We start from the raw sequence: 72,089 nt of genomic DNA on the forward strand, positions 1-72,089 counted from the left end.
TGTCTATCCTCTCTCTTTTGTCTGTAGGTACGGTTTGCTTTGCTCTCTGAAGAGCTTCAAGAAACTGATCTCTGCTCTGCATCATCATCATCATCTTCTTCTTCTTCTTCTTCTTCTTCTTCTTCAAAGAGCAGTTACTAATATGTACATACACAGAGATGACTTTGTTGAGTCTTCTGAGGTTTTTCAAATTCTCAAAAGCTCAAAAGCAAATTTTGCTTTTTGATTGATTTATTTATTTATTTTGGGGGAGGGAAGGCAAAGAGAGATCAATGTGGAGGAGGCGGACATTCCGTGATGTCCGGTGGCCAGAGTGCCCAATCGGAAACCTCAACCTCTCTTGATTTCTCAAACAAATCGTCTGTCATAAAACAAACATGTTGTCAAATGATCCTCTTGTTAGTAACTCATGGCTTTAACTAAATGCACTTGCTTACATATAGAATCCCATGTTAATAATGCTCACACAATAAAACCATTCAGTCATGAAATGTGAGTACATCTTCTTGTATGCAAGTCTTTCAAAGAGCACGGTCCAGCTTCTTTTCGAAAAACTTCTTTCACACTAGTCCGACTGGAATCGGATGGGTAGTCAATCAGAGAGATCCATGTTAATGTGACATACATCCATCGATCATGAAAAAAATCGAGGGTGTAGACAACCTGTTGTTGTCTAGCCTTGACTAGTGTCTAGACCACATTTGTTCTTCATCTAACCTTAAAGTTGTCGATTCACAACTCCTCCAAATCTTTCATAACCCTTCGATCGAAGTCGATTGCCGCTTTGACTACGTCTTCTCAATCTTGGCCCATCGGTGTCTTTTGTTGATAAAAAATGAGTTATGTGCACTAGATTTTATCTCCTTCTAACCTATTTGTAGTGATTTGCAACAACTCCAAGTCTTTCACCAACTTCTCCAAGATCCGAGTGTCAATCAACTTCTCTAAATTCATACCAATATTGTCAGAAGAGATGCTAAAGTCTTTGAGAATTCTCTTCAGCCACACAACGTAACAAGAGTCAATCATTGTGCTCCTAGGTTCCACCTTGTAGTTAGATAGAAATATAATTGGGTAGGTTTTGTTCTTGCAAGAGATGGCATCACTTACCAAGGAGAACATGAAGCTTTGCCGATTGTTGATTTGTTAAACTACACGTCTAATTAGTGTTTGTTTCCAATTGAGCATATGTTTACGTGGAGGACTACATAAGTCGAAGTTTAATGTTGAGAATATATTGTGGTCTATAGAAATATAATTGGGTAGGTTTTGTTGTTGCAAGAGATGGCATCACTTACCAAGGAGAACATGAAGCTTTGTCGATTGTTGATTTGTTAAACTACACGTCTAATTAGTGTTTGTTTCCAATTGAGTATATGTTTATGTGGAGGACTGCATAAATCGAAGTTTAATGTTGAGAATATATTGTGGTCTATGGGTAGAAATGATTTAATCTATCGAGAAGTCACGAGTTCAAAACTTGACTCGGCAAAAATAACCCTTTCGAAGAATCTTTTCACTCTTCCATCACCACCCACAAGTAGAGGCCAAGTTCATGTGCACACATTTCACAACAATGTTTGTCAAACTCTCCAAAGGTCACATCCTACATCTTACTTCACTTCATACATCTACTCCACCTCACTTTGACCTCGCACCCCTCCACCACCCACTATTTCTCACTTCATCCTCAACCTCGAGAAGCACTCATCTTCCTGCACACCCCTTGTAGCACCTCTGTAATTACTCAACCCATTAGGTTGAGGGAATGTTAAGTATTTGCTAGAAATCTCACCTCTAATGCTATGATCCCAAGTCTCGAGATACATACTATCATTGTAAATAGAAGCCAATATCTATTTCCATGGGGTCATTAAGACCGATTGCTAGGTAGGGGTTTTTGAGCATTGGGGATAACGTCAACGTTACAAGGATTTGTTACATTTACATATAACTTGGGTTTGTTGATGTCTTCTCTTGACTACATAGTCTACAACTTTTTTAGGTTGATCCACTCGCCCCATATTTTGATGCTCGATGTGACCTTTCGCTTCTTTGCATCCAATGTGGACTTTACATTGTTGTTATCAAAGATGAGGATTTAACCTTCTCCTTTTTCATAGGTCAAAAATTCGCCTTTGTCCTTGAGGTATTCTATGAAAGAATCGTAATTGTTGAAGCATAGTTTACTCCCTTGCTCAAGCATATGTTTAAATCATTATATTTTTGGTGATTTTATGAACATGTAGGACATTCTTGATGCATTTCATGTCATCGTTGTCCTTGTTAAATGACACACCTCCAACGTGGCGGATTGGGCAAGTGGTGTCATCAAACCCATGTCTAGAATGTTGGGATAACCATGTGTTTTGCCTATCATTATTATCAATGGATTCTTGCCTATCATCCATCAATAAACCACTAACCATGCACCTGTCCACACCTGTACTTGTTCTCATGGAGCTAGCTATGCTTTATGGCCCATCATAAACGATTCGTCATCGGGATTGTTCATGGACCATAATTTCTTGCTCTCCCAACCGATGGTAGCACTCCTTGTTTTTTTTCTTATCAATCCTTCTCTAAATGGCGTGGCTTTCCACGATATGTACCAACGTTTTCAAGTAGTTTTGGAAGTTGTATCCTTTTTGTCTCCGTGCGTAGCAATTATGTTCCCACTCCTCGTGTCTTTTGAATGATGTCGGTACAAAGGTTTGATTAAGCATATAGGCATCCAAGATAGGAAGTAGTAAGTAAGTACCTAATAAGGATTATAAAACTAATGGGAAAGAGAAGTATGTCTAGGTTGGCACGAAAGAGCCTTTAGGGTAAAAAAAAGTACCTTAAAAGGAAAGTATGTACATAAACATGAAGGGGCTCACTTTCTTCACAGTTTATTCTTAATGGGCTTCTTCACTTTTACATATTGATACATACATACATACATATCTCATGTGACGCCCCTCTTAACTTTACCTGCTAGGGCCTCGTTGACCCCCTTCCGGTCTCTCTTTCTCTGTCTCTCCCCTTCTCTCTCTCTACCATAGTACGTAATATACACATTTGTTTTCATACGTATGTTGCTGAAACATTCTTGTGTTTTTTTTTACACTTTTTACCTTAACTATCTTACCTTATAATAAATAATGAGTGCAAAAGTATGGTATTTACCATACTTCGAGGGTGTTTTCATACTTGAATGATAAGAATTTTCGAGAATGTGAATGCACGAATGGTGCGTATGCTTCATACTATGTTGTCTACTTCTCTCTCTATCTCCTCTCTATGTCTCTCTTTTTCTATCTAAGTCCGGAGATAGTAACTCTTGGTATAACATTGTAGTGCATTAGTTACTTGCCAATGGCATAAACATTAATAACCTACCTCCCCTTAAGTACAAGTTACAACCATGGGATTGGGCAAACTTTAATATCTCACAAGGACCGACGACCATAATAAAGTAATACGCCAAGAAATATAATTTTTTTTATACACGATACAAATGGATCACCCCATGAGAGCCATTCCCATCTAAAATGTTGTACTATAAGGAACACTTCACGCACTTCTCTGAGCTAGGTTTTATTACACGACCAAAATATCTAGATACATTCTTGACAAATGCACTAAGGGTGGCCATTGGACAACTTAGGATATCATCTCACCAACTTGAGATTGAAAATGGTCGTACTAATGGAATCCCTAGAGAGGAAAGGCTATGTAGGTTATGTCTCCGAGAGATAGAGGATGAGTATCACTTTACATGCAAGTGTCCAACTTATGCCGAGATAAGGGCGAAATACCAAGACATACTAGAACCCTCTCCCACTATCTCCAAACTATTAAATACCCCGGATATAAAAGAGACTAGGTAGGTATATATCTTAGAGCCAAAACAACATAGGGAGGAAAAACTACAAAATGTTAACCATAATCATTTTAATATTCACCAGCATGTAACTCTACAAATTTTCAAGAACAAGGGGAGACAATGAATGTGGACACACGTACACCACTCGGCCTCTTTCTCGAGAAAGCGGAAACGCAAAGAACAAGCAAACGCCCATCGGATGTCGGGCATCAAAGCAACTCGACATGGAGTAGAAACAATTAAGAATATAAAGGGAACGTGAGCTAGCAGATATGGTTACAACTTACAATATCTTTTCCATTGGGACCATGGGCCACATCCACATCGAAACCCTTTGACCTCTCGCTTACTTTCGAAGTTCAGAATATTAGGCCCCTCTTACATACATATATACATACATACATGATGTCATATGACATACATCTTTTAAAAATGCCCGTCAAAAAACTTTAATACTAACCCATCAAATTTAGGCTCTGCATACAAAGTAACATACACTTGTGCCCGTTAGTTGACCTAAATTGGAGATGACCAAAACGTATACTCTAACCTCGATCGAAAGATAGAACGGCTTGGAAAGGCCATACATAGTAACATACATACATACATACATACATATATACATACATACATACATACATACATACATATCTCATGTGAAGCCCCTCTTAACTTTTACCTGCTAGGGCCTCGTTGACCCCCTTCCGGTCTCTCCCTCTCTCTCTCTACTTCTCTCCTGTATCTGTCTCTACTTCTCTCTCTTTATTTTTATTTTTATTTTTGTTTTTTGATGATTGAGTAAATACCTATTTATTTATTTATTTTCCCAAAAAAAAACTCCTTCCATTAGTTATAGCTATTTATTTATATTTATTTTTTTCCAAAAAAAAAATCTATTTATTTATTTTGTTGTAAACCAATTGTCTCATGGGCCAATTTTATAACTATTTATAACTATTTATTTTTTTCCAAAAAAACAATCTATTTATTTTATTTTGTTGTAAACCAATTGTCTCATGGGCCAATTTTTGGCCTTAGAAAGACGTTAATATATCTTTCTCTCTCTCTCTCTCTCTCTCTCTCTCTCTCTTCCCTTCTCTCTCTTTCTATCTCTTCAATCTCTCTCTGATTCTCTCTCTCTCTCTCTCTTCCCTTCTCTCTCTTTCTATCTCTTCAATCTCTCTCTCTCCCTCTCTCCGTGTCTCTGTTTCTCTCTCTCTCTTCATCTGTGTGTCTGTCTCTCTTCATCTCTCTGTCTGTCTCTGTCTCTCTTCATCTGTCTCTCTTCATCTGTGTGTGTGTGTGTGTGTCTCTCTCTCTCTCTCTTCATCTGTCTCTGTCTCTGTCTCTGTCTCTCTCTTCATCTCTCTGTCTGTGTGTGTCTGTGTCTGTGTCTGTGTCTGTCTCTGCAGTGAGCGGCGATGGCGTTGACCCTCCTCACCCATTCATGCCATGCCTCCTCCGTCTCTCCGCCTCCATCGCCAACTCATTCAAACCAAGAAGATCACTCCTTTTCAAACCAAGAAGATCATCACATAGCACCAGCTGCCTCCTCTGCAGCCATGGATATGGCGTCTCCTTCTCCTTCTCCTTCTCCCTCCCCTTCCCTCGGATTCTGATTCTGATTCTGATTCTGATCCAGATTCTGATTCTGATCCCGATCCCATCATGCCTCCACCACCACCGCCATGCCCGACCCCGCCATGCCTGACGATTTCCTCTTCCTCCTCTTCTACTTCTGCTTCTGCTCCATGAAGACAAGGATTCCATTCATCTCGCAAGCTATGGAGGCTTCTTCTTCTTCTTCTTCTTCTTCTTCTTCTTCTTCTTCTTCTCCTACCTCTACGTCTGAATCTTTCTGTTGCTCCTTCGAAGACCTATACTAACCGTAAAGATATGCCTAGCCATCGCTGGATTAACACAGGTGCTCGCCATCATCCTCATCCTCATCACCACCACCACCACCATCGCCTTCTCCACCGTCAGCTCATCAAACCAATTTCAATCCATGAGGTCTCAGAAAAACCAGCCGAGTATGCGTCAGCTAATCAGTGCAGACTTAAACCGTATAGTTCTACACAGGGATCTGTTAAGACTTCTCCGCACTCTCGCCATGATTCCTCCCTCAGACGACCATCTATTATTGATCACGATCAGACAAACGCCATCATCGTCAGATCTGATCAGACGAAATCCATCATCGACAGATCTGAATGTCAGTCAAATCCTAGCATTTTGATCAGTCCTCGGAGGAGCTCATCTGTTGTTGTTCAACGTCAGACAAATGCCACCATGGATCAATCTGATCAGAAGAATACCGCCGTCATGAACAGATCTAATCATGAAAATCATCGTATTTTGATCAGCCCTCGAAGAACATCGTCTATTGACCAAAATCACGCGAATATCAAGTCTGATCAGAGGAATACTCGGGTTTGCAGTCCGAAATCTGCTATTAATTCGAGTGCATTTGTCAGATCTACTCCGACTACTACTCCTACTACAACAACAACTTCTGCACCCATGAACCCGAACAGATCTGTTTATGCTTCGTCTTCTCCTTCACGAAGAAGCTTTTCCACAGAAGATCGTCACGAGGTATCTCATCGTCAGAAGTACAGCAGTGTGATAGATCCTAACATTCGGCATAGCAAGATTCCTCTAGACAGAGGCTCTACTAGGGTTAAAGCATCAGACAAATTAATTCCTTCAAGAAAAATAGATTTAGAACGATCCCTGTCAGAGGTCAATGTTGTCGATCAGGATACCAACAAGAAGGAAAAACGGAGAGTCTGCGAAGTTTCTACAAGCATATCCTACAGGAATCTTGCTTCCGTTACAAAATCTCTGTCAGCGATTGTTGAGTGCAAGGAGAAAGAACGCACGAAACAACCAGTCTTTTCTTCTAGAATTAAGAAGCCCCAGGAACAGGTTATAACAGGTGGTAAGAAAGAATCTATGGAGGTCCTTAATCTTCCTTTCCTTCATGTTACCAGAAGAGCGAGATCAGAAAGGAGAAGAGATGCTAAAACTCAAGATATGTCACTAGATGGTTTCAGCGCTGAGCTGGAGGAAGCTCTGCTGAGGAAAATGGAAAGTGAGAGCGATTCTGTGAGGGAGGAGACACAGCCATCGCCTTCATCCTCATCAACGAAGGATTCTGCACCAGAGGAAAGGCCATTAAAGGTCAAGGTTTTTTCAATGGAAGAAATCATGGCAAAGAGCAAGGAATCCTCAGTGGAAGAAACACCACCATCAAAGAGCAAGGAAACCCCAGTGGAAGAAACACCACCATCAAAGAGTAGTGATTCTTCAGTGGATCAAGTAATGGAAAAGAGTAAGGATTCTGAATCAGTGGAAGAAGCACTGGTAAAAATGAGTAAGGAAACCTCAGTGGAAGAAGCATCATCAATCAGCAATGGGTTTCCAGGAGAAGAAGAAACGATGGCAAAGAGCAAGGATTCTGCAATGGAAGAAACATCATCAACTAGTAAAGAATTTATGGTGGAAGGAGCAATGGCACAGAGTAAGGATTCTGCAATGGAAAAAACATCATCACCTATTAAAGATTCTGCAGTGGAAGAAACAATGGCAAAGAGTAAGGAAACTACACCGGAAGGAACATCGAATTCTTCACTGGAAGTAACACTGGCAAAGACCCAGGATTCTGCCATGGAAGAAGCATCATCAAAAATGAATGTTTCTGCAATGGGGCAAGGAGGCTCCGTGAAGGATAAAACGGATCAGAAAGGATATCCAGATAGCAATGCTTCAGAGCAAGCTAGAAACAGAGAACCAAAGAAATGGCCTGTTTCAGAAGAAGCAAGCGAAAGGGAAGAAGGAGAACTAGAGCCAGAGGGAGATGGAGATAGAGATGGAGAAATTTTAGAGCTAGGAAACTTAGAGAATGATAATGTGCACTTTAGAATGCAAATAGAAGAGAAAATGGAGATCAAGCAAGCAGAGAAACCTAACAGAGGAGTTTCTAGGAAGGAATTTCCTAACCATATAGCTGAGGGCCACTCCAGCCTCCATGCTCAGACACAACATAGCAATGAGTATGAACCAGAGAAAGCAGATGAAAGAAGCATTCGTGGAGGTAAAGAGGATGCTATGGATATAGATAACAGCATAGCAATGGGAATGGACAGAAGCTATGGTGACCAGAAGGACCAACTAAAGATTGAAACAGAAATCCCTCACGATTCTGGTTCAGAGGAGCTAATGCTCTCCCTTTCTACGGGTTTGCATTCACATGAAAAGAATTTTACTCCAAGAAAGAATAGATCTTCTAGTTTCAGTCAAGCGACAGAGAAAGATGACAACATTAAAGCAGAAAAACCTTCGACAAATTGTCGTAAGTCTGAGTATCTTCAGCTCACACTTGCTCCCCCAGGAATTTGTTTTTCCTCTCAATCTCCAATCAAATTAGCAACAGAAGAACAAGGAGGAGAACAGCAACAAGGACATTATCATGCAACAGAGAAGACACATCATTCTCTCCAAACAGATTACTTCACAAGAAGATTCTTTCAGATACCTTCAGATGGATTCATATCCTCTTATGATATGCCTACTCAATCATCCTTGGTGAATGATCAGAATAGTTCCTCGCTTCTTCAGTACACCTCGCATGAAGATTGTCGGACTAATTCTTTTGGTAGTGCAAGTAAGCTTTTATCTCAGACATTTTCTCATAGATCTAGTCACAAAGGCTTCCAAAGTGAAGAAGAAGAGTTAATACCCTTCGTAGTTAGTGAACCTAGCAAAAGCTCTACAAGCTTCACTCAGAAGAATATGGAGAAGATAATGAAGGCCAAATTAGGACAAAATGTCGTAAGGTTTCAAGATCAAGAAAGTGTAAAGAGTAAGCAATCTCTTGACATTGTTGATCCAATTCCTGTGAAAAGATATGTAGATGAAGGTAGTAAAATGTCTTGCAAAAAGATTGGACTTTTGCATGAAATCTCATCAGAGCCTGTCACAATGATGGCACAAAAGCTTCAAGAACTCCCAGATAGCTTCGCGGAGAGCCTAAAGGATTCCGTCATGGAGATTTTGTGTAGCTTTGCATGGAGGAATGAGTTTCTAACCCTCCAGAGGATCATAAGAGAGAGGAAGGATCTTACTGAAGAAACGCTATTGCTCTCACATCCGACCCAACTCTGTATTCTTGTTGCACTCAAGACTGGTATGCAAGCATTTATCCATAAAAACACAAAAAACAGAATGAGCATAAAGGCATTGATTGAGGTTTTCCAACAGAAGAGATGCCATAATGTTGAGTGTCAACTATCCTTACCTGTGGATGGATGTGAATGCAAGATTTGTTGCGAGAGAGGTGGGTTTTGCCATGAATGTATGTGTATGGTATGCTCGAAGTTCGATTCTGATACCAATACTTCGCGATGGGTTGGATGTGATATGTGCATGCATTGGTGCCATACAGATTGTAGCCTAAGAATGTCTTACATTAGGGTTGCATCAGCTACACCTCGAGCTAGAGGAAGAGGAGGAGAAATAGAAGGAGAAGGAATATCCTCTCAAAAACTGTTTAAATGCCCTGCTTGTGGTCACTCTATGGAGTTGTTTGGGTTTGTTAAGGGTGTATTCGTTGAGTTTGCACACACTTGGGATGCCGAAGCATTGGTTAAAGAATTGGATTGCGTCCGGAGGATCTTTCATGGGAGCGAGGATGTGAGGGAGAAACAACTCTTCTGGAAAACTGAGGAGATGCTGAAAATACTTGAACACAATGATGATGCTACTGCCCATGTTCATGGTAGTATGCTTCGATTCTTCCGAAATGGTAAGAGCTCATCCTCATTTTCTCTTTTGTTTTATGTAGATTAGAAAGCACTCTTTTGTCCATGTAAAAGAGACAATTGCCTCTGTTTCTTTCTTTCTTTTGTTGAGGAAAACACATAATTACCCCTAAGCTTTCCATATATGAATAGTATACCCATGAGTAGTACAACCAAATTGTCATGGCAACAGGGTACCTCGTATTTTTGGAGAACTTGAGGGTATTCTGCTAAATACCCATCAAGTTTAGGGTATTTGGATGTTTTTCTCTTTGCCTTTCCTTAGGGCATTGATGAGAATGCTAAGTGGTTTGTATACATGTATTCTTTGCAGAGGGTAATGACAACAAATTAGAGGAATCTTGTACAAATAAGCTTGCAAACTCAGGAAAACAGATTGGTAAAGCCTCTGATTACACACTCGATACTACGAACCATCTTCCCGAAGTGGCTTCCCCTGGAAGGAAGCCTAGTGATGCCCAACATGTGTTTTCCAGAGAGAAAGAGGAAAATAAGAAAGAATTATTATCTCATGTTAGCCGATTAGAAATTGAAGATCTACATTGTATGGACACAGTCGAAGCAAAGAAATCTGAATCGAAGCTTTTCCAAGCTCGCGCCGAAGAAGCTCGAAACGATGCAAACAATCTCTTACACATCCTTTCCAGGAAGCGAAAGAAGATCGAAGACGATGATTTCTACTTGAAGAATGCAAGGTTAAAGCTTGATGAAATAGAAGAAAAGAGAAAATCACAGCTCAAGGAGTTGCAAATCCTCGAGACTTCTCAGCATGATTATCATAAGATGAAGCTGAGGATTGAATCAGGTATGAAGATATTAAAGGCAAATTTGGAGTTACAAAGACAACGACAAATCGCTCCAGTTAATTAATTATACACAATATGTATATATTTGCATTATCATCATCATCATCATCAGCCTCAAGGGTTGTGTAAATATAGCTGCAACTCTGAGGCACATTTCCTGTCTATAGATGTTCCAAGTACTGGAAATACATTGCTCTTTATTGATCTCTTATATGCTAATTGTCTTGACAAAGTAAACTCAGTGATATAACTAGCAATTTAACACTACTTATCAAGATATATACTGCAGTGTGTTCAATTTGCAAAAAGATATGTACAAAGGCATGCTTCAAAAGGGGTATCAACTTTCAAGGCGACACTACTTATCAGTTCATGGATAGCACTTGTGCAATCTATTCAAATTTACATACTATAGATTATATGACAAACTTCAGTGCCATACTTATAATCTCATGGGCATGTTGCTACCCAAGGTTATATAGTTAGTGTAATCTATTCAAACTAAAAGTTTGCTTCAATTTGCAAAACCTTGATGCTTATCATTTATCTGCTATCACTTCAATGGTACTTATCATTGCACAATTTGTCATAATTGGAACATATGTCCACAAGCAAGCAAGTGAAGTATGTAGCATCATGCTCCAACTTAAGGGGGCTAAGCTCATTTTTGGGCCTTTACTACAAACTTAAGCACGCATGAGTTTAAGTCTTTGATTTTTGTTCAAGATCGTTATTTGATCAACTAAAACCAGATGAAGAGTTGTACAAAATGAGATTAGTGATTCATATCACATGTTAGCGCTTTGTTCTCACTACAATACTACTTGAGTGGGTGGGTAGGAAGGAGGAAACTCCACTAGTCTAACCATAATTGCAATTGAAGAATGCTTTTTGGAACAAAAAATAACAATTGAGAGTGTGGATACATTTCAAATCAATGAGAGTAGAGATGTTCCATCAAATGTGCATGGATGGTTGGGGTACAATGTGAGATTCCTCATTTTGCATCCTATTCATATGTTTCCCATTTTGATTTATTGGGTTGTTATGACACTCATAATAGGTGTGCATATAGATACCTACATCATTAGAGCATGTTAACTAGTAAATTTATACTTATATATATGCTCATGACATGGATCTCAAGGATTGGGTATGGATTCTTCGTTAAAGTATAGATGTATGTTCCATTAGGGTTTATTGTGATTCTCTTGGGATTCATTTTGGTGTCCCTTTATCTGTCTCTCGCTATAGTGATTCTAGTGGACTTTAAGTTTCTTATCACTACTCAGTCAATGCTTAATTCAATGTCTCGTCCTCTTTTCTTTGAGTGGCAATAAATACATTGGAAACAAAGAACCATTATTGTCTCTAGTAGAGGTTACCATGTTGGGGGATCAAGAGGGGAGCACATGACAATATGTAATCTAAGTCAATCTTTTATTGAATTATGATCTTTTTGTCATTTGTTGTCAAAGAGTTCTAGTGGTTTGCTAGTCTTTGAAGTCAAGTAATGATTCATTCTTGTTCCTACAAAGAGAGACACGAGTTTAATGATAAAATTTCATCAAACAAAGACTCTTCGTTAAAGGGAATCTTGGAAGAATGTTCGCTTCTTGCATAAAAAATGAAGAAGAAGAGAAGCTGAAATTGACTTATCAAAAAATCCATAGACAATTAAATTGGTCCATCGAATGACAAAACACAAACCTCTAATAAATGATGATCTCTCTAAGAATATATTCCACTAGGTTGCAATAGTGACATATCACCTTATGTTTCGTCTATGGTTGAAATTGCAAAGATCGTGTTCTTTTGTTTATTGGGAAAATATGGAAAATACCCTTCCTGAATATAATTAATAATGGTGCATTCATTTGGTAAGCAAGTAGTATGCAATCTTCTTACTTAACCCGAGAGGTTCCTATAAAAGCAAGCATTTAACTTCCCATGACCATTCATAGTCCATGCATGACACATCCATGATTAAACTATATATTTTCATCCCATGACCATGATGCATTTACAGACACTTATCATTTTTTAAACAATGAGTGACATTTATGACGGGGGCATTTGTAAAAACAACAAAAACCTAGAGATATGTGGCTTTTTTCGTTCTCGTTCCATGGACAAATGTTAAGAATACAAACACTCGGGCTCAATTACCAAATGCAAGGTTCTAAAAATCTATATATTCATAAGAACAAACCCCTATGCTTGTGTTATAGCCACGAGTTCAATTGGTTAATCATCTCTCAAGCATTTGGATATACATATGTTTGAGGGGATGAATCCCTTTTCTCTATATGTTTGAGGTTAACTAAAGATATTTATTTAGGGAAACAACAAAAACTTAAGAACATTTGGGGTATTCTTGAGTCTTTCCCAAATATGAACAAAAGATATCTATGAATAGACAATGACTTAATTTGCATATTTAATTGTGGGTTACTTAATTCCACTCGCATTATTTACAATGTTGTCTTTTGACACAAAAGGATTTATATGGGTGACAATATGATTATTGTTGTACTTTATCATGGTCAGGCCATTGTCATGTTACCAATTGCACTCGGTGTGAACCACCTCTAAATCTCATACTTTATTAAATTTCATGTCTATAGAGACCACCTTGTGAATGCATAATTAACATTTTATATTTTGTAAATAGAATGTGCTAGCATCAAACCTTGCACTTATGGATTATGAAGCAATGTGGATACCAATAGGGTAACAACCATATGCCAAGTCGTGGCTGATGCACTTTCCCCACCCTAAACCCTCAACATTTCTTTCTTGTGTCCAATTTCTATTTCTTGAATTTTGTGCATCTTATTTGTGTCATAGTTCAAAACCTCGATGCTTCCACCCATGCACGCAAGGATCTAATACACTTCCATATGACACCATTGCCATGTTGGCGAAGGGAGAAAAGTGTCCAAATGGTGGTTTTATGTAAGGGCAATAATCCTTGTCAAAGTAAGCTTGCCAAGGAAAAGGGAGGATAAAATAATAATCAAGAACAAAGCACGGCTCAGAATGGAAAGGCCTAACTAGTAAGTATAACAACAATATCAACCATTCGAACCTTGCTAGCAGTGATGGAGAGAAAAATATCACTACACTTTATCAACAATGAAATAAGTTGTAAAAAATGTTAATTGTCCATGTGTGGAAGGTTGATTGCATCTTAAAAGAGTAGCACTATTTTTTTTGAATTAGAGAGCTTTAAGGGAATTTCTTTCATAATCCAACGTTTTCAGCCTATAAAGTGGATAATCTAGACTTAATATCTTAAAATCCATTAGTAATCTCATGTTCTATGAGCTAATCACATGTTACGTTCTTAATCTCACCCGTTAATTACTGTTCAACACGCAACTTCGTTTGACTCTAACAAGCCTTCAAGTCTAAGGAGCCTTCGACTCTAACTCACACTTGACTTTGAGAGCCTTCGAATCTACATTTTTGTTGACTCTAAGAAGCCTTCGAGTTTGAAAAACCTTCAACTCTAAAGAGCCTTCGAGTCTAACGACCTTTTGAATCCTAGGAGCTTGAATTTATTCCAAACCTCAACCAAACCTAAGCTCCACACTCGGACTCATCCCAATTCCCCCCTCAATCCCCACTAAATAAACACAATGCATAGATATACTGCACACATAAATACACGCACACACACATTAACATGAAAACTCAAATATGGCACGCACATGCACACAGTCACACAAATGTGTTCATATGAGCTTATATAAACAAATATCCACACATAAACACATAGAAGGCACTTCTTCAAACCACATAAGAGTTATACACATTTGTATATGGACTCACAAGAGTCAACCATTTCTATGAATATATACATACGAGTATTTGCATACACATGAAAAACTGTGGACGGATGTAACTAATTAAATGCACACATGATTAGAAGATCCTTTCTCATGCAAAGTGAAGACTACGGCTCACCAGAGGTGTGACTATATCTTGATGCACATGACCACCAAATACAAACATTTTATGGTCATCAATTCTGATGTCGAAGTCATACACAAAAATGTGTCTAGTAGTACTCTCTCTTTCTCTCTTCTCATTGAGATCATGGCCATGTAAAGGGTTGTTGAATACATGCTTAAGGTTCGAAAAAATTTCTCGCATCGACTTCCTAGACTTGCATGGGAAGCAAGCAAAAAAACTAAAAATGATGCATAAAAGTACAATTTTGTGTTCTGGTTGGATACAAGATATGGAAAAATGGTTTGGTTGATCGAATGCAAGACACTTTCTTCATGATGCATCATAAGATACTGCCATAAAAACTAAGGTATAATTTCTTTTTTCCAATGTCATTGTACATTGAATTTGTTGTTCAAATTCTACGTGAATGATTGCAAAATGATCACGACCCTGCTCCTACTTGACCATAATCTAATGTTTCATGCACATTATAGCTCAATGGTTAGTAATCGAGCATAGAATCAACATATCATCTACAACTTGATTTACTTGACATTCATCTAGTTTGACGAGTGTTACATGGTTGACGTTCTTAGTCAGTTAATGTAAACATTGAAAATGTGAAGAACTAGTAAATATAGTTCCACAAAGTAACAAATACACATAGGCAATGAATAAGTTAAGGTTATGTATGTGTGTGTGTGTGTGTGTGTGTGAGAGAGAGATAGGCAAATAGATAGATTATATTATCATCTTTGGAGGTCAAATATGACCTATGAGACCAAAAATATTACATTTCACGTGATACATGTGAAAGTGAGTAGTGATTCTCGATGTTCAAGAACTTTACCAATGAATGTTGCAATCGAGAGTGCACATTGTGGTTGTGAGAGAAATTCATGCAAGGATTGGGCTCAGTCGAAGAGATGTGGAAAGCATGGTTGAATATGATCAAATGCAGATCATTGTATCAAAATGTGATACTCAGACTCGTGAACTTGTTTAGGGCAAAGCGTGCATAGCCAACCACTCTCATCACTTTGTGCCCCAATGCAATGCATGTGAGCTAAGTCGCATGGAAACAATGGTTCGAATGGTAGTTAACGGTATGGGCTCTAACATGTATCGATGTGCGATTTCCCTGTTCCGCAAAGAGAGAGAGAGAGAGAGAGTTATAAACCAATAGTACATTAGCAAATATTTGGGGGAAGTTTACCATGACAAGAAGTTAGAACATTCCAAATTGAAAGATGGTAAACTGTAATCCACATTTTATATGAGGGGGTGGGGAGTTTGTGTTAATCCTTAGGGCCAGACAATGGCCTAACACAGGGTGTCTCCGGAAGACACTTCACCAAAGGGGTGTTACGGCGAGATGTCTTAAGACACAACGATTAATTCGACTTAATTGGCTACTTAGCAATAAGGCATTCACTTAATACACACATAAGATATAACAATTAACACAGAACGGTAACCATTACGTGAAGATAAAACAAGAAGTTTATATTAATTCTACGTTAAAGTTTTACATTGTAACCGGGCCTTTATATAGGTCACCGGTGCTGCCTACAAAACGGTGCCAACCGGCACCTATTCGGAACCGGTCCGGATCCGGATCGGCATACCGATTCCGGTCCGTCCGTTCACTACATAATTATAATCTATTCCACTTAATTAAAATAGATTCCGAATAACCATCCCTTTCACATTTTCGTCTTTTAACTCCTTTGCCGGCCGGATAACAGTTTGATTTGTATAGAACTTCTATGGAAGTAAATATACATGTTACAATCAATCTAGTACTAATGGGAAAGTGGATGAAATATCTTCTAAGGTATCCTGTTTATTAGATGTAAAAGCATCTCCCATTCATTAAGTCGATGGTGGGCTAACATGTGTGTGCCTTGAGGGGTGTGTTTGGTTGAGCTTGTTACCTTAACACAAATTAGTGTTCTTTAATTCAACTAAGTAGCTGTTGTAGTATGTGATCAACAATACCACAAATCACAAGACCTTTTGGAATGCAAGAGTCTCATGTGTGTGACTCAATCACTACAAGGACACCAATTGGGTTGATAATTCGTCCAATCGATGATTGGCTTTGGGTTTCACATTCTCAAACGGAAGCAATGTCATGTTTGGAGCAATAGAAAACAATTGATCATGTTTCTATTGAGAACAAAGGCGGGGTGTAGGGCATGGAAGTTATTGCATGGGTCATAACACAACCATATTCTAATGGACTTTAGAATCCTTATCGAGAAACCCATAGAGACTATTTGTGACAATGTTAACATCATACAATTGGCACAAAAGCTTAATGTTCCATCATCCACGTAGGGAAGAAGCATATGAAGTTGTACAAACACGACATTGAAGAGTAGATCACAACACGAGACACCAATTTCCAACATACTCAAACCCATTGTTAGATGACACGTATATTCACCAATGTGCTTGGGGTAGACAAGTTCAGATAGTACTTGATGGCGTTTGGCCTAGATCCATTTGATTCACTTAGGGTAGGGTGAAGGAAAATAAGCCTGAACATTTTTGCGATGGTACACCACATGACATAGATGACTTGAAGGGGCATGTCAGCTCGATCACACTCTCATTAGGGCAAGCATATGAAAAATATACCCTTGCATTAAATGTATAGGATATTGTCTTTGCATTGACTATTAGCAATCAACAACGGTTCAGTTTGAACTTAATCAAACCATGGCTTAATGGGTTAAACAAGTTCGTTTAGGTTCATGTTTTGGTAAATGGTTTAGTTTCAGTTTGGGGGTTTAATTGTTCATTTTGGTTTGAGCCTTTATCGATTTCTGGTTTGACGGTTTAGGATTGAAACTTGATCGTTTTCTTAAAAATGTTTTGAACATTTTAAGCCTAACTTTGATGTTTTAAGAAAAATCTTTAAATTTTGAGATATTGAAAATTTTTAAATTAAAATGTGAAATTTTGAATTTTGACCTATTTCTCAAACCAAAACCAAACTATGAAACAACAGTTTAAAGGTTTGAAAATCTCTATAAGCATTTGGTTTGAGCTTGATTTTTTTGTAACGGTTCTATTCATACGGTTTCATGGTTCAGTTCGGTTTTAGTTTCAAAATTTTCAAATGGCTTGAGTTTGACACTATCAAACCGAACCGTTGCCGATTATTATTGACTATGTGGATATAATACTATATCCCAATCATGATAATTTGGTTACACACTGGTGTGAAGTACGCTTTGATCGCACTATATAAACCAATCCCCTCTCTTAGATGTGGTATTATTTATCGTTGAATCATAGTTGATCAAGTCTTGATTTATTTGTAGCTTTATTATTTTTGTAAACCTTGAGTGCTCTCTCTCTCTCTCTCTCTCTCATTCTCACACAATATTGTCAATAACATCATACATGATCAAAGTATGAAGCATTTAAATGAGATTGCATGCTTTGATTGAATATTGGGTATAATAACATTAAACACATAGGTCAAACATTAAGCACTCTAATAAGATTACATAATGTAGTAAAAAAAATCACGAGAGTAGAAAGCATTCTTAGTAATAAAAATTGGAAAATGGTTCCATACCCCACCTTATGAAATATCATATTTCTTGTCTATCCACTCCAACCAATTGATCACCTACCTATCTACCTTTCTAAAGCTTGACTAAAATGCTCCATGGGCTCACCTTACAAATCAACATTCCCGTTATTCTTCCATATAAGCCTAAACACCTTACCAATTCATGCATTTAGCTTTAAACTCAAGCCTTGCAAACCATCACATTTTGTTACGGGCATGACCATATAATATCCCATGGTGAGAATTTACCGTAGTATTCTATACACGTGGATAAGTGTGAGGGTTAAACGAGAGTGTAAAGAAGGGGAGGATTACTTTTAATCCTTAGGATTGAGACACCCATTAGGCCAAGTGTGAACTTGCCTGGGGGCCTTGGGTATTGCTATAAATAAGAGGCCTAGCTACCCTCATTTCATCATCTTTTGACTACGTCGAGACTCTGTTTTGTGGTGGTTCAACCCTTGTAGTGAGCGCTCCAACACCAAGTACAACTCGACGACTCGACGATGGTATGGGATGCCGATCGAGGCTTGAGTCCGTCTCGATCCCTTCGCTCGGGGGTGGTCGGGTGGATCAACACCCTTCTTTCTCTCTCTCCTTTCTATCTATCTATCATTCTTTTCTCCTTATCATATGCTTACATTAGATCATATCTCTAATACATTTCTTATGCATCCACAAATCCTAATGCACTAGCTCAATCCACTCTTTTTGAACCTAACCCTAAATTATTCAAATGTTTGCATTGCTAACTCAATGAAGCATTAATAGTCTTTTTATATAGTCCCAACATAAGAGACCTTTGTTTATTGAACCCAACCTTTTGAATGCTTAGAACCCCCCATCTTGTGAATTGTAACTACTCCTATCCATTCATATCAATCTCAACAAATACTGATGCATCTATGTGAACCCGACATAATAATTTATTGGAACCCTAAGCTTGTGAACCATTGCTGCCCTCCTTTGTCCATGTTCAGCCTCGAAAGAAATCTCTTTGAACCCAACCCAAAAATGCATCGAACATTGATTGTCTCGTGAAGCATTACTCGAACACCTTTCTCCCATCTTACTCAATCTCATTAGCATACATAGCCTTATGAACCCTCGCCTTATATAAGGCATCCAATGAATCGTCAACAGGAACACCTCCTCTAAACGAACCCAATCTCTAGAAAAGCGTCGAAAACCTCAGATTGAAAACAACATTCGTGTGTGTCTAGTTGCCTACATCATCGAACCGTTACTCACCCTTACAAGAGCAGGGTATAAGCACGCGATCCAAATAGAGATGCTTCATTGGTTGAGCGCCCTGGGTAAATCCTCTGATGCGGCCATATGTGAACTTTAACACGTACGGGGATGGATGGACGCAGGTAGGGATCATCCGGCACATAAAAATATGTCCGGGATTGAAAGACAAAGTATATGTCTTGTTATGTTTACATATGTACATATATGTATATGTATAGAGGAAGAAGAAGAAAGAAGAAGAAGAAGAGTGTTTTAGCCATGGAAAGACTTGAACCCTACCCTACCCTACCCCACCCCCCAAAACCAAAGGAAATATGTATGTATTAAGAAGAGCAGCAAAATTTGTGGGTCTTTCTTTCACATAATCTTTAAAGACCCATCTCTGATAAATAATTCCTCTGTTAGGGTTTCTTTTTTGTCTTAGCAGGTAGTCGCTCAGAGACAGACAGAGAGACAGACAGAGAGAGAACAGCAGAAGTTGCAGGAGACACAGAAGGATCTCTCGCTCGCTCGCTCGCTCGTTTATTTGTTTGCTTATTATTTTATTTTGCCTCGCACTCTCCCTCTCTCGATCTTTTGGTTCCTCCATCCATCGGCTATGGCAGAAGATCAAGAGATTCCTAAAGACTCGAAAGAAGAAGTAGCAGAGGTTCCTTATACGTTTATATATTCTAAACCCTGTACCTGTCTTTTTTTTGCCCCCCCCCCCCCCCTTCCTTTCTGCTAACCTTTTTTCCTCTGTTTTTGATGCTTATATATGTATTTCTCTCTCGTCCTCTTCCTGTGTGTCAGCTCGCTCCTTTCGATCCTTCCAAGAAGAAGAAGAAGAAGAAGGTGGTTATTCAAGAGCCCGCTGAAGAGGAAAGCTTGGAAAATGCAGAGAATGTGGAGAAAGTGGGGGAGAAAGTAGAGTCTCTTTCATGTATGTGATCTTGCTTTGCTTATTGGAAAAGTTTTCATCTTTTTTTATGGCGCATTCTAAGAAATCTTATTGCCCTGTATTCTATCTTTTGTTGGATAAATTTAAGAATATTTCATGTTTTAAAATGGACATTTGTGGAACATTTAATTGTTTTCTGGATCTTCTGAGGAAGATTTCTTCTTTTTTGTGGACCATTTGAAGATGATTTCGTCATTTTGTAGATTGTTGAAGAAGGTTTCATCCTTTAGGAAATTAGGGGATCGTCTTAAGAAGATTTCTTCATTTTTGTGGATCACTTTAAGAAATAATCTCATCAATTTGATGGATTACTCAAGATCTTTTTTATATTTTTATTGGTAATTTAATCATTTATGGATAAGTTTGTCGTTTTGTGTGAATATAGCAAGACAATTCATATATATTATTTATATTGTTCGTTAAGAAGATTTATGATCAAGTTATTCAAATATTGTGCTCTCCTTTCTGCACAGTGGGGGATGGCTTGGATTCTGCATTTGCAGGAAAGAAAAAGAAGAAGAAGAAAGCTGTAAGAATCTTTGGATTTTTTTACACCTCTTCAGTAATTTATTATCTTCGAGGTTATGAAGAAGGGATCATCACACTTGTTAATACCTTATGCTTCAGGTAGAATCTGATATACCAGAAGATGAAAATGGTGATGCTGTTGAGTCCAATGGTGAGATGCTTGCATTTTAATATGATCTATACGTTCTTATGTATATATATGTATCTGTCTGTATATATCTTTTACCTTTATACGTACACACAGTAAACACATAGATATATACATATATGAGGGAAATTCCTTGTATATATGTCTATATCACGTGGCACCTGTATGTGAGTTAGGTATGGGCTTACAAATGTGTGTGTGTATAGCTATATGTAGGTGTATAAGTGCATGTATATTCAGTTGGTACTCGTAGTTTATATACACTTGCATAGGTATATTTATTGTTGGGATATATGTAGTTGCAGGCATTCATTTAGCTATATTGGTTTATGTTGGTAGATATTAAGTGTCAAATTAACTGTTGATTTTTTTCATTCTTATTCCGATTCTAGGGCTTGAACCTTTTGACGACGAGGAAGGAGAAGGCATTGTTCTGAGAAGCCAATATCCGTGGGAAGGTACCACACGGGACTATTATTATGAAGAGGTCAGATTTCTAGAATTTTCCCCACTTCCTTTAGCACAATACACTGCAAAACTTCAATATGAGGTGAAACCACACCACAAATCACTACAACAAAACGTTTAGAAAGTTGTTATAACTGTCTTGGCATAAGAATTGTTCACGGAAGTTATGCATGTGTAATTTATCAATGTATTTATGAAAATCTTGAAACTTAGATAAATTTCATGATTTTCAAGTATCAAATACTATCTGCAATTGTTTGGGGAAATATATGCTTTTTAATTTTGTAGTGTTCAATGATTTTACATAACAAGTTAAAGTAAGAGTACAACTTCTTTGAGAAATCAACACAAACTCGACCTTTCAAGAGTATTCTTTAATACACAATGATAAATAAGCATGTTATTGGAAGAGCTTTAACTATTCTACAAGAAAGTGCAACCCAGATTCTAGTTTCCCAGAGTTGTACTTTATTAAGTTATGTTAAATGGTCAGCATCTTGGGATGTTATTCTAGAAAGCAACCTGAATTCTTGTTTTGAAGGCTTTAATTGAAGTTAGGGTAATTAAATGCACGGTATTTAGAAAAGTGTGTTTAACATTCTTTGAGAAAGCAACTCAGATAATAAATAGATTCTTATTTTCAAAATTTTGAACAAGTGATAGTAAATGCACAGTATTTTAGATTCTGGTTTCTGGAAGGTTTTTATATAACAAGTTATGGTGAATAAATGGTCAGCTTCTTGGAAGAGTATTCAATATTCTTCGAGAAAGCAACCCAGAACTTGCTGGAGAGAGGAGGAGAACAGTGATGAGGCCCCCTCAAGTCCTCCGAGAGGGTACAAAGAAGACTGTGTTTGTCAACTTCATGGATCTATGCAAGACGTAAGGTTTCAAGAATTGTGCTCTATTATCTTGTTAATGGAATTTTGATTCTTTGGTCTTCTATCTAGAGTATATATGTATGTACGTATAAGGCAATTTATTAATTTCGCAAATAAAAATGTTATTTAATGTACTGTATTGTATTTATAAGTAATAGGGAAACTTTGAAATGCGCAAGTTTTTGGTTATTTCCCAAATGCCCCAGTCTGCTCCAGAAAGAGCAACAACCAGATGTGCTATTTTAGGAAACATATGGTCAATTCATCCCTTGTTTCAATTATATGTGCTATTGTATATGGTCAAGATGTTCCTTTCTTTTCTACTTTAAGGTTTGATGGGGAGCATGTAAGGAATAACAGAAATGTAGTGGATTTTGTGGAAATAAGAAAATCGTAGGAGTATTTAGTGAAATAAAGAAAAACTCAGGGATATTTTGGATTTTTCTCTGAAATATATTTTTGTCTTCTATTTATATTCTTTACTTAATCATAAGATTTTTTATCCTCCTGTAGAATGCATCGTCAGCCAGAGCATGTGATGACTTATCTTCTTGCTGAATTGGGTACAAATGGGAATCTTGATGGTCAGCAACGATTGGTTGTCAAGGGAAGATTTGCCCCAAAATACTTCGAGGGTATTTTGAGAAGATACGTTAGTAAGTATATTAACCTTGGCTTATTAATTCCATCTTTTCTCAATATCTACTCTTGGTTGCTTGTGTGCAAGCAGCTAATAATTGGTATGAATGTGTGGATAAAAAATCTAAGTCAGTGTAATTTGCACATGGATTATTTGATAGTCACTCTTACTTTTTAAATTGTCAAAGGCAAAGATCCCTCTAAATTATGAGATGACTTAATGTAAAAACGCCCAAATATTAAGGTATTGATTTATTATTATTAACTTCAACAAATTTAGTTGGAGTTGGCTAAAAAATAATTTCAACAGATGCAGTTGCAGGTTTATTAATTTCTTGGGATGTTTTTCTAAACACAGACTGATACTGATATGTATTTCCTCTTTTTGAAGCTGAATATGTTATGTGCAATGGCTGCAAAAGTGCTGACACAGTTCTCACAAAGGAGAATCGGTTGTTTTTCTTAAGATGCGAACAGGTGTGTACACAAAAGTTTCGGATGAATACCTATTGACATTGTTACTTTTTAAGGGCAATTTCTACTTTTTTATTGATTTGACATTTGTAGCGTATGGGTAATCTATATATTATACAAATGTGAACTTAGGACAAAACTAGGTTTTTGTTCATTGAAGGTCATAAGGTAGATTATATTTTTTTATAGAGAATGCTAATGGCATTAACTTTTGTATCATTCTCTCCAGTGTGGGTGTTCGCGATCTGTTGCACCAATTAAAGCTGGATTTGTTGCTCGTGTTGAAAAGAGGAAAATGGGAACTTAAGGAGATTTGGTGAAGAATCTATAGACTAATGCTAGGTAGTGTTTGTGAAGAATTTGATGACATCTCTCGTAAGTGTGTACTTGAATTTGTAAGCAGTTGTCATAAGATATGCTGAAACAAGAGAGTATTTTTTATGTACCGTTTTTCTTTATTTCGGCTTCACTTATCCATTTTTCCCAGATAAAACAGTTCTCGGTGTGGTTCTTTGTTATAATACAAGTTTTCCCAATGAGATGTAGATGTTTGCTTCAATGAATGAAGTTGAAAATCCTTAATGAGTGCAACTTCTCAAGGTATGTAGATATGCGTACTTTAAATGTAAGTTTTTGTTGGAACTCCATTACGTGATCATGAGAATGAATCAAAGCGAATATTTGGTGTAAGACCTCATTGGGTTTGTCAACTTTAAATCATTTAAGTTTTAAGACAGAAATGCATCACAGTTATTAGAAAGAGGCGGCTAGCCAAAGGGTGAGAACTGGATGTTGAAACTCTGATATTCTAGGGATTTCACTATCATGGTGCAATGAAATATTTGATTATAAGCCATGCAATACACATTGGTTTATAGTCTGATTGCTTTCTGTTCTTGTTAATCCCTTATTGATTATATGCTAATGTGGGTAGTGGAGTGTTCAGATCTGTTTCCTTTGGGGTTTTTCATTGGAAGCCATCTGTTGGTTTTTAAAGTCCTTTTACTGGATCGTCTCTCTTCCTTGGTACCAGTTTAAGTGCTGATTTTCTTCTCTTGAAGGATTTTAGTCTCCAAGGTTTTGTCCTTCCGTTTTTTCAATTGTCATGCAGAATAGGTCATTGAGCTCGAATGGCTTGAGTATTACACTCTTATAATGAGCTGCAATTGATTGCATTTGAGATTTGTATTCCCTAAATTTTCTATCCTGAACATTCCCCACTTGCATTGTATCAATTGTTGCTGGTTTTAGTTAAACGTTGAGAGTGCATAGGTTCCACGTGTGTAGGAAGGTGTTTACTCTAAAAAAGGCATGCATGTATCCTTTTTCATGGTTATTTCCTAGTAGTTTTCCATGCACAAATGGAGCATGATTCATGCTTAGGTTGTGAGAGGTCTCAAGTTCAATTCTTGGAATGCCCCCTTTACAGGAGTACACAACCAGTTCAATGTTTGTGTTTTCCCTCAAAATGATTTGTGCATGATTTAATTGACATGCAACTTGCAAGTGGAACTACGAACAGCCTGGATGAATTAGTCAATGCATTACTGTTAAAACGATTTTTTGGAGTACAACAATTAAGTATTGGATGGTATACAATTTTTTATTCACATGGATAAAATGGGCAATGAAGCATCATGTGCTATAAAGACATAGATTTGCTATCAAATGGAAATAAATGTGTTTTTCTTGCAACATCGAGGCTTTGCATTATGTTCATTGTGGGTTGGCAAGGTGTTAGCATACATTCTTCCTGTTCTACAAATATGTCATATAAGGAACTGATGATTTCAAAATAAATGTGGCAATTAATTGCTCAAAGAGGACAATTTTGTTGTGTGGACATAAGAAATATATGACTTCTTTGATTCTTTATTTGTTCCATGGTATAGTCTATGCTTAGTGCTCAACTTTTACATTAGGACTCAACATTCCTCACATTTTCTAGGTGTGATATATGCTTTCCCAACGGTCATCTAGTGATCGAGTTTTTTTCTAGAGATGGGATAACGACTTCTAATCAATAATGTGAATTTCTCTCTCAAATCCATGGGCATCGTGCTGAACTAAAAGCGACATATAGCCCAATACCTAGCATACAAGAAAGATGCCTTCACTTACTAAAAAGTTGGCCTTATATTTGGACTCAAGAGCTTTCCTATTTATGAAGAGACTGAAATCTAACAAAAAATGTATAAATCAACATTGAGATTAAAAAATTCATGTTTGAAATAAGAACTGAGCTAATTAGTAAAAAGAAGCATATTCATCTCATAATCAAGGTTATGATAACCAAATGAGGGATATTTCGTATGCTCCATATATTCAACAAATGAGCATAATGAAGCATGTTGAATCAACTACACAAACATATATATTATGAACATAACGCAATCTAAAATAAGGAACTATGAGAAATACGATAAAAATTTGTGACCACACATTCTTATTCTACCTAGGGACATAATGCAATCATTCCTATTTTCTACCACAAAATGATCTCTCTAATTTGATAGCGATGAGGTGATTAATAATCTAATAATTTCTTCATAAAAAGTAGCTAACTTGGCAAGCAAAGTTTGGTCATCAACAAATCAAGAGCACAAGATATCGAATGTTAAGTTAGGAATGTGAATATCGATGCTCGATAAAAAAAGAGGTAAGGAGTGAACTATCTTTCAATCCAGAATATATGGGACAAAACTGATCGTTGTCATGTGTCAATGCTTGATGAAGAAGTAAACAATCTTTCAATCGAGAACATAGGGGTTAACATGATCAAAGTCACACAAATTTTGCGCTGCCAAGTGTTTCCGTAGTATAATCATTTGATATGCACACTTCCTAAATACTAACAAGAAAATGAATAATTATTATTATCCAAATGTGTGCATGTTACTTCAATATAATAGAGATGAATAAAGAAGATAACAAGAATTATCAAGATAAAATTTTAATAATATTGACTTGAAAGCTCTAATAAAAAAAAAAAATAGTCATGGAAAAGCCTAGTAAGTGCTCTGTTTTTCCTGAAACCCTAATCTGAGCCCCTGTATCTCAATGGAGACAATAATGCTTCTGGCCTCATCACCATGGCATTACCGAATCCACATTTTGCTCATACCTCAAGACTTCTGCCTCCGGAATGGAGAAACCTTCCTCAAGTTTCCATTCAAAGTCTTGTTCACATCATGGAAATCCATGGAAAATGCAGAAATGCAAGGAAATCTGTTTCTTTGCATGGATTTCTTGTCAAATCTGGGCTAGAAACGCATGTGTTGCTCGGAAATTACCTGGTTTTGATGCTTAGCTCATGTGGATGTATGCAAGAAGCAGAGAAGGTCTTCAATAAACTGTCATTTAAGAACATTTCTTGCTTAAATTCCATCATTTCGGGTTATGTTAAGTATGGAAAGCCCCAATATGCTCTCACCATGTATGAAAAGATGTGGAGAGATGATGGTATATGTAAAGAAATGTGGAAAAATGAGGATATGTTAGAACATATGTGGAGGGATGATACGTTATATCCAAATGAGTATACTTTTGTGGCATTGCTTACGGCTTGTACAAAGCTGAAAGACATCAGAAGAGGTATACAAATGCATATTGAAGTGGCAAGGTTGGGTCTTATTGAGAAAGACATCGCAGTTGCAAATAGTTTGATAGATATGTATGCAAAATGTAGTTTGTTGTCTAAATCAAAACAAGTTTTCGATGGAATTAGAGTTAAAAGTGTGGTCTCATGGACTGCTTTGATTGGTGGATATGCCCAACATGGACATGGAGAACAAGCCATTAAGTGTTTTGAAGAGATGCAAATCCAAGGAGTCAATGCAAACGCGAGAACATTTGTTTGTGTCTTGAAAGCTTGTAGTTCAACGGGTAATATTGCTAAAGGCGAAGTTATTCATGCACAAGTTGAAAGACAAGGGCTGGTTAAAGGAGATATTTTCATCGGAAGCACTTTGGTTGATATGTATGCAAAGAATGGATCTCTTGCAAAAGCTCAGGAAATATTCAATAGCCTTGTTTATCGTAATGCTATCTCGTGGAATGCAATATTATCTGGATATGTTGAACACGGGTATTCCGAAGAAGCTGTAAAATTCTTTGAGAAAATGCAACAAGGTCATGTTTTGCCAAATGCAATCACATTCGTGTGTGGACTAAAAGCGTGTGGTAACATTGGAGCAATAGATAAGATTGGAGAGATACATGATGAGATTGAAAGAAAAGGTTTACTAGAAGATGCGTTTGTTAGCAATACATTGGTGGATATGTATGCCAGATGTGGTGCTCTCACAAAAGCCCAACAAGTATTCAATAAGCTTCAAGTTCAAGATGTTATCTCTTGGACTTCATTAATGTCGGGATATGCCCAACTTGGTGACAGTGAAAATGTTTTCATCGTTTTTGATAAAATGTTAGGGACAGGTGTAAAGCCTGATCCAGTAACATTTATCATTGTTCTCAATACATGTAGTCGTACTGGCTTATATAGTAAGGGCAAAAGCTATTTTGAAGCAATGAGTGATGAATATGGGATTATGCCAATTCATGAACACCATTCATGTATTCTTGACCTTCTTGGTCGTGTGGGTCAATTAGATAAGGTTATAGGATTAATGAAGGAAATGCCAGTTTGTCCTAATATTGCAATGTGGCATTCTGTGCTTTCTTCTTGTAAGAAATGGGGAAATGTAGAGTTTGCGAAAAAGGCATTCAAACATGCTGTACACTTGGTTACGAATGATGCTGCATCATATGTCTTTATGTCTCAAGTCTATTCAGATGCTGATTTGGTCGATACAATGTAAGGATGATTTAATAGGTGTGAATGATTGGAATGAACATTTGAATTTATGAAAAAGCGCATACTGAGTATATGGTGTACATAACGTATTAAGGTCAAGATTTCCATTGGGGAAATGAGACAAAAGAGCATGTTTTACTGAAAAATGTACAATATCCATCAAATCAATAAAAGGAAAGGATTTCAATGGAGTCTTTCATTAAAAATAATGAAAAAATAGTACTCATGGTAAGCCATACTAGCATTGCTAGATATACAAATTCTAGATGCCAATATTCCTGACATTGGTGTACTTTGCCCAATGATATGGGTCTCCAACTACAAAGATTAGAAAGGAAGAAGAAAAGTTTAAAAAATAGTTTCTCTATGTGAACCCTTTCTTGCAAAATACCCTTTAGGAGTGCCATGGAGCTCAAAAACGAATCTATGAAAAGCCATGCTTTTTCTTTTGTTTGATTCATCTAGATGGGTCATAAAGTTCCCAGAAGAATATACGGCTATGGGCAATTAAGACATATATTCAATCATTAAATGCTAGGGAATTTTAAGGGTAAATGCATGAAGCATTGGTAAAGAAAGCAGTCTTGTAGATTGTTATTTTAGCGTATAATTTTGATTTTCCGAAACAATTGAAGTCCTTACCTGCCTACAATTGCTAGAAATAACTTGATTATGATTTTATGCTGTTACACCCTAAAAGCATACAAAAATGTCACTGTTGCCACATGGTTTTATGCAGCATTCAATAACCATTTTCAACAACAGCTTCAAAATATATGAATTGAATGAAACATTGCTATTCTGAAATCTGGACATGTCCTTCCCTGCCTACAATTGAAGTCCTTACCTGCCTACAATTGCTAGAAATAACTTGATTATGATTTTATGCTATTACACCCTAAAAGCATACAAAAATGTCACTGTTGCCACATGGTTTTATGCAGCATTCAATAACCATTTTCAACAACAGCTTCAAAATATATGAATTGAATGAAACATTGCTATTCTGAAATCTAGACATGTTCCATGATTTCTTCTTCGTTATGTTTCCTATCAAGTGCTTCAATGTCCCATTCTCTCTGCTCTCAATTTGGCTAAATGGTTGAATAAATAAATCTGATTAACTGAATATCCATTACTGTTAGAACATGAGAGGGAGTTAAATTTATAGTGAAGCAAAAACACCTACACAAAAACGATACCAAACATTCTGGATATCTTTGATGAAATCATTCATGTCAATGGTTTGGTAATTTATGATGGGAGATGACTAGATTAGTTGTCTTTCCATTTTCTCCATTAACTAGCAGAAATGATCAATTGAAACAATTTAATATATCTACAAATGCATACTCAAGTTCTTGTTTATCAACAATACATGACATAATTAGTTATTATTTTAGTTTTTAGTGCAATTAGACTAAGCATCACCACATTCAAAGTATTAAACTTTTAAACCATTTCAACCTGTTAGGAGATTGAGGGCTTTAGTATTCTTCTGGAACATTGCATAGTTGCTTTGGAAAAAACAATTCAAGCACTCTTTGCAGCCTCAGATAACGTTCTCAAATCTTGCATATAAATCTAATGAAGAATACAACAAACTCGTTAAATCAAATATAGAACTTCATTGAAAGGAGAAGCTAATGCTTACCTGAATTGCTGTTCGTAAAAGACATCAACACAAAAGTATAGCTATTTTGGGAATCCGTAATACGTTCTACAATCTAATCTTGGAAGACTAGTGCTTACAAACAAAAACATTGCATTTTAATAGTTTTTAAAGCTTAAGACTACATTTCAGGAACCCTTGCCCAACCAATCATATTACATATGCTATACTCAAATCTATAACTTACCGAACAATCCCCAAATATATCATGTCCATAGACCCCCATAATGGACCTTGGAGCTTCAAGCATCCAGTAACATTTTTGGGTGCTCTCGCCACGCTACATTATATGCTCTACTCAAATCCATAACTCTCATTGAAGATTTCACCCAATACATTCAAGGCCAAGTAAAGCTAATGTTTACAAACACAAGAATATCAATGTACTGGAGGTTTCACCACTGGAGACATGAGTAGATTTGTTTTTGTTCATCACGCAGATAGAGATATCACATGAGTTTGTAGTTCCAATTGTTGCTTTTTCTTTGATTTTGAGTCATAAATATCCCAGAATAGAGTGTGATTTAGGAGTTCGAATCACGTTCATACGCTACACCATTAGCCTGATTGAGCTCTGAGTACTTCCTCTTTCCCTTCAAGACTTTCTTAGCATTCTTTGGAGATATCACTAACCCATTGTCATCTTTCCGCACATGGTTCCTTGATGTTGAAGTACATGTCGCACAAAACCAGAGACCTCTCGGGATCTTCTTGACAGGAGGAGAGAGACAATACATATGGTAGCCTTCATCACAACCATCACAAAGAAGGATCTTGTCATCATCTACATCAATTCTACATTCACAACATAGGCATGATGGGCAATACCAAACACCTGGTGAAATAACACTCCTTAGGGCCGGCCGCAAACATGACAAATGATAGCATTTTCTACACGCTGAGCAATGAACAGCGCCATTTTCATCACTTATTCCACAAAGCTTACAAGAAGATTCTATCTTCAGAGCATTATGATCTTGATCTTTGGCAGAGCTACTTGCAACAGAAACCTCCACCGACCTATTATTAATTGGAGCATTCTCTAAGGTTTCTCGTCCAAATGGAGCTAACAATTCACTTTGAATGCGATCTAAGTTTTCTTCGCCGAAAGGAACACCTAACGATTCAGTGTGAATACGCTCACACACCACACAATGGTGTTCTTTCTTATCGACTCTTTTTTCAGTGGATTTTTTCTTCTTTGCTTCGGCTTCACATATCGGACAGTACCAAAAACCATCAGGTACATTGTTGATCGGTGGAATAACACAGTTCATATGATATGCAGCATCACATGAATCACAAAGAAGAACTAGTCCATCGTCTTTCCCGCAAGCTTTACAAATACTTTCATTCACTGATGTCTTACAAGTTTGCTCTCTGTTAGTTTCACTTGATTCATCATTACTAAGAGTTGTTGTGGAAGGAAGGACAAGTTCAAATCCATTCATTTCTTGATCTGCAATATCACCATGAGTCTCAGGAGATGAGATACATGATGGGCAACACCATTTTTCAGTCATGGAAAAATCTGTTGTACAAGTGGCACAGCACATGTGATAGAGATCGTTGCATTTTCTACAGATATAACTATCTGCATTTCCGACTTTTCCACAGGCTCTGCATATAGCATTGGTAGTTATGTTGTTCAATGCATTTGCTTTTAACTTTGTCTGGGATGGATCCCGCTTTTCCTCTAGTTTTTCTGTCACTATCATGGTCTCTGCATTAATATTTAAGACAATAATCAGCATCAGGACATGATGGTTGACATTGTTATTATGTAGGAGAAAACATGAAAATACCCACAACTAGGCTGGGGGTATCTTGGGCGTTTCCCTAAAATCTATGCCTAATGCAAATACGACTTTTAATCACCTGATGTCAAATATTTGTTTGACCCGGCGGCTTTCTCTTTCGATTCTATTTGAAACAAGCTTGAAACCTGCAAAAAGAAACTAGTCCCATCACATAAAGCAATTAATATCAAACTTGTGCACAAATAAAAACCATAGTTTAAGAACCTGCTCCTTGTAAAGACTATCAGAGAGTTTAGAAAGTGAAGTTGCCATAGAAACAAGATTGTTTCCTATTGCTGTGATATCACTCCACACCTGGAATAACAAATTAGATATTTGAATGGCTTTTTGGTCCATCTTGATAATATTAATGATACATTGATAAACAAATTCCCAAATTTGAAAGGTCTGATGGGCTGCACCAAATGAATTTCAGGAAGCCTAATTTGAATAAAAGCATATAGACAGTCTTCAATGCACCATACCTTCAATATTTTGCTGAAACAATTATGTAAATACAATAACATTATGGAAGTTTTTTCAATAACATTATGTAAATACAATTATAATTAACTCCTGGACCATCGAAGTATTCCAGAGATGCTTATCTAAAGGTATCCAAGACATGCATAACTAATGAGGACCAGACTGAATCATCAACTGTGTTCTATTGTTTTTTCCGCACAAAAACAACATATGTTTATCAATAGCATATAGATTTATTTTAGAAACATAATGTGCTGTATTACAGTAAACCCTGCTCTTAGTAGATGTACTATCAGTCAGAAATTAGTCCTATTTATCATAGGTATGCATTTATTGCCAGACATTTATCGGACCCCACTGAGAATGCAATTTCTTTAGCCTTTTGAAGACGTTAATATAACATTTTCTGCTTCAATACTTGACAAAATTCTCTCTGGCCTGGATCAAATACCATAAGAAATGAACACTTCATGCACCTTGTTCCTTGACTTCTTTGCAATCTCCACTTTTGTGAACTGTCTCACAAAAATGCTTCATAACATGCTCTGCATCAAATTCCAGACAATCTTTAATAGCAACTTATTCTTATTTCCAAATATAGCATTTATTTATATCCTATCATTTTTTTGTGTTTCTGATATTGCTGCCAGTTCTAGTCTTCAGCCTTTAGGGCATAAACTTATTTGTCTTGAGCTTTTAGTCCACAGCTTGGGGCCAATGCACCACACGCCCTATAACAAGATGATCCCTAGCTGAAGACCTCACCTTTTTCCTCTCTTGTGCACTCGAAGTTCTAATTCCAAATGCACAGTCCACCTGAGTTTTCTAATGATGTTCAGCTGTGGGAGATAGCTTCGTCAAAATGATCAGCTTATATTGCATTGTATTCATATAGATTTAAAATAGGATTAAAAAAGCATAGCTTCTGTTGGGATCTCTGTCCAACTGTCACTAACAGCACGAAGTCTCGACATAGTTTCACAAGCCAGCATAAAGTAAGAGACCAACAAAATGTAATCAACCTTGTCTCACCTTCTGATCAACAAGAAAAAGAATAAATGACAATGACTACCTTCCATCCACCTCTGGGTGAGCAAAACAATGAGCTAATGGGAATGATCGACAGACAATCACCTTCCTCAAACCTCTGTATTGAGCCAAAAACTATCTTTCTGAAAACCACAGAACTGGCTTTCTATTTCTCTCGGCTTAAAAATAGCCCTGAGCTCTTCTGCCTTGGGCCTTCACCATCCACCTGTTTCCAACTCCTCTTTCTGTACTCTCACCTCTTCTTCCCAATCATCGCATTGCTGTCTCCGACCCTAATAACGTTTATGTTCCTCCTTTCTTCACACATGACAGGCACCACATGACACTTTACTACTCTTCTTCTGAAGTTGTACTGCCCTCAACTTCTCCCGTTGTGAATATTGTGTCTTTATATTATGGATCATACTGACGATTAGCAAAATAATATGAGATTAAGTAGAATAATAGATTAGGATGCTAAACCCCACCGACCAGCCTTGAGCAAAGGAGATGATACGAACATAAAATAGCATTGGTGTCCCATATCGCCAAATACCACCTTATGTTATACCTCAGATGTTGAATAACAGATTCAAAGAAAAGAACTTAGTAGAATAATATGAGATTAAGTAGAATAATAGATTAGGATGCTAAACCCCACCGACCAGCCTCGAGCAAAGGAGATGATACGAACATAAAATAGCATTGGTGTCCCATATCGCCAAATACCACCTTATGTTATACCTCAGATGTTGAATAACAGATTCAAAGAAGAGAACTTAGACTCACCAATTGAGACTTGACAGTGTCTCAAAGATGTCATAATGAAGGGGATAGCTAGTTCCTTTTATATAGCTCAACATCTAAGGCTCCCAGAACAGTACATGTTATCACGTGTCATATGTATATATGGGTTTATCGCAAATCATAGGATAACCAGTTTCCTAACTATCCGATCCTTAAGAGATTAAAATTAGCTATACAATTGGTTTGTAAGGTTATGCCTATAATTCTAGTTGTAAGAGACAACGAAGGAATGTTTATTTGTAAATCCCTTGAGATTAAGAAACCCAGGATGTCAAGAGAATTGAACACCTATATATACATGGGGATGCAAATACTAATCTTTGAGACAGTAAAGGAAAGCGTTATTATTTCTAAATCCAATGTGATCATTAATCGAGCTGTCAAGAGGATTGAACACTAGATGGATGGAAATATCAATCTTTTGAGAGTCCTAGGATTGGGTCAATTTTTATCACGCAATTTGCAGTGATAATTTTTGAAGAGTATGGCCTTCTCATAACCGTGCTAAAAAACATAGTCAATCAAAATCTATTACCTATCTCTTGGAATCCTGTGCACAACAGTACATAAGAAGTGCAGGACCAATATCTAGTTAACTGACACTCCTGTGTACTCTGTCTTATTCTAATTTCTCATTTGGGTCTGTTATCTCCATTGTCTTCAGATTTACAGGAATACATATACAAGTTGAGAAAAATGTGTCACTGTCACATGCTACATTAATTTATTCTCATTCATATATGCTGTCTCTATTGCCTACAAGCATTCATACAAGAATAATAAGAACAAAAAATCAGAAATAAAACATCCACCCTTGGGGAATGTCACGAAGAGGCCAGCTCTAACTCACTATTGCAGATATGATAGCTTAACCATTGTCCAAGAGTGAGTTAGAGGACAAACACCTAGATATGGGATAGAGAAATCCAGAGTACACAAAAGCTCTAAAAATACATTGATTGCAGAGTGACAGTCTGTATTCAAACCAGACTAGTTTCAAATAAATTATAGGCATGCACAATTGAGTCCTAACTCATTCAATGCGTTTAAGAATAAGCTAAGATGGCAAATTAGTATTATATATCACTTGGAACCAATGAATTAACCCAATGAAATTTCATTATCACATTTGATAACATTTTTAAAATGTTTCCTATGGATAAAACTGCCTGGAGAAGCAGTAACATGGCATGAAGAATGACCACCCAAACAGTCAACAGGTTACCTTAACAAATTAAAAACCATGTATGATTATGCTGGAAATGGTGGGTTATATATATATATATATATATTAATCCTAGTGTATAGAGTTAATATTTAGAAATCTACATATATACCTAACAAATACCTGTTGTATGTCTTCGGCAAACAGCTCTGGAGATTTCCCATAAGCACCAGTGGACAGCCTGAAAGAAATAAGCTGCAAGCCTAGAGGACTACTGAAAAGAGTGGAATTCTTGAACTGAGAACCATCACCCGAATATCCACAAGGTAATGCTCGGCTGAGCATATTGCCAAGAGATGCAAATTTGTCTGCAGAAATTATACTTTGGAATACATCTTGGCACCGTTCTGTTATCAATGCTCCTGGCAGAGATTCGTGTTTACTTAGCTGTATATCACCTCTTATATTTCCATCGATTGGTGTAAGAGTCATTGATGTTGCTGCATTTTCTCCCACTTGGAGATGTACTTCGGCAGAATCAGCATTCTTTATCACAAATTTAATTGACAACTTCAAGTAAATCCATTTGAATAAAGAGACAAAGTGAAAATAAATTAATAAAAATACACATGAGACTGATTAGGAGGTTAAACTTTGAGACATATATGTGTAGGTAGAAGTATGCGTCGCTAAATACTAGGCATGGTAACCTTTGTATATCTGACTATAAGATAGAATTTCAATCTAAGTTGAACAAAATTTAATGAATGCATAGCTCACTTGGTTTCGCTTGATACAATCTTGTCCTTCTAAATTCATCGAAATGCGTTCAGTGTTACATCGAGGCGCTTTATTGGCCTTGTTGTAAATGTTATCACTTGCATATTTTGCACAACCACTATGTTTGTCAGCGAGAATAGACTTTATCCTCCGGTTTCCACGCCGATTCCGCACCTTAGTTTTCTTCCTACGGAACAAAGATAACAATCCAAGATATCTAGCCACTTGTGTCCTTGCTGTAAACTTTTTGCCATTAGGAGCGTAATATGTATTGTATGTTTTATGTGGTTCAACTCTCCATCCTTCTTCAAGAGATCCACCAAGGCCCTCTATATAAGACTTGAAAATCTGCACATGATCGAGCTTCTCCGAAGACCCTTCATATATCGACGCAATCAATTGGTCAGGGTGGTTATGAGCATCAAATCCAGAATCTTCAAGGGATTTCTCATCATTTTCTTTGGATTTTGCAATAGTACTCTCATGCTCGGTCTCATTGCTTATATGACCATTCTCATGCTTAACTTTTTCACCATTTTTTCGGTGGTGAAGAGGTAATCCCAGATATCTAGCTACTTGAGTTCTGGCGTTAAACTTCCTGTTGGTAGGAGAAAGATATATCTTGCATAGCTTGCCTTGTTCAGCTTTCCATCCTCCTTCCAGAGACCCACCAAGAGTCTCTATGTAAGATCTAAGTCCTTGCAAGGGATCAACCTTACGTTGTGTAGGAGAAACGGATAAGTTATTATGGTCATGGAAAGCCGAGCCATGTTTTGAGGATGCATCATCATCATGGTTTGAAAAGCTCAAAACTGAAGCATCATGCTTTGCATTGGGTTTCGTCCACTGCTTCAGTTGAGATTCTTTTGGATTCTTTTGCTGTTTCAATTGAGCTTCAATCTGTTCAGATTCCTTAAATCGAGGTTCCTTTGGAAGAGATTCCTTCCTCACAGAGGTATCGGTCCTATGGCGATGCCGAGAAGATTTCTTTTTCTTCTCTTTTCTTGCCAATGTATGACCCAGTCCCTCAAAATGTTCATCTTTCGAGCTCAGATCAGCCATATCCGAAACAGGAGAAGACTGACGGAGTCCACTGTGAAAGGATACATTCTTATCTGTATGAACCATATTTCTATCAAAATGGGACCCCATTATAAAACTAGAAAATGTCATTATGATTCTCGAACAGATTAGGCTTCAACTTATTCATTATGCTTCTTGGAAAAAAGCTATAAATTTTTACGTATTTATGTTTCTTTCCTTGTTCAGTATGCTTTGCAAAAAGGTTGAGAAAGTAAGAGAAAATCTTATCATTTTCTTCGTTTGGCTTTCCAAAATGCTCAAGAAAATTAGAGAATTCCTTACATATTTATGTTTCTTTCCTTGTTCAGTACGCTTCCCAAAAACCTCAAGAAAGTTTAAGAAAAACTTATCATTTCTATGGTTTTCTCCTATGCTTTTCAAAAGGCTCAACCCACATATTTATGTTTTCTACATTGTTCAGTATGTGCCTCAAAAAATCCACAGAGGTTAGATTAACATCTTGACTGCTTGTTTCATGGATCATTATTATGTTCAAGATGGTCAAGAAAGTTAGATAATTTCATACATATTTATGTTTTTTCCTTGTTCATTATGATTTTATAGAATATCGACAAAGTTAAGGGAAATTCTTACATGTTATGCTGTTTTTTCATCGGCAAAGTTCAAGAGAAATTCTTACATGTTATGTTGTGCATAATGCTTCTCATAAAACTTCAGAGACTGAATGAAAGATGAACTTACTATTACTGTTGTTCCCTTGTTCCGAAGCTTCGGGCTTCCTCTTACAAGGAAGAATCTTCACTGTAAGTGTCTTGTGGGTTGTGGGTTGAATGGAAAGATCTGTTTTCTGGTTCATACCCAAATCCTGCGCTGGGGAGGGGGCCCTAACTTGTCGACTGGTATCGCTGGAATCAAGCATTTGGGCGACAGGATTTAGCAGGGAATCGCTCAAAATCATGGGGAGGAAGGAAAAAGGGGGCTGGGGGGGGAGAGAAATTTGTCCTCCTCTGTTTCTCTTGAGTATGTATGTATGTATGTATGTGTCCCTCTCTCTGGTTTTGAACCCTCATCCTTTTACTTCTAACCTTCTAAGCTCCCTCCTCCCTCCCAAAACCTTAGTTATAACTTACAACTTTAGAACTTACAACTTTAGAACTTTAGAACTTTAGAAGAATGAGACAAAGGCACACTAGACACATGATGCATGTATTTGGTCTTTGCCGGACAATGTGACGAAACCGGACATGTGCCGGCGATGTATAACCGAGTCGAATTATTCGAGTGTGGGGAGGATGAGATTGAATGTGCCTGGTTCCAGACCGTTCCATACAGAACCTCGAAAGAAAAGGTTCCTTGAGGAAACTCATTACAGCCAGGTGGACGCGTCGACCCTCGCAAGCGTCCTAGTTTGATACCCTGCCTCGGCTTTAAAAGCCTTGTCTGTTAGATGAGGAGATTGGCTAAAATGCGGTGTATGTGTATTAGAAAAGCGTAGATATTATACTCCATAACTAAGGTGTATGTGTGTAGTACGTTGGCGATGATGATTATGATGGTATTTAAGCATTCTCTAGATGCGAGAAACATGATTTGTCTTGGTTTTAAAGACCATTGTCTATTAGATGAGGAGATTGGTTAAAATGTGGTGTATTGTATTAGAAAATCATAGATATTATACTCTATCACCAAGGTGTATGTGTCTAGTATGATTATTACGATGGTATTTTGGCATACTCTATATGCGAGAAACATGATGTAAAGGCCAGGTCTGTTACACGAGGAGATTGATTGAAATATCGTCTATTGTATTAGAAAAGCGTCTATATTATACTCCATCACCAAGGTTTATGTGTCTAGTATGATGATTGGTTTGGTATGTTTGCATCCTCTAGATGAGAGAAACTGTTAGAAATCGATTAGCCACAACCGATTACACGTTCGTGTTCGTGTGCAAAAATCAAGAACTAGTACACAGACAAGAAAAACGTGTAGACACAGACACACCAATGTTTTACGTGGAAAACCGAAAATGGGAAAAAACAACGGGGGTCCACAAACCCCGAGAAAAACAAACCACTATAGTAGAGAGGAAGTACAAGTACGGAACTCAGAGGCAACGACCTCGAGTTGTCCTTCATCTGACAGATGGCTACAGAGTTACACTCTCACTCTCTCACGCTCACTGTTACAGAGGCAACTACCTTGTTTGAACTTTTTCAATAATGATCAACTATGTACTTACTAAAGTTTGCCCTAGTTGCTTATAAACAAAAGCAACTTTTTGGCTATTTACAAGTATAACCCACAAGGGCATTTTAGACTATTTACAATTATAGTCTTCCGAAACGATTTTGGTTTTCGATTATGATTACGATTTCAATTTCAATTTCTGATTACGATTATGATGTCGGTTTCGGCCGAGGCCAATACTCGCCAACACAGTACTCACTTCCCATCCGGAGGGACATGTTTCCCAACATGACCTATCTCGGTTTTAAAGGTCATGTCTGTTAAATGAGGAGATTGGTTAAAATGTGGTGTATTATATTAGAAAAGTGTCGATATCATACTTCATCACCAAGGTGTCTAGATGAGAGAAACATGATCAATGGAACCCAAAAAGCATCTTATAAGAGAGTTTTCTCAATGAGTGCATGTGATGTAGCTAGATGAATAAGTCTCACTTCGGGAAGTTGTAGAGGTTTGGTGCATGTTTGAAGCATTCTTGGATTGTTAAGTCATATCGTATTGAGTGATGATATCCTAATCATGAAAATCACTCTATATAGTCCTCTCCCAACTCCATTCCCAAATTACAAACTATGACATGGGGTTCACAATACGTGACCAAGTATTCAAGCCATTTCCTTGACATGTTGTGGGTATTTTGTATCTTATTACCCTAACTCATAATTAACATTGTGTAAGTATAAAGCTTTCGTAGGGATGATATTAGAACCCTACATATTTTTTGTCATTTGACCATTTTTTCCCTCTAGGAGCATTGAGGATTAACATCCATTGTAGGAACAAAAAAAAAAGGTTTTCAACAAACGACAACAATTAACTAGATTTTTTGGAGTAATTTATTTATCTCAGAAGTATGCATTCGAGGTAAAAAAAACATTACGTTCTTGTCATAGATGATCCTGTTATTGTCACTAATTGTAGTGTTCATGCCAAAAGAATGCCCCTTTCTATAATATGTGGCACCCATAGTGCGAAGTTCCATTATCAACATTTTAAACGATGTTATTCACATCTATAATTTTAAAGGAGTTAATATATCAATAAATGAAAATTCCTTTTTCATTTACAAGTCACAAAAACAAATATCTCGCAATAATATTGTGAAGTGCACATAAAGAGATCAAAACCAACCTACTTAGCTTCTTACTTCTTGCTCAATTTATAGTCGATACAAAGGTACCCATTTGGGTTGGTTTAGCTACATGCGTGCTAAAAAGGGTCCTAAAAGGGTGGCACAAAGGAACACATGCACACCACATTTCCCCCCCGAGAGAAACAAGGAGGTTTACGACATGGGGAAAGGACAGGGGGTCAGAAGGTGGGCTTGGGGTGGCATAGGGCTTGATGCAGACAACATGGGCAGAGGTGAATCAACCATTGAAATCGCGTCAGAGCAAGTACGTAGTGGATCTGATGGCATGAACTGCGGTGAACGGGTCGATCCATGCATGAGGGATCCGCTGAGACTGTGCCTCCGGACTAGGAAGTAAACAAGGGCATTGGTTCCATCAACATAAGTTGGGGTAATTCAACCCACATTGTAGTGTTGCTTCTGGCGTTGTGTGACTTGCAGGTTTCGGGAGTTGGCTTGTCAAAGGAAGGGGAGCATTTGTTGGAGATAGAGCCCCCAAGTGGCACTATCCATGTTGGTAGTTTGGAATGCACGTCAATGGACGATTATGGTGGGAGGCGAGGGTTGCGCCCATAGAGTGCTCGAAAAGGGCTAATCCGTGTTGACGCATGTACAGATGTATTGTAGGCATCGATGAAAGATTTGATCCTAGTTTTTGTGGCATGGATCGATGTAAGTGGGAATCTCTTGCTTGAGGGTCTTGTTGAGGCGTTCGGTGAGGCCATTTGTCTAAGGATGGTATGGGGACATAAACACCTGTTGGACACCTAGTTGAGCTGCAACGACATTGAGGACATCCCCGTGGAACTCGCGGCCATGATCAAATAATAATTGGATGGGGCAACCATGTTGAAAAATTACCTTGTGCAAAAGTTGGGAGGTGATTGTTGGCGCAGTGACGTTAGGGATGACAACGGTTTCAACCCATCTGGTGAGGTATTTTGTTATGACCAGGATATACTTATAGCCCCAGGGGGTTTCAGGAAAAGGTTCCATGAAATCCCATTTGACGAGCTCGAAAGGTGATTTGACGTTGATGGGCCGGAGCATTCCAATGGGCTTGCCTACAGGTTTGATGTGTTGACACAAAGCACATTGTTTGATGTGGGTCGAGACAGAGTGCCACATGTTGGGCCAGTAATACATGTGGTGTAAATTTTCAAGAACCTTGTGGAAACTGAGATGGCCCGACAATGGGTGGTTGTGATAATATTGGAGGTATGTTTGTTGTAGGGCATGAGGGATGTAGAGGCGAGGCTCGTGATGCGCTTGAATGAAGAACACCAAGCTATCGCAGAGCATGAACCGTCGTTGTGAGGGAAATGGTTGGAGGGAGCACAACCAATGGGTTATCTCTTGGATGGCGGGGTCGTGTTGTTGAGGTGTAGCGAGTTGTGGCAGCGGCAACAGAAGACTGAATGGCTCGAGGAGAAATTGGACAGCCTGGAAGTTGGCGCGAGAGAGACTATTAGCGACCAAATTGGTTACACCTTTTCGATAGGAGAGGGTAAATTGATAACCTTGGAGTGCCAGCGTCCATCACAACAAACGACCCGGGGGGTGAGGTCGATGGATAAGAGAAAGCAAGGGTTGGTGGTTAGTCTCAACTGTAACCTGTCCGCCGTAAAGGTATGGGTGAAAATGCTAGAAAGACTAGACGATTGCAAGTAGTTCCTTCTCAGTGGTTGAGTAGTTACATTCAGCCGGCGTGAGAGTTCGGCTAATGAAGGAGACTGCCTTCTCTTTGTCGAATATGGGTGTATAATGTCCGTATTCACTCTATCCATTGGACAATCTATGTTTAGGACAATTTTGTAAATATGTCAAAGGGTAGTTGCCCTAGTCCAGTTAGTATATAATTAGCTTTGTAACCTAGCCCAAAGGGTTGTTGCCTCTATATTGTTGTAACTCTGAGTTTTGAATAATATAGTTACACATTGTCTGTCCCTTCATTCTGTCTCCTTGATCTTGCTTTACTATACCAACTTGGTGATCTTCTTAGCAAAGGTGTTGTTCATGTTTTCGCACTGACGAACCTATAGTCTAACATTTGGTATCAGAGCACGAGGTTATTCAACTCGCTGTCGACTGTCATTTGTTTTTTTCAACAACATTCTTGCCCCTGTCTTCTTGAAGACCCCGAGTTCAAGATCTCATATTGAGAAGAGAAAGACAACTGAAGATTTGCACTCTACTGAGCTAGATCACTCTTAAGGTAAGTTAACCAGTTGTACCTTGCTTCTATGATTCCAAGATCTTTCATGACAAACGATTTGCCTAGAGCTTTCTTCAAGCTTCTGATCTTCTGTGTATCTTGACCAACTATCAACATGTCATCCACATGTAACAAGAGAATTAAGAAGTCACCTTCGTCATACCTTTTGACGAACACACAATGATCAACCTGTGTTTTTTGGAATCGATGTTCTGTCATGAAGGATTTGAACTTACTTGTACCATTGGCGTGGAGCTTGTTTGAACCCATACACACTTTTCTTCAGTTGACACACCAGATTCTCTTTCCCTTTCTCCACTAAACCTTCGGGCTGCTACATGTAGATCTCTTCATCCAGCTCCCCGTGCAAGAATGTTGTCTTGATATCCAACTATTCGATCTCCAGATCCATGCTCGTAGTAATGCTCAAAACTGTTTGGATGGATGTCATCTTCACAACTAGCGCGAATATTTCGTCAAAGTCGACACCCTTTTTATGTTGGAACCCCTTCACCACTATCTGGGCTTTATACATGGGTGCACTGTCAACTTCTCATGTCTTCACCTTGTAGACCCATCTATTCTTGAGTGCTCTCTTACCTTTCGGCAACTCTACTAGGTCGTAAGTATAATTCTCGTGCAAGGAATCCATCTCTTCTTGCATCACATTTAGCCAATTCTCGCTATGCTTGTCGGCTGTGGCTTCTTCATAGCACTTGGGTTCACCTTCATTAGTCAAGAGGATGTATTGACTGGCATATGTTGTCAGTGCTCTCCTTTCTCTGAGTGGGTATCTCATTCCACTCATTGTTGGCCCTCGTTCTTGGCTCGGGTTCATTCACGTCGATTGGTTGTTGGATGTCCACTAACTCCGATTCATATTCTTCGATCAACTGCAATAGGTCTGCCGACTCAGACTCATAGTTAGTCAGTCTCTCCGAGTCGACTGACTCGGATTCGGTTGTGCCAACTGGCTATCTCCGAACAACCGACTCAGTCGGTCCATTTGGCCTTAGGTCAATAGTAGTGGGCGTCGATTCCGATTTCTGTTGTTTCGAGTCCTCTATTGTCTTGTCTTCCAAGAAGACGACATCCCGACTCCTCACTACTTTCTTATTGACTAAATCCCATAACCTATAGCCGAACTCATCTTCCGAGTATCCCATGAATATGCATGGCTTCGACCTCTGATCCTTAGGCACATGCATATACGCTAAACATCCAAACACCCTCAGGTGTTGGAACGAGACATCCTTACGTATCCACACCCTCTGTGGGACATCACGCTTCAATGGCACGGAGGGAGACCTATTGATTAGATAAACAATTGTGTACATCGCCTCAACCCAGTATATTTTCGGTAGTTTAGCATGCGACAACATGCTCCTTACTCTCTCCATGATTGTTCGATTCATCCTCTCTGCAAGACCGTTCAACTCAGGGGTCTTTGGCATTGTGTATTCAATTCGAATACCTTGGGCCTTGCAATATTCCTCAAACTGCCCTCTATATTCGCCACCATTGTCGGTTCAGATAGTCTTCAACTTTCGACCCGACTCCTATTCATCTCTTGCTTGGAACTCCTTGAAATACGACAATACTTGATCTTTTGACTTTAGTACAAAAGCCCACAACTTCCGATTGTAGTCATCGATGAAGGTCACAAAGTACTGTCCTCCTCGATGCGATGGAGCATCTACATAGCACACATCCGTGTGTACTAGTTCCAACACAACTTCTCTTCTTCTTGGTGGTCTTGTGTGGAATGTTGTTCGGTTCTGCTTTCCCACTAAGTAGTCAACACACTTCTCTAGGTGCACTCCTTTGACTTCTAGCAAAAGCTTCTGGTCGGCCAACAGATGCATTCCCTCTTTACTCATGTGGCCTAGCCTCTTATGCCATAACTCTCTGCTCGAGTCGGTTGCCACATTTGCTTTCGATTTACATAGTCGGGCATGCATCATATACAATGTGCCTTCTTTTTGTGCTTGTGCCACTATGAGGTTTCCTCGACAGAACTTCCACTTGCCATTCCAAAAGCTACCATTGTAGCCTTCGTCATCCATCTTTCCAGTTGATATTAGATTCAATCTTATATTGGGGATATGTCGAACATCCTTTAGAGTCAGTCAACACCTTGTCGACGTTAGCAATGGGCACAGTTTCGGCTCAAACCGAACTGAATCGTTAAGCCATGGTTTAACAGTTTATTGGTTCCAATAAAATTTAATGGTTTGGATTCTCAATAAACGATTCAGTTTCGGTTCGGTTCTAAAACTCAGGTTTATAGGTTTGGTTTAAAGGTTTTTAGGTTTTTGGTTAACTTTTTTTTTTTACCTTAATAGTTTATTGATGTAATGGTTTAATTAATGGTTTTTTATTGATTTAATTAATTTAACTTAAATGTTTATTTAATTTAATGGTTCAATTAAAGTTTCTTTTATTGATTTAATCAATTTAACTTAAATGCTTATTTAATTTAATGTATTTTTGTTTCTTTAGATGTTTAACTAGTTTGACTTAAGTGGTTAGGTTTAAATTTTTTATGAAATGGTTCGGTTTGGTTTCAACTTTTCCCTAAATGGTTTGGTTTTAACTTTTTCTTAAATGGTTTGGTTTAAATACTAAGAGTTCATAAATGGTTTGGTTTGGTTTGGTTTTAAATAAACGGTTTGGTTTCTTTGCCTTGAAACCGAACCGTGCCCATTGTTAGTCGATGTCGTCAAGTAGACACTTCCGACTCCGGCTATCTTGCACTCCCCATTGTCACCCAAGGGAATTCTTCGCTTGCAAAGTTTGCACTTGCTTGTTCACAAATGAACAAGAGTTCTTTGTTGCTTGTAGCAATGGCTGAAGTCTTCTTTTCTTCAAGAATCTTCTTGGGTTCGACATTATTACCGACACTCTTTTCCTTCTTAAGATGTCGGCAGTCCTTCTCAAAGTGTCTGTCATGATATGGCAAGACTCGAACCCATGACCTTATGGTATATGGGTCGAGCTCTTAACCATCACACCATCTATTGTAATTCATAGGATATTATTTTCATTTATGTTTTATTATAAGAAAGTAATGTATATTCCAGATTTCTCTAGAACATTCTAGAAGTTTTAGGATTACTCCTGACAACACTATAAAAGAAGGCACTAGGCATTATGTTGAACCAAATTGGTTCAACGCTAGTCTTAAGCTTCTCAGCCGCTTTGTACTTATCTTTTCACATAATATATTAGTTGTTGTCATCATCTTTCTATCTCTCATCCTCGCTATCTCTCTCTCTCTCTCCTGTTCTCACTTCCTCTCTCGGGAATCTTATGCAGTCCCATCCTCTTAGTACTAATAGTACTACTCTTCTTAGTACTAATTCCATCTCTGCTTTAGTACTATTCCTGACAGTTTGAACCAATTTCGTCCTTTCCTCCAGCCTACTTGTCGTTCTCCCTCATCCTCCTACCCTTTTCCCTATACTATGGCTACTGTTAGCGCCCAAGAATATCAATCCGTTTTCTCCGAGTTACAGTGTCTAAAAGAAAAGTTTGTTGCCCTGGAACAAGAAAACCAACGGTTGATAGGGGATCTGCAACAAATCGCTCTCGAAAAACAACAAAAGCAACAACAACATGGGGAGTTAGCATTACGGGTACAACAACTCGAAGCAGCGTTGCAACAACAAGGATCAAGTCCCCAAGGATTTCATAAAGAGCCCAAGATTGGACTTCCTGTGAAATTTGATGGAACGCGATCGCAATTCCGGGGATTCCTTAATCAGGTACGCTTAGTCATCCAGATGCATCCTTCCCGATATCCCACTGATGCATCTCGAGTCGACCTAATAGGCACGTTACTTAGCGGCTCAGCCTTGGCATGGTTCGCTCCGCTTCTAGAAAAACAATCACCCTTGCTTAATAACTTTGAAGATTTTATTGGTGAGTTTAAAGCCTGCTTTGGAGATACCGACAGCATCAGGACGGCGATCAACAAGATCTGAAGATTGCGTCAAGGCGATCGTCCTACCTCTGCCTACGCGGCGGATTTCCGTCTACTCGCCTCAAATATTCCCTGGGATGATCAGGCCCTCATGGAGCAGTTTCGCTACGGCTTGCGCAATGATGTCAAAGATCTGCTTTTAACCTTCCCCGAAGAACCAAAGTCTCTTACGGAGGCAATCAGTCGAGCGGTCCGATGCGACAACCGCCTTTTCGAACGGCGTTCGGAGCGTCAGTTACAAATATCACGCTCTCGGCCGGAACCCACATACGCCTCAGTCACGACTAAACCGTTTGCACGCGATGTACCCCAAGCCAATATTCCGACACCGATGGAGATCGACACCATGCGTCGACGCGGCCCGTTATCGGAAGAAGAAAAGCAATGACGACGTGCCAATCGATTATGTCTTTATTGCGGTGGACCAGGGCATATCGCCATCAATTGTCCCCATAGGCCAAGAAGACAGGTAAATCAAATCGTCGCTTGTACTAAACCCGAGTCAATTCTTCCCTTCGGAGTGTCTGATAGTATTAATAGTACTAATAGAGTGTCAGATAGTATTCATAGTACTAATAGCCCAAGTATCTCAAACAAATTTGAAATCCTTAGTCAATTAGATGAAGAGTTAAACGATTGAGTCCAGCCAAAATAGGAGCCGTTTGGTTGGACAACAACCCTAGATATGTACATCCCATTAGTGGTTCCATTCCTTCCAAGCAAGTTAGCAATGTGTTCCTAGCCCAAGTCATTGTTAGTACTAAAAGTACTCCCCCAGTACTCGTCCTAGCACTCTTAGATTCCGGAGCTAATTCCTGTTTCATGGACCCGGTCCCGCTTCCTTCTCTTTGCGATCCGCCTCTTCCTTCTTCAGCTTCTTCCCGAAGAAGCCTTCAAGTATTACCGGCCAAAACCTGGTCTTGCTTCCGGTCCCGTCACTCTTGTCTCCTCCGACCCGAATTCCGGCCGATGTGGAGTAATGAATGACCTCGACATGCCGCACCACAGCCTCCTCCATCAACCTCTTCATGCTACCTCATTTGGTATTCACCTCGAGGGGTCTCTGCCTTTCGCTCTCGTGCACCCAACTATTCTAGAGGTACACCACGTTGCTCCTTAGCACCTCAACAAAGTCAACGTAGTCTCTCTGAATGTGGTTTACACCGTCACACCACATACACCCCAGCTCGCGGCATCATTCAACATGAAGGACCTAGGGGACCTTCATTACTTCCTAGGGATCGAAGTGATCCGCACCCCCGAAGGCATACTGATTAGCCAATGACATTACGTGTTGAATATGCTCTTCAAGTTTGGGATGGCAGACTGTAAGTCCATCTCAACTCCTTTGGACAGAAACGTCAAGCTTCGCCAAGATTCAGGAAAGGCGTATGGCATTGTCGAGCAGACAAGCCGACCGAAAGGGTCGAGGCTCATTGATGAGCATTGAAGTACGAGTCGGTACTTCTGTCAGTTCATATGGACTTTGTATAAAAGTGCTCTTTGAGCACATGCTATGTACAAAGTTTTAGAGTATTGTTTTGAAATAGAGTTTTCCGTGTTCTGCTCTCTCTATCTCTCCCGCATACGCTGTCGTGAAGAATGTGCTTCACGATATAAAAATGAACTTAAATATTATATTTAGTAGTATTTGAGAGACTTGAATCCATACCCTTATATATGAAGGGCAATATACATACCACAAGGCTAGGCTATTTATTTTTAGCAGTACTATCAACAATACGCTTCATGATATAAGAATGAAGCTAAATATTGTATTGAGTAAAATTGAGAGACTTGAACCCTCAACCTTATATACCAAGCACAAGGTATACACCACTAAGCTAGGTTATTTGTTGTAAAAGATATTTTTCCATCACTAGCCAAAGCTCAAGTCTAATTTTCTCTCATCTAAATGTTGCAACAAAAAAATGGCAGACATATGCAACATAGAATGACGCAACACCAACAAGGAAAATGTTGCATCAAATCTCAAATAGCTTCAAACAGCAGTAGAGAATGATGGACGATCTTCACTACAAAACATAAGTCAAAGCTCAACCCGAAAACAAAACCTCCTTCAACCCTAAAACCTCGCTCTAATACCAAATGTTATGGTCATGAGGAGCAAGATCAGTTGCAGTAGTGTGGAATTAATATCAACCTACATGTGATCAAATCGAAGCAAGATTAGAGCACTATGGGAGCATGAACAATGAGAGTGAGAGTGGAACACACAGTATGCACACAAAATTCCTTCCACTAATTTACAAAACCAACCTTTACAAGTATCAAGTATGTGTATCTAAGATACATTTTAGGGTTAACTTAACCCTTTTGGCTATTTACATAATTAGCATATACAACATGTATGTCCTTTACACACACACACACACACACACAACAATTTAACAATAAGTGGACCATGACATCATAAACGCAATACGTGTCCAAAACGACACTATTCATAAGATCCAATCGAAATATCATATTCTCTACAACAAGTTAGACTCAAATGATAATGTAAAATGATAATGCATTTCCTCTAAGACATGTCCAAAATGACACTATTTGCATGCTCCGATAAAAAAATCCTATTCTTTACAAGAAGTTAGAGTCAAATGATAATTTAGAGTGGACATTGTGAATGAAGACTCATTCTAGTAAAGGTATTGTAGTTGCATTTCCAAACCAAACTGAACCGTTCAAACCAAACTGTTTAAAAAAATCCAAGCTCAAACCAAATGGTTTTAGATACTTCAAACTGTGGTTTCACAACTCGATTTTGGTTTAGGTCAAATTTCAATCTTAAAATGTTAAAATTATCAATATTTTAAATTTTAAATTTTCAAGTTTAAAAGATTTTTCCTAAAATGTCAAAATTAGGCTTAAAAATGAAATGTTGTTCAAAAAATATTTAAAGAAAATAATGTGTCGATCCTAAAATGTCAAATCGTTTAAATTGAAAACCGTGAAGCTGATAAATGCTTAAACCAAATCGAATTGTTGACACCCCAAACCGAACCGTTTTAAAAACTTGAACCTGAACCAAACTATTTAAACTATTAAGCTGTTAAGCCACAATTTGGCGTTTCGGTTATGTTCAAATCAAAATATTGTCAATTGCTAGAAGACACTCAACACTATTCATCTTAAAAGGAAAATATTATAGAAGTAACACATTTTCTCTACTGCAAATATAAAAATGGTGTTCTTCCAATATATCTCTTTTTATGTTGTTAAGATGCATATATTCATCGTGAATATGTAGACTCTCACCTCATATTATATCAGGGCAATAGTATTTATAAGTGCATTACAATGCAAAATCAACTATGTAATTAATGGTTAATGTTATTCAGTATATTTTTGGTTTACATGCCATCATACATAGAATTCACTCACATTTAGTTTCATGTGTAAATTGTATTGGTATATGGTCCACAAGATGAAATATCAACTCATGGCGCATGCCATTGGCAACACGTGGGTTTGGGTACTTGAACAACTTGCCTATTTGCAAAATTTGTTCTCTTCTTGGTTTGGACAACACACAATAACACGCTCTTGTCTAGACTATAGACTTGATGGTTGGGCTAATATAGGCCAACCTAAGTAGGGATTGTGCTTCCTTCCTTGAAATAGATCATGGATGACCATTGACATTTAAACCATGCATAAAAATAGATAATGGATGAGAAGGTTAGGTGTAAGAATTTAAAATTAGCCATCAGTGAGATGGCAGCAACATTCAATGGGTTACACAATACAAACTAGAAAAAGTATATTGAAGGTTTGGATTTTGGAAATGAGTTTTGGGTTGGGGGAGGGGACAAGTTGCAACAACACATTGAATAAACAAAACTTAAGAACATATATTAAAGGGCTCGAAAACAAGGTGGTCATTGGTCCATGTTCAAAACATTGATAAATATGGCGAAGATGGAGGGGAAGACTATCGACAAGAGGGGGGGGAGTCAAGTGTTTTCACCATTTCAAAGAAGGAATTTCTCCATTCAACACTTAACTTAAATACGCATACTATTTATTTGTGTATCCAAGTAAGTGTAAGCAAAGTTAGTGTTGTCTCTTTAGGAATTCAACCACTGAAAAAAAGTTGGATTGTTCTTGGAATGAGTTGAGAACTAGATTGTTTGTACTTATTAGGGTTATTACCGTTGAAAATGGGGCCACATATTGGATGTTGTGTGTGTGTGTGGGGGGGCATTAGTTACTTTAAAAAAACATGTATTCAAAACAATCGAAAATTGGATGGTTTTTAACTTTAGACTTCCAAAATGAAGGTTAAAAATTATACCAAACATAAAACAAAGAGAAATATATATGTACATATATAAACGGAAGGCATTTTAGGGCTGACGCCATCCATCACACGTGGCACGTTTCCAATGGATTGCGCGTGTCAGTGATGACGCTGACGTGTCCGGAGTCGAGCTGAGCTGTGCAGATAATTTAAATTAAATAAACAAAATGGAGAAACGGAATATTTATTTATTTTTTAGTATTAATTCTCCAAAGACAGCCGGAAATAAATATGCAGGAAAAAGTGAGAGAGAAATAGAAAGAGAGAAAAAAACAAAAAACAGAACAAACTGATGTAATGTTTTGAATACCAAATTTGTTTTATTTTTTTGCCACCCGAAATCGAAGCATCGAATTAAGATATGGTTTTTGTAAAAATCAATGAAAAAACAGAATTGTTTTGGATTAATACAAAATATCATCTTCGGGAATTTGTTTAATATATACATAATATGATCATTAGTATTCGTCTTCTTCTTATTATTGCTATGTCAACATTATTATTATTATTATTATTTGCTATTACAATTAGTATTATTGTTGTTCTTGCTGTTATTATTATTATTGGCGATTTATGATTATGATTTGCGATTATTATCATGATTTTCCATTATTATGATGTGTGATTATTATTTGCTATTATTATGATTTGTTTCATTTTGCTGCGAATGAAAAGATTGATCGCCGAAATTTAATTTTTTGGTGTTCAATTTAATTTGCCCAAAATTTTAAAAAAAATCAGTCAGGGATCAATAAACAAACAAATCGAAACACAGAGATAGAGAGAGAGGGGGAGGAAAAGAAATAAATTGGAGGGATTCGTTCATCAGAAGAATAAATTCATCGTCGTCTCCGCTCTCTGATTTCTCGCAGAGATATTAGTTCCATTCAACCTTATCTCTGCGATCTTTTCTGTGTCTGTGTCTGTGTCTGCCTTCTCTCTGTCTGTACCTCCATCCATTCCTCCATCTCCATCCTTATCTCTCCGTCTCCTTCCAGACCTTTTCTTCTGTCCTTCCTTTATTACTCTGCAGAAACACACAATTCCTGCCTGTTTCATACTATTATCCTTCCCGCTTTCCATTCTTATTGCCTTGCGGATTCAGCTCATCACCGAATAAACTGACTTGCCGCTGCGCTGGTCCACGAAACTGAGTTTCAGATTATAGAAACTTCTAATCCACGTAAAAAATACGTACATTTCTGCAGCGCTAATCTCGCTAGCCTTTTGTCCCTGCAGCGTCACTAATCCAACAATTTCTGGCCAGTCACTGCAGCAAACTCTAGCTAATCAAATCAGTACCCAGCTGCTGCAGCGAATGAATCCGATATATATAATCGATTAATGGAACTACTCAGCGAGCCTATATAATCTGATCGATCATTGCCAATTTGAGGATCGTCACATTATAACTTGCCGAAATCACAATTATTTGTAGGTAGGGGATCAACGAGTATATGTAAATCTGTCTGTCTGTTTGTATTTGGACAAAACCTGCTTTGTTTTTTTCTTTCTGTGATTTCTGTTTGTTTAATACATTGATTTATTTTGCTGTTTCGTGTTTAAAATTGGATTTTCATATACATATTTCAATAAAAGATGTATGTCGTACTGATGATTACACGGAAGGGTTAGTTAAAAAGTAAAAACCATTAGATTCGTCGAGTGTTAATGGGCTAAGTAATTAAAATTTAATGCTATTCAGGGAATGGTTAGGGTTTCGAGGAGAGCGGAGGCGGAGGAGGGACGTGCAGAGAAAGGAAGGAGCCATCATTAATCAAGAAACAAGAAGAAGAAGAAGAAAGCCAGAGGCGAAGGCATAATTTGGAAAATAAAATTTATTTATTTATTTATTTTATTTTTACTGCTTCTGCTAATTAACTTCCGTCGGAGATCAGAGAGAGGGGAGGAAAGGAAAGGAAAGGAAAGGAAAAGCAGAGCGATGTCTTCGGACACGGAATCCGAGGACTCCCTGCGGCTGACGTTGTCGCCGCCGGGCTCGTCGAGGAGTACGGCCAGCAGCGCGGCCACGTCATCGTCGGCGGCACGTGACCGGCACCCGCCGCCGCCGCCGGCAGAGGTAGCCGCCGCAGCCCTCACCCTCCACTCCTCCTCCTCCTCCTCTTCCTCCGACTTCCAGCCCCGGGGCTTCCTGTCGCTTCCGGGCGCCTTGTCACGTGACTTTCTGCCTCCGCCCGCCGCCATGTCACGTGACCTCGCCGCCGCTATGCCACGTGACCCCTCCGCCGCTATCCCGCGCGACTTCGCCACCATGGCACGTGACCTCGCCGCCGCCGCCACTCCGCCTGCGGCGGCGGAGCGGCGGGGCGCGAGCTACGCGGCGGCTCCGTCTCATTGGAGCGCCGGCGGCGCCGTGACGAAAGCAGGGGTCGACGACGCGCTGAAAGGCGTGGCGCCATACCATCATCACCATCACCCTCAACCGCACGTGGCGCCGCCGCCGGCTCCGTCTTCTTCCCATGCAGGTCACGTGACCCTGCCGCCGCCGCCGAGCGGAAGCGGAAGCGGTGCAAGAGGAGGAGGAGGAGGAGGAGGAGGGGTGGTGAAGGAGGAGAGGATCGCGCCGCCGTACCCGTGGGCGACGGAGCGGCGGGCGGTGGTGCAGACGCTGGATCGGATGGCGGCGGGCGGGTACACGCGGATCTGGGGGGAGGTGAGCTGCAAGAAGTGCGGGAGCCACGTGATGGAGGTGGAGGTACAGCCGGCGGTGTACGGCCTCATGGCCTACTTCATGAGCCACAGGGACTCCATGCACGACCGCGCGCCCCGCCACTGGACCGCCCCGCAGCCGCTATCCTGCCGCCTCTGCGGCCTGGCGGAGCACGCCCGCCCCGTCGTCGCCCCTAAGAAGCGAAACATCAACTGGCTCTTCCTCCTCCTCACCGAAACGCTCGGCATCTGCACCCTCGAGCAGCTCAAGTACTTCTGCAAGCACACCCGCAAGCACCGCACCGGAGCCAAGGACCGCGTCCTCTACCTCACCTACTCCGGCCTTCTCAAGCAGCTCAATCCCAGCGCGCCCTTCGATTGAGAATCTCGATCCGAACCCAGAATATCGACTCGAATCCACTCGAATCGGAATTTGAGTGCAGGGCCTCGTGATCCATCCATCCATCCATCAAATCCTTCCTGTTTATCTTCCTGTACTCACAACGGTCCATGATTTGAAAGATCCGATCCTGTGGATCCGTAGTAGTCGTAACGCAGGGATTGATCCGATCTCGCTTCGGTGTGCCGGGTTTCATGATGGATGGAGATTGTTCGATCCTGTTGATCTGTACCGTTACGCAGCAAGCAAGTGACCTTCGATCTTATGTTGATCCTTAGTATGCAGGCAGGGATTGAAGATCGATCTCCTGCAGGTATCGAAAGATTTATCGATCAATCAAAACCCCATTTGATCCGTTTATGCAGGGCTGCGCTCCCCCACTCTCTCGATCCGATCAAATCCCAATATCAAATGCTTGTTTCTGCAGGAGATATTGCTTCTCTTTTCCGTTTCCTTCTTTGATCATCATCAATCATTAATCTAATTCTTAGGCTTTCTTTATAACATGGATCTATATATTAAATTGAGAATGAATCCTCATTTATATAATATTCTTTTTCTTTTCTTTTCCAAAATTTAGATAAGACAGTAAAATAACACACATCCATCATATCTTCACCATGGTGATTTTAGCTTGATCTATGTAAGTCTTTAATGGTTGTTCTGTTTTGGGGTTGATCTTAATCTACCCCTATTTGATTCAAAACCATATTCTGTCTATTAATCCCTTTAACTCCAGTATGTTCTGTTTCATTCAAACTAGAGGATTAAACAAACTCACACCCTGTTGTAGTGAATGATTTATCATGACTAATACAATATATAACTTAAAGATAACTAAATAATATGATATGATATTAACTTAAGATTGATTTATTATGAGCTTTATTTCTTTTAATGTAATCCTTTGGGGGAGGCACTAATTAGCAGTATTAAGTTATAGTGGACCTCATTCCTTTCTAATTCATAGATTTAAGTAAAATCTTACAAAACATATAACACTAGATAGGATCAAGTGGGATATACATATCATAGGGCAGCCAATGATATAATCACCAATCTAACTCGATCGAAATACAATTCGAAGGAAGCCAATGGCCTCACCCCCTTAGTGCTTGATTGATAAAAGGGTGAAATGTCTTGCATCAAGAGTTATATGTTTGTTGGACATTGTTAATTGCCATATCCTTAATAATGGATTGTTGTTGCTAATGGGCTCAACAATGGTTCCTTCTCAAGTTCAAAATGTTGTCCCATGTTCAAATTTCCCTCATAATCAAAAGAAACGTGGTTATACGTATTGAACTCTATGGCCTCATTTTCTTAAAAAGTAACTTCTCAAGTTCAAAATGTTGTCCCATGTTCAAATTTCCCTCATAATCAAAAGAAATGTGGTTATACGTATTGAACTCTATGGCCTCATTTTCTTAAAAAGTAACTTAAATATTGACAATAGCCAAATGTGAATGCCTCAAATGTTACGTTGGTAATGCATTATGCCTACTTGTTCTAATGTGAATTTCCATGGAGCAAATCATGTTCAAAAACTTGTTTTCCATGTCTGTTGCCTAGTTTAACCTTGTGATGTGTTGTAGCTTCTGCGTCGATCACACTTAGACTAGAACGACTCCATGTACTCGAGAGTTTTACCAATGTTCATTAATTTGAACTTTGGAAATTCTGTTTATATTGTTCGTGGGTATGTTATTCATTATAGTTATTAGTATATTTTGTGTCCTTGAGTTTGAGGAAGGTCTATGTTTTCTTTGAGATCAAAACCTAATAGTGCATCTTAAACAAGGGGCAAGCTGATTAGATTTCTAAATTGTCATGATTGGGGATCAATATCCACCTTTTCTCTTTCTATAACGTCCCTTAACAAACAATAACTCAGTTTAACTAATTAAATGAGCTAGCGGCTTTGGCAGAAATGTCATAAATTTAGTTGTGGTCATGCAAATTTCTATATTTTGTTAACACATATTTGGTTGATCATTAGTAACCTTGAACTTGGAAAGTTCTCATATGTGAGTTACAAGTTGAGCTACATAAATAAGGGACCATCAAGAATTTAATAATGTTTGATTTTGTCAATTGAATGTCGTCTATGTTCAACATAGAATTTCATGTTATATAACACTTGTCCAGTCAAATGTAGTTAATTTGACAATTACTATTAGGCCATATAATTCTAGTATTCTTCAACTAAATTTTTTAAATAATTTTGGAATTATTAAAGGATGAATACTTCATTATTATATGAAAAACTTGGTAGTAAATATATGATCAACGTGAAGGGTAATAGATTGGATGTAATTCATTGGTGAGCCTCACAAACATTGAGAGTAATTAGATTGCACATTATAAGGTTCGATAGCTAAAGATGTGCGTAACGTAATACAAATGGGGCTTCGTATTAACATACATGAAGGGTAAAATACCTAAATGTCAAGTGCTTTGATTGTTGGTAGAAAACTGGCTTCTGAAGTGTAGGTCTAGAGAAATCGATCTATATTCTATTATATCGGCATATTTAAAATGCTGAGTAAAGTATAAATTTTCAACTTAAAAGAATGTTACATCAACATTCTACAGGGAGCACCACCTCATGCCTATAAAATTCATAAAAAAAAACTCAAATTGATCAAATATTTATAATGGATTCAATCAACATTGTGCCTTGCGATGAGAATTTGAGATACCCACATAATTGAGTGAATTTCTAGTAAATTGAGAGATAAGGTTATATAATGGAAGTCCCAATCCTGACCATTTTATTTTTCCTAAAATTGTACAATGCATTATTATGGAACTTGTATTGTACTTTTTACCATTACTACCATGGACCAAGAAGGCCTTGCATGCACTTTTGCAACCCTAGCAAATAACTAATGTCAACCTATCCAATATCCATTAGATGGAAGATTGCGCAACATCATTACCTAGAATCGGAACATCCATTAGATTTGGATCAAGATCTATATCAATAACACAAATTGTGGTAATACCTAGAGTGCTTCATCCTTGAAGGGTGATAGGTTATTCACGTTTATCAATAAGTTTTTTAAAAGAAAGATTCACCTCAGTATATTACTTGAAAACTGTACATGATGTTCCTACTCTCTAGAAACACTTAGTCGAATACTTAATCACCAAAGATTGTGGTTGAACAGATGAGAATTTACACAAGAGATTGATAAACAAATACGTTGTCGTATTGTATTTCGTACACTACGTGAAAAATTGCATTTTGGTTCCTACGGATGGGACAAGGAGGAACCGGTGAGAACCGGATGAAGGAGGAATCGGCAAGGAGGAACCGGTAAGGAGGACCCGGTAAGGAGAACCGGATGAAAGAGGAACCGGTACGGAGACCCGGTAAGAACCGGATCAAGCAGAACCGGCAAGAGCCGGATAAAGAAGGCCGGTGAGAGTCTCTCACCGGATGAGGAGACAAAATTGTAAATAGAAGAAAAGATTATTACATGCATAGGGCAAGATTCGGATCAAGCAGAACCGGCAAGAGCTGGATAAAGAAGGCCGGTGAGAGTCTCTCACCGGATGAGGAGACAAAATTGTAAATAGAAGAAAAGATTATTACATGCATAGGGTAAGATTCGGATCAAGCAGAACCGGCAAGAGCTGGATAAAGAAGGCCGGTGAGAGTCTCTCACCGGATGAGGAGACAAAATTGTAAATAGAAGAAAAGATTATTACATGTATAGGGCAAGATTTGAACCTTGTACCTCCATGAACATAATGTGAAGCTTTACCATTACACTAACATATCATTAGTTTAAATAAGTAGACGTCCCACCTAGAAAGGTAAGTCCACACTAGGATAAACTTTAGTTAGAAGAAAACGCACGATAAAAGAAAAAGCCACATAAGCACATCTAGCGTGCATGAACACTATAGTTGATAAAAACGCATCAAGATAGAAAAAGCATGATTACTTTAGAAAAAGCATGTTAGATAAAGCATATAGTCTCTATTATTAGAGAAAAAACATGCATTATTAAGACTCTCTCATCACTATATAAGGATGGGGAGCACAATGTAATAGGGGGTGTGAAATATTTGGAAATTGGATATATTTCTAAAAGAAACACCAATTAATTATATTCGTGGGATTCATGAAATAAACTATACCCGTGGGATTCACGAGGTTTCTATATTCTTCTCTTTCTATCTACATTCATATTATTATCTTAATATTGATTAATCTAATACAATACACTTGTGGGATTCACAAGGTTTCTATATCTCTTTCCTACAACCTATTTATATTCTAATTAGTCTCAAATTCTTCCTCCTCCTAGTCCAAAACCCCGGCGGTTCCCACCCGACTCACGCAACGATCTGGCGCCGAAAGGCACGACAACGTTACTCGCTAACTTTGTCTGATCGGCTTTGTACTCTGCACCTTAAAACACAGAACTAAAAATAAATAACACAAACACAGTAAATACAGTAGACACGGTGTACTCCAAAGGTAATTTTCTATTAAGATTCTTACACACCCTTGTACAGTACACCTGCCCCCTTTATATAGGAAAGCATGGAAGAGTTACATCAAGAAATACATTGCCACTCAACAAACCGTTACTAACTAACTTCCTACTATTTTACATTTTCCTATTTTATATTTTTCGGCATATACTATTTTGGTTATTCATATTTCCGCTTCTGCTTCAGCTTTGTCTGGCTCCACACCTGCTTGACTATACTCATTTCGGCGTTTCGTCCACCATTATACTCCTTTTTACACATCATTTGGCCTTCTGGGCCCTTTCACACTCTAAGTTGACCTCCTTGGGTAACACATGGAGAAAACAGAAGGAGATATTTCATCTCACTTCTATTGTGATACAAAGGCTAGTATAAGCATCTGATCAAGCAGACGTGACTGTCATATATGAAACAAGTAGAACAATAAAGATCAACTATGTAACATAAAAGAAGGTATGGCATAATTCCACTTCAGACCAGAAGTTGTATCCAAAAATAAGTGAAATCCTTGCCATCGGTTCTTAAAGGCCACTTACCTTTGCCATAGAACATCACCCAAGCCCTACAACTCATCATACTGACCACATAGTGTGTGAACAAATAACATCCAAGAAGTCAATAAGCATTGTGTGTAGACATATGTGAACATTGTCAAAAATTGAATCACATTTCGCTTTCCAAAGCGCCAACGACGTAATAGTACAACGTAATAGTGTAAATTCTGAATCGACGAATAGAAGAAGGAAATGGGGTGAGATCGAGGTGTCCATGTGAAAACTGAAAGACGTGAGAAGCATCAAGAATAATATTGCACCCCAAGAGAAAAGTGAACGAGAATAATAATGTCATAGCAATAAAAACAACTTACTCCAAAATTGCTTGATCATGGGACATAACCAAAACACATGCAAAATAGATTCAGTAGGAGTACCACAATGCATTCCACAAGCATATTGCTGATTTTGCCTCAACCAATCATCAATAGGAAGAGCATAATGAATCAACAACCAACAAAAACAAATAGCTTTTTTTAGTAACTGCATACTCCACAACCATTTCCAAAAAATTTCAAGTTGCAATTCATGTTGATCAGTAATTGTCATGAAATCAGGTAAGTTTGACATATGTTGAATTCCACCTAGATATCTTTTGACAACCTCATTGGTTGCTTGGAAATGGATGGGAATTGCATGGGTTTCTTGGAATCACCATGCAATTTTAAAGAGATTAAGGGTGCTCCATTATAGGATTTGGGAATGGATTTGATGTCCTATTGAGCTTAAAGACATGTATTTGCAATCACAACCATGAATACGTATTTTACAATATTTCATTGAGGGTAAAGATTTAACATATGGGTGCACTAAATATTAAAGCACCATGATGATACATATTGAATGGAAGTAATCCACTTAAAATAAGTCGATGTTTATGTGTTCCATAGGTAATAGTGTCTTGGCAAGAACCACCACCATTTAGTTGAGAATAGTATACTTATTTATAAGGAAGATCAATAGAGTTCTCTCGTTTAATATATTATTGGGAGGATTAAGCTAAATTGTGACCTCATTTTAATCACTTGTTTTGGCAAGGGATATTGGAGGTTGGAAATGTGCTTTATGCAAGATATTAAAGATTATTGGCCTTCATTGAAGCCAAAATCTTACTATGCATTCCACCTAATTATGGGTTTATTTTGGAAATAGTTGTACCTAGAGTATATCATTGTTTCAAGGTATGTTACCTACATAAGTGGAATTAGGACCAACCTTAGTTGGATTGAAGTTTGCATGGCATAAAAAAATTCTTGCAAGTGATTGCGAATAATTTGTACCATTGCCCTATAATCTTTGCAATAGTTATCAACAAAGGCCAGAAAAGAATGATTTGTAATCAATCCACATGAAGCTTCAAGTGGTCAACCAAAGTTCAAAAGCTTTCGGAACTAGGTTGTTTGTAACAATCGGCAATGGTTTGGTTTGAACCCAATTGAACCGCGAAACCGCAACGTAACAACTTAACAATTTAAATGGTTTGGTTTGGTTTAGGTTCAAGCTTTTTTCAACTGTTCGGTTTCGGTTTCGGTTTAGTTTGGTTCCAATGGATCGAAACCGTGGTTTAAACGGTTTAAATGATTCATACTACTACCACTTGATTATTATCTTAAATATTTTTCTGAACAACCTTTGAAAATTTTTGAGCCTAATTTTGACATGTTGGGAAAAAAATTTAAATTTTGAAATATTGAAAGATTTAAAATTTTAAAATTGAATACTGAAATTTAACCTAATTTAAAAATCTAAACCAAACCACGAAACCACGAATTTAATGGTTTAACGGTTTGAAAATCTCTAAACCCGTTTGGTTTGCGTGTGGATTTTTTAAGCAATTTTAGTTTAAATGGTTTCGTGGTTTGCTTTAGTTTAGTTTAAGTTTCCATTCTTTTTAATGGTTCGGTTTTAAGCGGTAGAACCGAGTTTGATACACTCAAACCGAACTGAACCGTTGCCGATTATTAGATGTTTGAGGAGCACAACCCCTTATATTTATTATTTATTTCAACCTCTCTTGTTGTAACACCTATTGTATTTGTCAATAGCAATGTACATAGCAATGGAATTAATTGAAATCACCTTTACATCAAGAATATTTCACTCCATAACAATCTTTAATGATATCATCAACTGGCATTTATTCCACTGTCGTGATGTGGGAAGCTCACATGAGGAAGTGAATTAGGTGCGCTTATTTATATGGAAGTTTGAAGTTTAGGAAAAGTATGACAAGAAGGACATGGACAAGATGAAGTCAATGACAATTTAAGCCATAACACAATTGGCAAGAGATTACACTAAGAACGAAAGCTCAAGGTTTGAGTCTTGTTGAGAGATCAAGCTCAACTTAGTTTAGGTAGTTAGTCAACCATGTAACTTCATAGTTACCTAGATAGAATCTAGTTAGAAGTGTTGACTATAACACCTTAAATAGGACCTTGTACTTAAGCGAGATATTCTAGATCCTCTACTCCTAAGTACATTTAATATAGGACTTACACTTTTGTACCTATATTATCCTCACACATGTGCACCCTTGCACATGAGATCTATATATAACTCATGTAGGTATTTTTGTATTTGATGATGATAATGCTAATTTAATATAGTTACTCATCCCCCATCTTGTGTTGTTCATAAGTGTATCTTCCTCCCACACACATACACACACATATCACTTAATCTTTTGCTTATCAACTAATCACATAATTAGGTACTAACTAACCCTTGCTTAATTACTTAACTAATTCTTAACATGGTATTAGAGCACGTGGTTTAGAAAATCCAGTAAGCCCACCCAACTCCGTGATTGTGTGTTCGAGACGCTGACGATAAAATCCGGCTATCGGCAACCGTAGTGCCGCTACGTAGCACGTGTATGTGATCGAAAGAAGAAAAACAAAAGAAGAGAAGACACTACAATCAACGTGAACACACAAATGGGTAGCTCGCTCCCTAGTGAAAAGCTAGAATGGAGTAATTATTCATCTTGGGAGTACAAGATGACCCAATACCTTGTCGGCCAAGGGTATTTGAGCTACATCAACGACGCTTAAGAAAATCGACCCGACCCAAAAATACGCCGACTACTCAACATGGGTGCAAGTGGCGAGTCAAGTCATGTATTGCTTGGCAACATGTGTCCATGACCACATGCTTAGCCACATATGAGATGCCAAGACGCCTAAAGAAGCAAGAAGTGTGGGCAAATTTAAAGAAAATTTTCGCCGCCAACACGACCGCCTGAAAGCTTCAACTCCAACAAGAGTTGAACAACATCCGGTAAGAAGATATGTCAGTGTCAGACTACACCGCCAAGATCAAGAGCATTTGCGACTCGCTTGGCTCCATCAAAATAAACGTCGACGAAGAGGAGATGGTTCAAGTATGCTTGGGCGGCCTTGCACAACGATTCAACTCGTTGAGGACGACGATCTTGGTATGGGAAAATCCTCCTTCGTTCTTCGACCTTCAATCAATGCTAATGGTTGAAGAGAACCACGTCCAAACCAAGACGAAGACGTTGGAAGGACAAATGTTCTTCTCAAGTTCGTATGGTGGGCGAGGACAAGGTCACGGCGGTAGAAGAGGCCAATTCGGCCCATCACACGAAGGGAACTCAAACCTTCATGGAAGCCATCAAGGCACCTTCGGAAGAAGGGGGAGCTTTCATGCCGAACAAGGTTAGCAAACGAGGCCCGCAACTTACAACTATTGTGGAAAAATCGGCCACTGCGACGAGTGCCGAAAAAGAAGAAACGAGTTGGCTTTGACAAGTTGACAACTCACGAATTACGCCGTTGTCGTGAAGAAAACCGTCCCCAGGCGCAAACCGTGTATAGCGTATGCGAACCGGCCCTTACACGTGGGCACGCCCCTTGTTGTATGGTAGATAGGTAGGTACAAAAGTCAAATCCTAGGTAGCAATATTCTATAGGGAGAATCGAGGAGTATCTCTGTCCGAAAGGACAAAGAATTAATGTGATGTAAATGAGTGAAACGGCCTCCCTCCTTGAGCTATAAAAGAGAGGGAGACGGGGAGAGGGGGTATTGCGCGCGAGAAGGGACGAAGTGCTGTCGGACTGGGACCGAGCCCTTCTCTGTCATTCTCCATAGCTTTCCTTTGCGCAGGTTCTCGAGAGGCGTATAGCCGGATTCCCTTGAGTGGTGATGCCGAGCATCCATACAGAGGTGCTCGAGGTACGGGCCGAGAGCCGGACCTGGGAGGAGTTCAAAGGTCGTCTCCTCGAAAAATACGAGCTTGAAGATGCGCTTCGACTTTCGACGCGGGACTTCATGGAGTGGGTGGAGACCCCCGACAAAGGAAGGAACATGTCGGTGCTCCTTCGGGAGTTTGAGGAACGCTTCGCGCGCCTCTCAGTGCTTGACCAGACCATTCTGGACACAAGTCGTGTCCTATTGTTTGTTAAGTCAGTTGACGAGCGGGATCAGGAGTAAGTAGGCCTCCTATTGGAGACTGATGACGGGCTGACGGCCGACTGGGCCGTGGTGAAGAGGGTCTGTGGCCATTTCGACAAACGCCGGGAATGTGTTGTCAAAGGATCGACAGGGGCGGGCTTTGTCGCAGCAAGGAAGCTCGAGCCAACACCACCAACGCGAAGGGAAGAGACCCGAGATTGGCTCGAGACCGGATCGGCTTCGACCGGCATGGTCAAGGGCTCGACCGGGGGAGCAACTCTGGAGGAACTGACGCGGATGGTAAAGGATCTCCAGATCACCCAGGCACAGAGGGATGGTGGTGAACAGGCCCGTGACCGATGACCTCTGGCTGAAAACAGGTGCTTGTGGTGTGACGCGGTTGGCCACATCCGGAAGGACTACGGGGACTTCGCCGAGGCGATGAGGAGCAACGTGGTGTACCTGTGGAACGGTCGGGTGCACGCCAGCGAGACCCGAAGGGCCCTGAACCTGAACGTTGGACGAGGGGGTATGAAAAGGCTGATGGAGGAGGCGGCGGCGGCTCGTCATGCGGAGACCGTCCACTACTCGGCGTTAGCTGGTATTCGGGTCGGAGGTGGTGAGGCCCCGAAGACGAACAAAGCCGGGTTCTGGCCGACGATGCTAGAAGGCCTCGCCGGCGCACGACTAAGGAAAGAAGAGGCGGACCGCGCAGAAAAACGGGTTTGGGAGGTAACCGGGTGGAAGAAAAGACGGGCTTCGTTGAAGCCGCTTGTCAAAACTACGAGGCTCTGGTGGAGGACAAGCGGGTAGGGAAAACCGGAGGGACCGGGCCCTCGCAACGATATGAAACCCGATTCGAGCAAAGGAGGAATGAGGCCGGTGTAACCAGCGCCCAGGATAATCCCAAGAAGGGCGGGTACCGGCTGGGCACAAAAATCGAAAGATCCACGGACCTGCGAAAGGTCCTGGAAGAGCGAATCCTCGACAGCAAGGTGGAACTGTTGCTGAGGGAAGTGCTCGGGATCGCCAAGAAGGAGTTCCACGATTCCATCGCAGACTTGGTGAAGAGGAAGAGGCTGTCGACGGAGATAGAACCGGAGAAGCTGGTGGAGGTGCGGACGATGCACATGGAGGACATGGCGCTGGAAGACGAGTTGGCAGAGAGCCACTATTCGAGGCCGCACTGGGCCAGAGCGACCACGGAGACCCTCGTGAAGATTGAAGATGTTCATGAACCGGTGGTGGCGTTGGTGGACCACGGTTTAGAAATCAATTTGATGTCCATGGACTTGTACAAGAAGGGGAAATGGCTGATCAACACCAAGCACGGGTGGAAAATACGGGCAGTGACGCGTGCCACCGAAGAACTGCATGGAACCTACCCGAATGTACGAGTAAAGATCGGCGATGTCGAGATTGACCAACACTTCTTCGTGTAGGAGACGTCCTCACATCCGGTTATACTAGGAGAACCGTACATCACGGCAGCACGAATGGAGACCAAGGTGCTGGACAACGGCTCGGCCTATGCAAGGGTCAAGAGCCAGGATGGGCGCCACTCGGTCCAGTTCCTGACGGTGAGACCGAACCATGAGCGGAACCGCGAGACCCTTGGGGGCGAAAGCCGAGAGGATTTTTAGAGAGGGCTATCAAGGCGTGGGGCCGCGATAGTCCGGACACTCCGGGAAAACCCCACACGTGTACGATAGCGAAGAAGACCTATACTATAAGTAGGAAATTTTGGTTCTCCGACAACGGAGGGTGTACGATAGTCGACGTTGTTGGCCGGAAGAAGAAAAGGGCGGAGGAGCGACTTCGGGCATGTGGTATCCTCGGCCTTGGAGAGGAAATCAACGGAGCCGTGGAGGCGGTCTCTTTCGATGATACCTTGGGGGAGCTGCGAGAGGTAGTCGGAGGGGTCCTTAAAGAGGACCGGACGATTCCGGTATGTTCGGAAAGGATGTACGAAGTCATCGCGGACTTTAGTAGAGGGCTCGAGTCGGATCGGACGGCCCGGGTGGACACGAGGTACAAGACTGTGGGCCGGAAGGTGAGGCCAGTCGCGGCTCCCTTGCCGATGGGCAGCGAGTTGCGAATAAAAGGGGTTGCGTCGGACCCGAGTTTACGAAATCCGGCCCGCAAAGGACAGACGTTCACCGACATAACGCTACGCGAGCTCAAAATCGGTGGGGGCGGCTTCCTACTGCCGGCGAAGGAGGACTGGTTTCGAAGAATGCTCGGGAGGCACGGGAAGGCTTTCGCATTCTCACCGGAGGAGATCGGGTGCGTAGACCTGACAGTTGTCGAACCGATGGTGATCTTCATGGTACTGCATGTACCGTGGAATCTCAAGCCGATTCCGGTGCCAAGAGCTCACATCCTGAAGTTGATGGAGCTCCTAACGCAAAAGGTGGAGATGGGCATCCTCAAACCGTCGAGTGCCCCATACTCGAATCGGTGGTTTACCGTGCCGAAGAAGGACGGCACGCTGCGCTTTATTCAAGACCTGCAGCCGGTCAACAAGGTGACGATTCGAAACGCAGGAATCGGACTGACAATAGACGAGTTCGCGGAGGCCTTCGCCGAAAGGTCGATTTACTCGGTCGGTGATCTCTACTCGGGGTACGATCAGTTCCACCTAGCCATAGAGAGCAGGGACATCACGTCAATGCGAACTCCTCTCGGCCTAGTACGGATGTGTACCCTACCGCAAGGAGGGACGAACTCGGTGGCTCACATGGTGAACGCAATGAACAAGGTGCTGAGGGATTGTATTCCGGACATCATCATGCCGTTTTTGGACGACGTCCCGATCAAGGGATGCCCGATGGAGGAAAGGGGCGAGACGATCAGACCGGACGGGTGCCGGAAATTCGTGGCGACGCACATCGATGATTGCGAAAGGGTGCTGCAAAGGTTAGAGGGCGCGAGGCTCACCTTCTCCGGGGGAAAATCGGCCTTCGGGCAATCAGAGATCATGGTCGTTGGACACCTATGCGGGTTGTACGGCCGGAAATCGTCTCCGACTAAGGTAGAAGCCATCTCCGCGATGAAGCACGACTGTAGCTCGATCACGGAGGTTCGGAGGTTCTTAGGAGCATGCACGTTCTACCACGTATGGATCCCGCATTACGCCCACGTCGCGGAGCCGTTATACGGGTTGCTAAAAAAGGGGCGAAAATTCGAGTGGAGAGACGAGCATACGGAGTCTGTCCGGAAGATGAAGGAAGCACTTGCCGCGGGTCCGGCGCTCCGAAAGGTTGTTTATGGAAAGAGCATTCCAATTTACGTAACGGTAGACACGAGTCCGACTGGGATAGGATGGGTCGTCAACCAAGAGGACGAGGATGACATGCGTTTCCCGATCCGGTTCGGCGCGAAGGTCCTCAACGAGCGACAACGAGGATACGCCCAGGTTAAACGCGAGCTCTGGGGTATCGTTTCAGCGATAAAGGCCGATAAAGACTACCTGATCGGGACATAGGTAATTATCGAGACGGACTGCCTGCCGATTCTTGGCATGGTTTCCGGATGCGCAACGCCGGACCTGGCAATGCTCAGGTGGATAGCGTACATCAAGTCCCTGAATCCGGAAATACGACACATTTCCGGGAAAGACAATGCCATGGCCGACATGCTTTGAAGGGCGAGGTTCGAAAACGAGGGCGGCATGGTTTCAGAGGACGAGGAAGTCGACGTGGACTTCTTCGAGCTGGCTTACGTAACAACTGACAGGGAATGCTCTCCAACGCTTAACGATTTCGACGAGAGCAAGTACAATGGGGAGTGGCTGCAGATCGGCGGGTTCCTGAAAACAATGATACCGGACGCGGCATGGACAAGGGATGAGGCCAACCGGATTCGGAAGAAAGCATACCGATTCTTCCTCCAGGACGGGTACATATGGAAGCACTCGAAGAAGAGGAACAACATCCTGCTCCTAGTGGTGGCGAAGAAGGAGGAACAGGAGGATTTGCTGGCGGCGTACCACGATAGTCATTGGGCTGGACACCGTGGAACGTGGGCCACGTTTGAAAAGCTAAAGGGGAAGTACTGGTGGCCGGGACTATACCGGGACGTGCATCGGTTCGTGACGACTTGCGAAAGCTGTCAGGTGCACTCCATGATCCGACACAGGGATGAGCTTCACCCGACCTACCCTCCGACCATCCACTTCAAGTGGATGGTGGATTTGGTGACGATGCCAATGGGGGTAGGATAGATGCGGTATCTGGTGCTGGCTCGGGAGGATCTAATGAACCAGGTTGAAGGCCGAGCCCTGCAGAACAAGACGACTGCAGCCGTGTGCCGGTTTTTGATTGAGGACGTGATATGTCGATATAGGTGCGTAGGGAAGATCGTGGCTGACCGTGGTGAGTTGGACGTAGAAGAGGCCGAAGAGCTGTTCGACTGGCTAGGAGTCAAACTTTCGCTCACCACAGCGTACAATCCGGAGGCGAACGGGAAGGTTGAGCGCTAGTACGGGCGTGCAGAGGCCAAGTCGGGAACTGGCCACGACTGCTACCTTATGCCTTGTGGGCGGATCGGACTACGCACAGTTCGGTAACCGGGTTCATGCCGGCAGAGCTTATGTTCGGACAGAAGCCGATCATGCCAACAGAGCGAACGATCTCCTCGTGGGCCACGGTGGACTGGAGGGATGAGATGAGCCGGGAGGAACTATTGGTGGCGTGGATTCGACAGCTCGAGCGGGGGCCGGAGGACGTAGAGCGAGCCGCGGAGAAACTTCGGGTAGCGAGGATAAGGAACAAAGCCAGGTTTGACCGAACACACCGGCTCCGGCCAAGGAAGATTGAGGAAGGTGACTGGGTGCTAGTCTACGACAGCAACCTCGACAATCAGCACAGGGCCACGCGGAAGTTTGCGAGGAGGTGGTTCGGGCCTTACGTAGTAACAGGCGCCAACGACAATGGGATGTACCATCTCGCAGAGCTCGACGGTACGAGAATGGCGATACCGGTAGCGGGGAAGAGGATCAAAGCGTTCAAGAAACGACACGACGGTGAGCCAGAGCTAGGGGGCATGGACAACAACGACGAGCAGCCCGAGGCGGAGGATGAACCGGTAAACGAGGAATAAAAGCAAGGATCGGTTTTCTCCCATAGGAACCCAATTTTGGCGCATACTGGTGGATGCGCGGTTAGGTGGGGGCGGATGTCGTGAAGAAAACCGTCCCCAGGCCCTTACACGTGGGCACGCCCCTTGTTGTATGGTAGATAGGTAGGTACAAAAGTCAAATCCTAGGTAGCAATATTCTATAGGGAGAATCGAGGAGTATCTCTGTCCGAAAGGACAGAGAATTAATGTGATGTAAATGAGTGAAACGGCCTCCCTCCTTGAACTATAAAAGAGAGGGAGACGGGGAGAGAGGGTATTGCGCGCGAGAAGGGACGAAGTGCTGTCGGACTGGGACCAAGCCCCCAAGCCCTTCTCTGTCATTCTCCATAGCTTTCCTTTGCGCAGGTTCTCGAGAGGCTGATTCAGCTATGTGGAACGCCCGTGTGCTTCCGGCTGAATCTCCATCTTTCTCCCCTGCGCGCGTGGGTGATCAGGCGTCGGTATCCGTCTAGCCGACCTGATCGGTTGTAACCGTTCGCGTCGTCTGCATACATATATTTATATACATACACTGGTGTTCTTATACTCTATTCCCCGTTCAACTCGTGTCTCCTGTGTTGTTGGGGCGTGTTCCCGTGCGCTTCTCTGTCTATACGTGTGTGAGCGTGTCTCTCTCTCTCTCTCTCTCTCTCTCTCTCTCCCTTTTCTCACCTATTCCTCGGTCCAAGACCCCAGTGGTCCCGCCTTTTTCTCCACGCACGCGCGTAGCAACGCGACACCGTCAACTCCGAATACGATGATTACGGCGGACTATTCGTAATGAGGCATAGAGCGAACTCTATGTCGGCCTCCAACTCCGCAAGCGCCTCCAACTCGGAAGACGTGTGGTTCGTCGATTTCGGTGCCTCACAGCACATGACATCTCACGAAGAGTGGTTTTGTGATTTACGAATGCCGGATCGACCCGGCTTCATAGAGACGGGAGATGACACCACACATCCCATTCGGCACATCGGTAGTGTCCCATTCGGGAAAGAAGGCTAGCAAACTTGCACCAAGAATGTCTTGCATGTGCCCACAATAACGAAGAATTTGGTCTCCGTCGGCCAAATCGTGGAGCAAGGCATGCAAGTCCGCTTCAACAACGAAGGATGCTTCATTGAGAAAGATGGCCGACTCATAGCTAAGGGGCGGAGAGATGGTCGAATGTTCATCCTCGATTCGAACAAGGTAAAATTGGCAATGTACGCCAAAGGTCTCAAAACCGAGATAAGCATCGAGTTGTGGCACAAGCGAATTGGCCACATAAGCCTCCAACGGCTCCGAGCTATGCAATCAAAGGCAGTCATCATCGGACTTTTGTCATTTGAGTCAAAACGAGTGGACCGAGTATGCGAAGCGTGTCAACTCGGCAAACAACATCGACTCCCATTCCCGAAAGAGAGCCACGTGAGCAAAGGCCTCCTCGACATCATACACTCGGATGTATGGGGACCGGTTCAAATGCCGACGATCGGTGGATGCCGATTCTATGTCACCTTCATCAACGACGACTCGCGCCATGTGTGGATCTTCCCGATGAAGAAGAAGAGCGAAGTGTTCGCCCACTTCCAAAAGCTCAAGGGCCAAGTCGAAAAAGAAACTGGTTGGCACATTCGATGCCTACGATCGGATGGGGGCAAGGAGTGCTTCTTCGATGAATTCACCTCCTACCTCCAAAGTGAAGGCATTCGGAGAGAATTCTCGTGCCGACACACACCTCAACAAAATGGAGTAGCCGAAAGGATGAATCGGCAAATACTCGAGGTAGCATGCGCCATGTTACATGAGAAGCACATACCGAACTTATATTGGGCCGACGCGGCATCCACGGCCATCTATCTCATGAACCGGTGCACCACTAATGGAGTGCATGAGCTAACTCCATACGAGCTCCTCCTTGGAAGGAAGCTGATACTGTCGCACCTCAAGGTGTTCGGAAGCATTGCGAATATACGCATCCCGAACGAAAATCGACAGAAGCTCGACGCGAAGTCGAAGGAATGTATCCTCATAGCATACTCGTCCGAGAAGAAGGCATACAAGTGCTACAACCCTTCTACCCGAGCGGTTTGGGTAATTCGAGACGTAGTCTTCGACGAGTCCGCATCCTGGTACGCACCAGAGACAACATCGACTCCGACTCCGCTCGACCCAAAATCCACCAAACTAGAGGTAGAAGATGGAGATCGCTTCGAACACATGTTCGAAGAAAGTCCGATTACGGCAAGGCCTAGTGGGCCACAAGAGCTCCCATGCGACCCAAGCACGTCGTGACCAAGTACGAACTTGGACAAAGGCAAAGGTAAGATGCACGAATACGAAGTCGATCACCCTAACGACAGTGATTTGGATGTGTCGGCTCCCTCACTAGACAGTGAGTTCGGTGTACCCATCATGCGGACACCCGGAGCAATGAAGGCACTCACATCGGCAAGCGAAAAGCTTCCACGCTCATCTAGAGCTAAGAACCTCGTCACTCGGCTCGGCTACAACGAGTATATGGTCCATCACTATGCCTTCGCGATGAAGGTAGCGACCGAACAAGAGCCCAAGAGCTCCACCGAAGCGGCTCGTAACCCACGATGGGTGGAAGTAGTCGACCTTCGCCCACACACTACAAGCCTTCATCACTGGCTTGAGGGGGAGGAACCGAGATTGCTACGGTGAAGAAAGACGAAGGCCGGATGGAAGCACATGAAGCCGACGAAAGGCAAAGCGGATGTCGGACGCCTCACACTTGAGCTTGAGGGGGCGTGTTGAGAGATCAAGCTCAACTTAGTTTAGTTAGTTAGTCAACTATGTAACTTCGTAGTTACCTAGATAGAATCTAGTTAGAAGTGTTGACTATAACGCCTTAAATAGGACCTTGTACTTAAGTGAGATATTCTAGATCCTCTACTCCTAAGTACATTTAATATAGGACTTACACTTTTGTACCTATATTATCCTCACACATGTGCACCCTTGCACATGAGATCTATATATACCTCATGTCAGTATTTTTGTATTTGATGACGATAATGCTAATTTAATATAGTTACTCATCCCCTATCTTGTGTTGTTCATAAGTGTATCTTCCTCTCTCTCTTCCTCTCACACACATACATACACATATCACTTAATCTTTTGCTTATCAACTAATCACATAATTAGGTACTAATTAACCCTTGCTTAATTGCTTACCTAATTCTTAACAAGTCTTCACTAAGCTACAAAAGATCATGTGGATATCATGGGACAAATGAGAGGAATGCCAATTAATGAACATAAAGATTGACATTTTGCTCACACCTGTCACTCAGAGAAGATAAGTAAGGTGCATGGAAAAGGGAGAAAGCGAGGTGGATGCCTCAAAACAAAATATTATTTATATTTGTATGAGGAGCTACAAAGGCCTATAAAATGGAGAATTGAGCTCATTGTCAAAAGAAAAGAAATTGGTACAAGGTGGAAGCAAACCAAATGATTGCGGGAGCTCAAGAGGGCATTCAAGACCACCGACAACAAAAGACAATGAAGC

The 72,089-nt window shown here is 40.2% G+C and overlaps 7 protein-coding genes across 8 annotated transcripts in view; 4 read left to right on the top strand and 3 right to left on the bottom strand.

Moving 5' to 3' along the window:
- The window catches only part of LOC147867181 (pentatricopeptide repeat-containing protein At2g33680-like), a 1,192-nt gene extending 1,110 nt beyond the window's left edge, over positions 1-82 (bottom strand). Inside the window, exon 1 of the mRNA XM_087339668.1 lies at positions 1-82. This exon is cut by the window's left edge and continues 963 nt beyond it. Coding sequence (XP_087195794.1) covers positions 1-82 — 82 coding nt within the window.
- LOC147867180 (pentatricopeptide repeat-containing protein At5g16860-like) overlaps positions 1-143 on the bottom strand; it is a 3,337-nt gene extending 3,194 nt beyond the window's left edge. For both annotated transcript variants that reach the window (XM_087314969.1, XM_087314968.1), the window contains exon 1: positions 1-143. This exon is cut by the window's left edge and continues 79 nt beyond it. The gene's annotated coding sequence lies outside the window, so the exon portion shown is untranslated.
- A 5,459-nt stretch (positions 144-5,602) lies between these two features.
- Positions 5,603-10,769, top strand: LOC147867182 (uncharacterized). Its single transcript, XM_087339669.1, has 2 exons — positions 5,603-9,680; positions 10,010-10,769. Exons 1-2 carry the CDS (start codon positions 5,768-5,770, stop codon positions 10,564-10,566), a joined length of 4,470 nt encoding a protein of 1,489 aa, XP_087195795.1. The 5' UTR covers positions 5,603-5,767; the 3' UTR covers positions 10,567-10,769.
- Positions 10,770-19,821: 9,052 nt separating this feature from the next.
- Positions 19,822-23,968, top strand: LOC147867183 (eukaryotic translation initiation factor 2 beta subunit). The gene is made up of 9 exons (XM_087314971.1): positions 19,822-19,957; positions 20,101-20,230; positions 20,722-20,777; positions 20,876-20,927; positions 21,317-21,411; positions 22,129-22,274; positions 22,787-22,929; positions 23,304-23,389; positions 23,616-23,968. Exons 1-9 carry the CDS (start codon positions 19,907-19,909, stop codon positions 23,691-23,693), a joined length of 837 nt encoding a protein of 278 aa, XP_087171097.1. The 5' UTR covers positions 19,822-19,906; the 3' UTR covers positions 23,694-23,968.
- A 2,388-nt stretch (positions 23,969-26,356) lies between these two features.
- On the top strand, positions 26,357-28,467 carry LOC147867184 (putative pentatricopeptide repeat-containing protein At3g15130). Its single transcript, XM_087314972.1, has one exon. It carries the CDS (start codon positions 26,479-26,481, stop codon positions 28,204-28,206), a length of 1,728 nt encoding a protein of 575 aa, XP_087171098.1. The 5' UTR covers positions 26,357-26,478; the 3' UTR covers positions 28,207-28,467.
- Positions 28,468-29,978: 1,511 nt separating this feature from the next.
- Positions 29,979-37,957, bottom strand: LOC147867185 (uncharacterized). Its single transcript, XM_087314973.1, has 6 exons — positions 37,726-37,957; positions 35,941-37,055; positions 35,344-35,706; positions 31,899-31,988; positions 31,753-31,819; positions 29,979-31,597 (listed from the first exon to the last, which is right to left on the bottom strand). Exons 1-6 carry the CDS (start codon positions 37,940-37,942, stop codon positions 30,399-30,401), a joined length of 3,051 nt encoding a protein of 1,016 aa, XP_087171099.1. The 5' UTR covers positions 37,943-37,957; the 3' UTR covers positions 29,979-30,398.
- Positions 37,958-52,832: 14,875 nt separating this feature from the next.
- LOC147867186 (uncharacterized) lies at positions 52,833-53,942 on the top strand. The gene has a single exon (XM_087339670.1). It carries the CDS (start codon positions 52,833-52,835, stop codon positions 53,940-53,942), a length of 1,110 nt encoding a protein of 369 aa, XP_087195796.1.
- The last annotated feature ends 18,147 nt before the right edge of the window (positions 53,943-72,089 follow it).

This window comes from Azolla caroliniana, unplaced genomic scaffold (genome assembly GCF_043228905.1).
Source record: "Azolla caroliniana isolate FFs.n. ecotype wild unplaced genomic scaffold, voAzoCaro1.0.p SCAF_2, whole genome shotgun sequence".
Lineage (NCBI taxonomy): Eukaryota > Viridiplantae > Streptophyta > Polypodiopsida > Salviniales > Salviniaceae > Azolla > Azolla caroliniana.

Coding starts and splice junctions, on each gene's coding strand:
- LOC147867182 (XM_087339669.1), top strand. CDS start 5,768: ATGCCTAGCCATCGCTGGATTAACACAGGTGCTCGCCATCATCCTCAT. Junction 9,681..10,009: donor GCTTCGATTCTTCCGAAATG/GTAAGAGCTCAT, acceptor TATTCTTTGCAG/AGGGTAATGACAACAAATTA.
- LOC147867183 (XM_087314971.1), top strand. CDS start 19,907: ATGGCAGAAGATCAAGAGATTCCTAAAGACTCGAAAGAAGAAGTAGCA. Junction 22,930..23,303: donor TATTTTGAGAAGATACGTTA/GTAAGTATATTA, acceptor CTCTTTTTGAAG/CTGAATATGTTATGTGCAAT. Junction 23,390..23,615: donor TTTTCTTAAGATGCGAACAG/GTGTGTACACAA, acceptor CATTCTCTCCAG/TGTGGGTGTTCGCGATCTGT.
- LOC147867184 (XM_087314972.1), top strand. CDS start 26,479: ATGGCATTACCGAATCCACATTTTGCTCATACCTCAAGACTTCTGCCT.
- LOC147867185 (XM_087314973.1), bottom strand. CDS start 37,942: ATGATTTTGAGCGATTCCCTGCTAAATCCTGTCGCCCAAATGCTTGAT. Junction 37,056..37,725: donor ACAAGGGAACAACAGTAATA/GTAAGTTCATCT, acceptor TGGTTCATACAG/ATAAGAATGTATCCTTTCAC. Junction 31,820..31,898: donor ATAGTCTTTACAAGGAGCAG/GTTCTTAAACTA, acceptor TTCTTTTTGCAG/GTTTCAAGCTTGTTTCAAAT.
- LOC147867186 (XM_087339670.1), top strand. CDS start 52,833: ATGTCTTCGGACACGGAATCCGAGGACTCCCTGCGGCTGACGTTGTCG.